At 38.1% G+C, this 63301-nt stretch overlaps 1 pseudogene; it reads right to left on the reverse strand.

Annotated features, from left to right (window-relative positions):
* Positions 1–10313: 10313 nt before the first annotated feature.
* Positions 10314–45257, reverse strand: LOC137210109 (uncharacterized; annotated as a pseudogene).
* Positions 45258–63301: the final 18044 nt, after the last annotated feature.

Raw genomic sequence — 63301 nt, forward strand, 5'->3', positions numbered from 1 at the left:
ATTTTCCAAAATAAGAACATAATATACATACTCAAGATCTGATGAATCAAGTATATAACAGTATTTCATCTAGATTTTGAAACATGAGTGATCTTAGAAGACTAGCATGAAGCAAAAATGAATTTTCCAAACATATTTCAATAAAAACTTCCGTAAGTCTTGAACCTGAAATTCCTCTTAGTGCAATAAAAAATGTAACATCTGAACCATATCTTTGGTGCTGCATTTTTTCATGTTACTAATACCCAGAGCCTCACAATTTGTATACAGAGGATGCCTAATACCGTAAAACTGGGCTGGAATTGGAGCAAAAGGATTATTATGCATAATTACTGTGCATAATTTAAGGCTCTGTTATGATACCTATAAAACTCAGATACGTTCACTATTACCTAGATGTTCTAAAAAAGTAACAGGACATTGAAGTTAAGGAAAAGTCACAAGTTACATCGATTAAACATTCTTTAAATGATACCTGGCACAGTGTGGTCTTATATGGAATTATAAGGATGGGCTTATTATCTGGAACAGTAAGAATGAACAGAACTTTCAAATCATCCATATACCCAGATAATCCATTGAGAACCGTCTCCATGGGTGCAATAGTAAGCACATGAAGTCAGATCTCTTCACACTTTCTCCTATACATAAGGTTCATAGTACTGTAAATGTAAATTTATGAAAGAGCAAATGAAGAAGTTTTGCTGCACCAGCTAAATAGTAGTGGAATAAATGGCTTTTATTATAAAGTCTCAATACACAATTAATTAATTAAACCAAATCCTAACCAAATTGGAGAGGAAGAAACCAAGTCACAGAGAAGTTAAGTAATTTGTCGAAAAAAGATTAGAAGAGGGAATGAGAGGTATCTCTTGTCTTCCGAGAACCTATAAAGTCTATTTAAGTTGTAAAAGACACACCATAATGAAGGAGAGCAGAAACCAATGGAGACAGAACAGAAAGTCAATAGAGAAAATCAATGAAACCAAAAGCCGGCTCTTTGAAAAGATGAATAAAATCGATAAGCCTCTAGTCAGGCTAACTAAGAAAAAAGTGAAAAAACACAAACTGCTAACATCAGAAATGAAAGAGGGGGCATCACTATATATCCTATGGACATTAAAAGGATAATAAAGGAATACAATGAACAACTCTATACCCATAGATTTGATAACCTAGATGAAATGGAGCAATTCCTTGAAAAACACAATTCGTTGAAGTCCACACAAGAAGTAGACAATTTGAAGAGGCCTGTATCCGTTAAAGAAACTGAACCAATACTTGATAATCTTCTAAATCAGAAAGCATCAGGCCCAGATGGTTCGCTGAAGAATGCTATCAAACATTTAAGGAAGAAATTATACCAATTCCAATTATCCAAAATTTCTTTCAGAGGATGAAAGCAGAGGGAATACTTCATACCCATCCTATGAGGCCAGCATTACCCTAATAACAAAACCAGACAAAGACATCACAAGAAAATAAAACTATAGACAAATACCTCTGATGAACACCAATGTAGAAATCCTCAACAAGACATTAGCAAATTGAATCCAACAATCTATAAAAATATTAATATACCAGTATCAAGTGGGATTTATCCCAGGTATGCAAGGCTGTTTCTATATTCAAAAATCAATTAATGTGGGGATTCTTAGGTCAGTGAAAATATTCTATAGATACCATAATGATTGATGCATGTCATTATACATTTGTCCAAACCCACAGAATGTACAACACCAAGAATGAACCGTAATGTTAACTATGGACTTTGAGTGATTATGATATGTCAATGTAGGTTCATCAGTTTGTAACAGATGTACCGTCTGATGGGGGATGTTGATGGGAAAGGGTATGCATTTGTGGGGCAGGAGGTATAAGGGAAATCTCTGTACCTTCCCCTCGATTTTGCTGAGAACCCAAAACTGTTCTAAAAAAATACAGGCATACTTCATTTTATTGCACTTTGCTTTACTGCACTTTGAAGATACTGCATTTTTTACAAATTGAAGGTTTGTGGCAACCCTGCATTGAGCAAGTCTATTGGTGGCATTTTTCCAAGAGCATTTGCTCACTTCATGTCTCTGTGAGACATTTTGGTAATTCTCACAATATTTTAAACGTTATCATTATCATTATATTTGTTATGGTGATCTGTGATCATTGATCTTTTTTTAATTTTAAATCAGCTTTATTGGGATAGAATTTACATATAATAATTTCAATGAGTTTTGTCAAATAGTACCATCATGTATTTGCATCTAATCTAAGGATAACCTGTAAGATCTAAGCATGATACCTAATAGTCCAAACTCAGCACAAGAGGAAGCTCTCTGTACAGCCAAGACAAACGAGAACCTTTAGGCAATTCGCCACAGGACTGACAACTAGTGCCAAAGCCCCACTTCTCATTGCTGACACTGCTAGTATCACTATGGGACATTCAGATTTAAAAGGTCTATTGTATCTAAATTGAGCAAACAATTCCTCTTCTGGTAACTTACGCTAAGAAAAAATTTCAGTCTACTACAAAAATATGTATGTACGTGAATGATCTTCCCAATATTGTTTATAATAACAAAAAATTAAACAATAAAATATCCATGATCAGGGGATTGGTTAAATAATTTGTAACAAATGCATCAATGAAACTCATTTGAAAATATGGTATAAATCTATGTGTATTGATGAAATCATTTTTAAAATAAAAAGGCAGATAAAATTGTTTTACATATACAAGACTGTAGCTCAATTTTATATTTAAAAATATAAATACTGGGCTTCCCTTTATATATTTATATAAATATAAATATAAATATTTATATTTAAAAATATAAATACAGTGGCGCAGTGGTTGAGCGTCTGCCTGCCAATGCAGGGGACACGGGTTCGTGCCCCGGTCCGGGAAGATCCCACATGCTGCGGAGCAGCTGGGCCCGTGAGCCATGGCCGCTGAGCCTGCGCGTCCAGAGGCTGTGCTCCACAACGGGAGGGACCACAACAGTGAGAGGCCCGCGTACCGCAAAAAAAAAAAAATATATATATATATATATATATATATATATATATATATATATATATATGAAGACTTTGAGTATATTTATAGAAAAAAGTTGATAACTTCATAGAAAAAAAAATCATGAAAAGATATACCTCAAAATGTAAATAGTTTTTATCTCTGGATAGATTTTTACATGAGCAAACTTTCAAAACTTTCCACAATTACATGTATTATTTGTATAATAAAAATGATATGGGGAGAAAATCAATTATATAAACAGATTACAGATGTCTATCAACACAGCATCAAAAGAATCAGTCCCAGCTCTATCGGCTATAAGCTTTTAAAGTTAATTCACATCACTGAGATATTCAATTATTTTTTCAAAAACATTATCAAATAATAAGAGTGCAGTTTCAAAACACAATAAAAATAGTATACCTACTTTTCAAAGTGACATAAAAGGAGATAACCCATGCTTTGCAGCATCTGCATTAAAATAACTGCCCACAAATGTTAGCTATTATTACCGAAACAAGAACTTTCATATACAGTTACATATACACCAGCTCTCCAGGGGAGAGAGGGAAGTTACTGCTGCTATCTGGGTTACACAGACACAGAAACCAAAGCTCTCCCATGTTATCTGGCTTCACCAAGACAATACACCTGGTCTACAGAGAAGAAAACTCAAATCATCCATGCTCTAGTGAAAGAATTAAATTTTAGAGCCTATAAAAAAGAATGACTTTGTTTCTATTTGTTCTGTTTGTACTGATACCCTAAATCGGCAAACACGGCCTTTTATGATCTCTCTCCTTTATTGACACCAATTATTTTTCTTCTACTCTTCTCCTTTTCTGAATTATTGCTGTCTCTTCTTCCTCATCTTGTCCCCACTGCCCCTTCCTCTGGGTCACTCCTCCTTCCCCCCGTGCTCTTCCAGCACGGTTGCTGTCCCCTGCTAGCTATTTCTCCCTGCTTTCTCGACTACTCCACCCTGGGTCTTTCTGCTGTCTCTCAAGAGCTCCAGAGACAGATGGCAAACCCATTTCGTTGAGTAGGAGTGCCACTCTGTGCCAGCCTGTGGGAAACGGAGAGTGGAGGAAGTGGGTGTGGGTGGCAGTCAGTAAAGGTGTACTAGCCCAACAATTTGCAAAATTTTAAATATGGCAACTAAAGGCTGAGAAGGAATTGATGCCGATAACAGAAAGAACAGGGCCAGATACACCATCATGTTAAATCAAGCTCATTATGTTCTTATTTTAAACTATCTTCTATAGGATATTGTATATATAAATATATACAATAATATATAAATAAAGATATAGGTATATTACCCTAAAGATACGTATTATATTTATATATCACCCATCTGATAGGATATATATTTTTAAAACTTACAGAATTTTATATGTCTCCCTATAAACTATAGGTAGACCTTGCTAAGAAAAGAAAAGTTAAATAAGAGTCAGACTGACTAAGAAAATCATCTAGATTTTGATTAAGCCAAAATCCATGGAACTAAATGAGGTAAAAATTAGATAGTAAACTGAGATTTGAGGTAATTTAAGAACACAACAGAGTTACCTCATTAAGCTTTGTTCACGCAAATACATTCTAAGCTTAAACTGTTTAATTCCTCAAATCCTTACTTCAATTTGCTAGATAATCTGAACTTAAATATGAGAGAAACCAGTTTCAAAATATTCACATTTCTGTCCTATCCTTGGACTTTTGTCCCAAATCCTATTTTTAATTCAAATCCCATTAGTGTTGATCTTTTTATCTCCTTTTACCCAATGAATATTAAAAATCAATAGCAATGAAGTTGAGAATGTCTCCAACAGCCCCATCTCCTCTCAGTGTATATGGAGACATCCTTAAATAACAAAATACAAGTGCACACGCACACACACACCCAATTTAAAAAAATGCACACACCCAATTTCAAAAACTATAAAGGAGCTTAATGTAGCAAAAACTCTATACCTAACATTAACTATCTGAGAATTTGAGGCAAGGGTCTTCATTATGGTGTTTCTAGAATAACACTGTTTCTAGAATAACAAACAGGAAAATATGATGAGATTATCAGACACTGTACACAAACCATCGCAAAGCAAACAAAAATGGAAGTATTTCGGGGTAAACGTGCATTTCATGACTTGTGGATAGAAGAGAACATTCCCATTCTCGGTATACGCAACTGGTTTTGCCTGTCTATCTGCTTGAAGTCCAACAAACAACCCTGGGCTCTTCGCAGATTCCAGGCTTATACATGCATTTTCCAAGTTCTTCTTAATTTTAAAATGACAGTCAGTGTCTCCTGTACCCTACAATCAATAGAACATTATTTCATAGATATAAGCAAACACTGAAGGACAGAATTTAAAACCAGTCATTTCACAAGAATATAATTTTGCTTCATTTTCAAGTCCTCATGAGAAATCTAGAAGATGCTTCACCCTGTTCCATAAGCTCCAGAAACAGGGACCATGTGATTAGCTGAGAAAGAGGACAAAGGGCCCTGAATCTCAGAGAAGCTTCATGTAAGCTGAGTGCAGTGTGTGCTGATTCCCTCCAGAGCTGCCCACCTCTGTAAGTGATTAGGGGATGCTGAAATGTGAGATTTCCCTTTTGGAAAACACTCTAAAATATTGATGAAAAAGAGGGCAATTCTTACAAGGCCGTTTACATTTAAACATAAACCAACTTTCACCAGTAAACACAGTTCACACAAATTACTCAAAGACTGTAGAGCAAAGCATTCAAGAATTAGATGATTATAAATTATAGGAGGGATCTATACACCCTTCAGATCACCAAAATCACCTCGCTTTCACGGCACTTATAATCTATATTAGAAAACATTTCACTTTTTTCACCTTTTGTTGCTTTAAGAAGTTTTCTTATAAGATTTAAGAGTTCTAGAAAATAAGTTTTGTGAGAATGAATTAAAATTTCCAATAACATCTATTATTTTATTTGTAAAAGATAATTGCATTCTGATCTCTGCCCTCCAATGTGAGTTTCTTGTAGGTAAGAACCAAATGCTGTTGTCCGTCTCTCTCTTATAATATAAATATAAATTAAGCAACTTCTACCTTTTGTTCTTGTTAAGGATATAATAAAACTCTGGCTTTGATTTGTCCATGGCCAAGTAGAGGCCACAACCCCATATACAAATAATAATATAATATGTAAGGCCAGCATGATAAAGGTGAATTCCTTGGGTTTGGGGAGAGAAAAGGCACTAAACTCAGGAGAATAAGGAAGAAACTCAATAAATGTTTTGTTAGCTCTAAAAAAAGTTCTCTGTTTTGCTAATTTCTAATCTCATAATTTCTTCATGTAATGTCTTTTCCTCTCCTTTTGATAATGAGAAATGGGATTATTCCCTGTAAAATTCACCATTCCAGGTGATCGGGTTTAGGACACGCTACCCAAAAATATGGCACGTTGGTGTATTGAATATTTCAAGCTGGCAGGTGCAGGAAGGGTTTCCTGACCTTCCCACGAAGCAGGTCATAAAACCCTCATGTGAGAGGCGTCCTCCCACAGCGTCCTATCTCCAAAGGCAGAGGGACTTTGATGGACAGATCCTGCTCATTCCCCAGTTCACCACGTTTAGCTCATACCCTTCTTTGTCCTCTCACTTCTCTCCTCCACTCTTTATCACACCCAGCGTAAGAACACTCAGGTTTAACCACTACTTCAGGGCTTCACTCTGTTCTTCTTAACAAGGACTGCCCATAGGCAAAACTAGTTACCCAGAGCCTAATCTTTTTAGGTTTTATCAGAGCCCAACTGAACTAGGGGAAGGGAATTATCCAGCTCCAGCCCCCTCTAGCCATCCCAGAACTAAGAAGCACTTGTGAAGTTCACAGTCCAGAGGTGATGAAATAAAAATTCACATTTTAAGGCAAGACAAGAAAAATTTAAACATAAAACTTTTTCTCTGCCCTTTGGCTTTCTCTCTGCCTTCTAGTGTGTGTTGTGCACCTTCATTATGCATTAACCAGACCTCCCCAATGGCAGAAATACCTGCTCAACCATAAAGATCAATTTTTCTCCTTCTGGAGCTAGCCTTGTAAGTCTTTAGAATATAACATTTCTTTCTCAATCCTATAAGGGGTCACAATGACCCTCCACTCACTTGTACGTGCAGACATCTTTGGTGAACTTTATGTAAAATGCCAATATACCATTTCCCTTCAAGAGAGCAATTAGTGCAGAACTGACCGGTCAGAGGACCTGGGGAGATCCTGGGCTGCACCTAAGTTCTTAGCTTAAATACTTACTTATGACCATATTAATGTTATTAGCTACATTACTTGCCTATTTTACGAGATTATTGGTTCTTGCATTACCAAATGTGTGACTAAGCCTCAGATAAAATTAATGATGACTAGACAACTTGAAACAATCAACCAAATATATAGTTCTATAAGATCAATGATTGTAACCGTGTAACTCTAGCTATGGGAGGAAGCAATGAGAGGAAAGCATTTCCTGGACCATAACATATTAGTAGGACAGGCGGCCGAGAGGCTTTTGGTTACCGTTAACAGGGCCTAATCCAGGAACAGCACTGATTGGCTTATCGACGAAATCCTCACCTGACCTGGGAGTGAGCATTCCTAGCACCATGGGACAAATTGATCACTAAATGCCTTCCAAACCTGGGTCAAAATTAAGACCAAAAGGGAGGGGATTGTAAAATAAAGAATGTTGCCCACCATCCGGTTCTACAAGAATCAAGTCATCGGCCACTGCAGACACTGACCTACAGCACATCCTGAAAGGAGTTCAGGGCGAAGATCAGGATGAGCTGCTCTGTGCTCTGGGAAACTGCAGAACGGATCTTCAGATGGTTAGATATTTGCAGGAGAAATTTTTTACGAACCTGGATTTTTGCATCTTCCCATACTTCCAATAGCACTAAAACCATTAACTAAGATGCCTCTTCCTTGTGACTAGCAGCAAACTTCTGCTGGGATTCATGCTTGACTGCACGGTACCCCTCGTCCAAAATCACACACACACTGACCTCCCCCACTTACCTCTTTGGAACAGTTCTCAGAGCTCTCCGAGAGGCCATCTCCCGGACTACAGTTCTCAGTTTGGCTCGGACTCTATTTTCTATTTCTTTCTTATATTGACTATTAATTTTTTTCATTGACAGAGACATAGACCCACTAAAAACATGATTTATCATTATTTGCATGAAACTAAGTATGTCTTTCACTGAATTTTATACTTTTCAACCCACTGGTCTAGCACTGCATATACCTAGCCCATCTATATGCTTCATAAGAAAATTGGTCAAAATATGAATAGTCTTTAACTTTTTAGTTATTTGCATGTGTAGAAATATATTTTGAGTGAAGAGGCAAAATTAGATAAATCTGAGCATCCTTCCTAGTTTCTACAAACTAGACCCTCGCCCACAAACAAGGATCCTACCAGTATAGGGTGTATATGCGTGTGCACTGTCTTTGATATACTGGTCACTCTTCAGCTTGTCTTTCCTACAAATCCTACACCGTTTTTCCCTTTGTATTCATGTGTAGTGACAAGTTCCACCCATGTTGTTTTGAGGCTTTGCTTCTTTAAATTGACAACCTTACAGTTGTTGCTAATGAATGGCATACTGTTTGCATGCATGCTAACTTGAATCCCTACTCCACCCGAGTCTGTTAAAGTGACTTATTCCTACAGCATAACAATTCTATGGCAACAGAAATAGAAACGTTTGTTTGTTATCCGATCAGCATTGCTTGGTTAAACATAAATGTGTTTGCCTATGAGAAATATATAATGGCAGACACATTGGAAACATTAGTGCTTTTATGCAATTCAATTTATACAATCAGCATTTGTTGAGTTGCTAGCAAGATGAGGCACTGTTAGGTATTTAAGTTATAGTAACATGGGCTGCATCTTAAATTCCTTTGGAGATAGTAAGCAAGCCTTATCACAGGCTCTATGCAAATGAGGATAATTAAGATATTTGTTACCATTCTATTTTCAAAAGTAAAGTCATTCCAGCCCAGGGATTTCTGGTCAGATACAGTGAAAGTGAACAATAATATGCCTGTTGTTATGCAACTGTACTATATCCTAAGAGCAAAAAAGCACATGAATTTTGACTAAAAAGACCCACTACTGAGACAGGTTGGGACCTGGGACCCTTTGCTGCAGTGCTGAAATGCTTGCACCTGGACACACGTCTCCTCGAGGAACAAAATACAAAGAAACTATAAGGGACTCAAAATAACTGCGTGCACGCGCAGTTGGGGCAAATTCTGGACAAAAGATACAAAAAGACCAAAAAAACCCAGCTGCTAAATCTGAGGAGCCAGGAGCAAAAGCAGGGTGTTGGGAGCAAAAGCAGGGTGCTGCGCATGCCCCCTGCACACAGCACCACGTAAGCGGTGGGCAAGACACCTAAGCCACCCCTCCGGCCTGACCCCTGGACACACCCCTCCCCTCACCCCATGTAAGAAACAAGCTTGCCCCCCCTCAGGGAGCGAGCAAGGGAACCTGTTACTTGTTCTCACTCCCTCCTGCGGCTGCAGGGGTCCCAGTAAAGCCTCGCCTGAACCTCTTGTCTGGCCGCTAGTCAATTTCTATTGATTACAGAGGCCAAGAACCCTGGTGCGCACCACTACCAAAATTCCAGGTGCAGAATTTTAGTCAGACAACCGTATCAATGGGTCACTAAACAAGTTATAATATAAAGAAAACAGTACGATGGAAGTGGCAGAAGGAAAATACATATAAGAGCTCCGTGCAGAACCTTCTCCATGAAAGTGCTGTTAAATAACAAAAAATCTACTGAGTAAATCTTAAAAGATCTAATTGGCTTTACTGAATGATTCATGAACCAGGCAGCCTCCCATGTAGCAAGTAGAGGGGAGCCTCAGAGGGCTGCAGAGAGGGAGAGGGTTTTAAAGGCGAGACAAGGGAGTCATAAACAAACAAATAAAAAGATTATTTCGGATTACATCATCTCCCTTTGGGGACAAAAGGGTCTTATTAGGTGGGTTACCTCATCTTCCTTTGGGGATGGAGAGGGCCCATGTGACAGTTACCTCATTGGAACTGAGGTAATTCCAGAAAATTCCTGACCGACCAGTTAAGACGACATTTCTGGAGGAGGGTAAAACTTCAGTTAGGTGAGGTATTAAGTCCCAGTTTGGCGACATGGTCTAGCATAAGTGACTCTGTTTTGGGCCTGTGGTCTTCTTTCTAATAATACCAACGTAAAGGTGAAACATCAATGTTGTTTAAAGGGTGGACGCCATTAGGAGGTGGCTACAGACAGTCCTCCAGCCATGACGCGAGTCCACATGCACGAAACAGTGGCCACACAGGACCCACAGGAGGAGCCCTCGCTGCCCTCGATGTCCCATGGCCACACCAAGGGGCCAATCTGGGCTGCGCCTGGTGGGTAAAAGCTTCAAATTTAGACTAGAAATGCTTCAGTCCTGGCCAATCTGTTAATGACACCAAAGGAGTCCTTAGATAATTCTGATGGGTCAGTTTTAGGTAAAGACACGCTACTGTTGTTTGCTTGTCTGATTATTCAGCGGTTAAGGGTGTCGTACAAATACGAGAAAGCTAGCTCAGCCTTTTTTCCAGCCAACAGACACCCAAGCACAGGAGTCCACCTCCTCTCCTAGCTCTCCTTGCTGATCTTCTTACACAATCAGGAAATTCACCTTTGGCCAGAATTGTGGCACGTTTTCCTGTGATTTACAGAGTACTCTGGCTTCCTGGAAAGGCTCTTTAAAATTTCAGATCTTTTAGTGATAACTTTCCAATGCAATAATTTTTCTAAGCCCAGGCTTTGAACTTTTAACAGAAATACTGAAAGGCTAGAGACCTGTATAGAACGTTTGAGCCCCCGATTTTAGGAGGCAGATGGACAGAAGTAACTGACCTTTAAGTACGTCATAAGCCAGGGAGACCTCTGAAACCTTACTTTAAGCTGAAGATTTTTACCGATGTTTTAAAAGCAAGAAGTGACAAGATTTCCAGTGCCGCCCTCAAGGACAGCAGCCACCTCCCCGTGTGTGGGCGCCCATAGCGAACTGCACACGTCAGGAGAGCCACTCGTTCTGTAAGTACTGAAACTCTTCCATTCTAGAGGGTCAGGAGCTGCAGTCTGATCCGCCACTTTGTCCTAGCGCTCAGGCTGCTCCGGCCTGCGAGAGCCCGGGGGGCCAGGGCCCACTCCTGGTGTTGTGGGGTGCGGGCTGGACCCCAGCAGGAGGAACCGCGTCCCGATAGATAACACGGGCATCAGCGCTACCCCTCGCTCCCCGTGCTGATAGCCCCCGAGCTCCTCTACCTCTCAGCTGTACTCGCAGGAGCGGCGGCGGACTGAGCTCGCTGTTAAAGGCAGGCTTGTGACTCTCGCGGCCCTGTCCTTCCCGGTCTGCCCTTTGAAACAAGGGTTTTCTCCGTTCAGCTCCTGCTTCACGCACGGGTGCCCCCTCACGAGGCCTCAGAGGTAGGGCCTCAGCCTTTGGGACAAATCACAGGCAACTGAGACATGGCATGCTCATTTCCAAAAGGCCTGGGGCGTCTCTGCACTGCGCTCTGCAATGGACTGAACGCCCTACTTTAATGCTCTAAATATCAAATTCCATGCAATCAAACCGTGATCAACAGATCTCACCGGGTTCTCCATTTTGGCTATCTCTGTCCCAAAGCAAACAGAACAGATGCCTCTGCTTTTTTCAAGTTATTAAAAATCTTTAAGAAGTGATACTTGAGTTTAAAACACCAACACATGGTTGCCGGCCTCAGTTCCAAAGTGCACAGGAAAGCCTGAACCTAGCTTCTCGGGCTGAGAAGCCCATCAGGGAAGGGGGTGGGGCTCCTCATGCTGGTTAAGGCACAGGACAGGCTGAGAGGACACGATTCCAGATCCAGTCCCTCACCCGGCAAGCTGCCCACAAGACTGGTTCTCGGAAAGTTGCTGAAGTAGAAAAGCTGTGGACTGGAGCTAAGGGAGCTGTCACCAGCTATTCTGAGACCCCATACCAGGTGAAATCTTGCATGCAAGAAGATGAACCTCATTATAAATAAGATGGAATCTCTCTCCAACCTAGTGGGATAGGGGCTTAGAGGTAGATTTAATTTGATTTTAGAAAAATAAAGTAACAGAACATTTTTTGAACTCTTAATTTAATTGGGTAGATTCCATACCCACTACATTCATATTTATTAAGCTCTGATTGACTAGGACCTTTACTAAGCAGAATGTGCTGTGAAATATAGTAGGGGGTAACTTTCTAAGTCCAGAGCAAAGAGAAGTTTTCATGAAGGAAATGTGACTGATTAACCACTTAGCCTTAATTTCAGCCTTACAAATTACATGGGTTTTCTTTTTCAATAATTATTATTACCCTTAAGTTACCAAACATGCATGAGTAAAAGAGCACGTGTAAATTACATAACATCACATGAGAGGCTGCAGAAGGAGAGCTGAAGTCAGGTGGCCTGGGCTCATCCTGCTGCCACACCTACTAGCTGTGAGGCCTTGGGCAGCGCGCTTAGTCCTTCCACACCACAGGCTCTTCATCCGTTGGAAAGGGAAAACAACGCATTCTCCCAAAGGGCAGATACGAAGGCTGATGTTGTAACACACACTAAGCACTTAAAACAGTGCATGCTACCCTATGCCTTCTCATTTTTAAAAATAAATAATATGCATGTATTTTTAAGACATTTTTAAAAGCCTTATATATTAAAAGCTCCGTTTCAAACCTAGACTAACAAAGCATATTTAAGTGAAATTATTGGTTTTTTCCTTAATAACATGGTCCCCCAAGGGGCCTTTGAGACGTCAGATTGTCTCTTCTAGGAGGTTCATTAGAATTTTGAATGTTATCAGAGACGTGGTCTACTTTTTTGTGTAGAAATTCTAATTGCTGAAATTTAGGACCATTTACGTATCAGTTTCTCAAAAATTAGTGAGGCAAAACAGAACAATGAAAAAAGTGAAAGTAAAAGCCAAAGGAAAATATAAACTGATAATCTTAAAAGAATGCCTTATGCAAAAATATATTATATATGGATACAATACGATTGACAAACAGCAAAAAGAAAAACTTCTACATACCATTCCAGTGACAGAGCCGTTGTCAAGAGCCAGAGGAAGATGCCTCATTTCATGACTGGAAAATGCATACATTTCCTTTGTGGAAAATAACATCAACGAGACCTAGAAAACGTTTTAAGTATTAGCAAGTAAGTCTTGCTTTTAAAGCTTTTCTTCCTATTCAATTATACATTGAAACCTCCTAATGATACATTCTATAATATCTCTCAGCTAAATGTATTTAATTAGTCAAAAGGTAGAATGCCAGTAACCCTTAATAATCCACATGCTGCTTGGCATTTCCATGGAAGATCTCTAATGCCTTCTTCCCATGCTAGTCAGTAAGGCCCTGAGACCACCCCACCCCAACTAACACTCAACGGAACTGTTTCCAGAAAGACAGATTATCCTAGTGTAAAAACCCATTTCTGTTCTGTAAGTCTCAGAGACTTGAGGTAAAATAAATGGATACATTATAAAATTAAATATATATTATTTGGGCATTGGTGACTAGTTTGTATGATTATGATGATAAAGAGTATGTCATCATATATTTGATGGTTTTTAGCTTTCAGTATACCTTTACATGTCATTTTATCTTGAAATGTATGTAAGCTTCTTGGGGGCATGAATTTTTGTCTACTCTGTGTATAGCTATATACCAGGACTCAGAACAATGCCTAGGACACAGTAGGCGCTCAGAAATACTCCTTAGATAAGATCACTAAATTAGATCCCCAAATACAAACACGAATACTGCCTGATCTCACTTACATGTTAAATCTAAAAAACAAAACAAAATAAAAAGACTCGTAGATACAGAGAACAAATGGGTGGCTGCCAGAGGGAGGGAGTAGAGGGGTAGGCAAAATAGGTGAAGGAAATTAAGTGGTACAAACCTCCAGTTATATAATAATTAAGTTACAAGGATGTAATGTAATTATATCCTTGTCAGCCTTGTAATGTAGCATAAGGAGTATACGGTCAATAATATTGTAATAACTTTGTATGGGGACAGATCTTACTAGACTTCTCATGGTGATCATTTCATAATGTTTGCAAATGTCAAATCATTACCTAGTACACCTGAAACTAACATAACATTGTATGTCAACTATCTTTCAATTAAAAATAAAAAGGTAAGTGTTCAAAACTTGTTGAAAAATAAAAAAATTAGAAATCTCATTTAAATTATAGAGTTAAGGAGCTATTCACCATGAGTAAAGAGTTTAAGAATGGAAATATTATTTAGTTTTAAGAAAATGTATTTATTCAAGTAACATAACTCTAAACCCAACATGAAAAAACGTATTGAATCCAGTAGATGCCAAAGAGAAATGTCTTCACATTTATTTTTCAATCATCTTAATAGGGTTCCTAGTAAAGTTAGAAATAGATGACTCTCTTACCGCTGTACAGGACAAGTATGGAAAGATCACGAGTAACGTAAGGGGGGCCTCCCCTCCCCATGCCCGTGCTCACGTTCCCTTCCACCAAGCCCAGAGAACAGGGCGCAGCCCTTGGGCTGGCGACTGAAAGGAGCTAAGTACTCCAGCTTTGCCCTTTCTACCCCGGGGAGCCGCCATCACGAAGGCCCTTTCTCTAGCGTTCTCCGTCACCCGCCAGCGCAGCCCCCTTAGGGGAGCCTGTGGTTGCCCAACACTGCCTACATTTGGGGAGGTAAGCTTGTCTCATTCTGGGGACGGTTAGCAAGTCCTATGGGCTCACAAACAGAGCCAGTACCCCGCCCTTGATTCCATCAGTAATAAAGCTGAGATTTTGATTTCTATTCATCTGTGTTCTGTATCTTATCTCAGTTGATTCTGCACACAGGAGCAGAAGAAAATGGTATTATTTATTGATGCCTTTTCTAATACCCAACTCTCAAAAAACAATAAAAACACCCCATTAAAATGAATCACAAAATGAGAATGCCAGTATTACCAACAGTATTTCACTTTCTTAAGGATGTTCTTGCCAGTGGAAAAGTGCTTAAAACCAAATCAATAGATAGAACTACTGGGAAGTAGTAGATAAATTTATTATATTTGTAAAACCTGAAAAAACTCTTTAAATTAATTAGAGTGGAGTAAAGTGGTGCGATTCAAGATAAATATAGATCTAGCCCAGTGCCTGACATATAATAGGCACTTAATAAATACTGAATGAACAAAACATATAAAAACTACAGATTTTTATATATTTGTATATATGTTAGCTTTATTACGGAAAAAGGGGTTATTTACAATAGCAACCAAAAGCCTTGGAACAACACTAATAAGACGATGTAGTACCTATGTGAAGAGAGAAAAAAATGAATGTATATATACACACACACACATACGTGGAGTCCTGAATTAATAGACAGAGGACAAGCTCTTAAAGAAAAAGACTGAATACTGTGAAAACATCAATTCCTTCCAAGTTACTGTATAGATTTAACATAATTTTAGCAAAATTTCCTTCAGGATTTCTTGGGAACGATGAAATAAAGTCAGTTTGTAAGAAAAACCGTAACGTTAACTCTGATCAATGCTCTGTGCTGCAGTTTGAGTATTAGACTCTCACGTCACTGTCTGACATTTCAAAATGCCACTCGCCCTCCGCTCGCGTACAGCTGCTAGAAGCTCCTCGGAAGGGACAGGGCCTGGCCTGCCTTCCCTGTCCTGGTCTCCCAGTCTCCCTCACCTTCATCTACCAGGTGAGGTTGGGAGGTGATTCACCTGCTCACGTGAGTCACCATGGTGGCAGCACTGCAGGCCCCCCCTTTGGTCGGTCACTGCCATTTCTCCATCCCGCAGTGCAGAGGTCACACAGTGAGCCATGAGTGCGTCCAGCAACTGCCTCCTGGCACTGGGGAGCCCTTTCAAGATGAGGCCTCTTGCACTGGACAGCCGCCTGGGGTGGCCGGATGGCGCCTGCTTACATGTTCTAGCCGCGCTTGGTCTAAATCGCTGAAAACCCAAGGGTCCATGCCTCAGATTCAAGAGAAATTAGGGGCTCAGGTCAACCTCTGACCACTCCTACTTTGCTGTGCCTTCCTAGAGGCCTTCCCTACGATCTAGTGGCTCTAGGTCCACTCTTCTCTGCCATCCAACATCAGCTGGCCTGAGAGAAAACACCAGTGTATCACACGGACAAGCAGTCCCTATGCAGCGGTCAGCTGTGAAGTCAGGTGGCCACACTTCCGTAGTTCAGTCAGGAAGGACACAGCAGGCCCAGGTGGAGTGAGAGAGGATTACACCCAGTGCAGCAGGCAGCAGGGGCTGCAGTTTCCTACCGGGCCCCCAACCCCCGAGTCCCATGGGGGCAATGCAGAGCAGGGCTGGGTAAATGGGGCACACGCAGTGTCACAGCTTACATCTTATCTGGGTGACTCTAGGTCTGGGTCTCTCGTGAGGCTGCACTCAAGGTGTTGGTTGGGGCTGTGGTCATCTGAAGGCTTGACTAAGGCTGGAGGGTCCTCGTGCAAAAGGGCCCCTCACACGGCTGCTGGCAAGAGGCTTCTGTTCCTTGACTAGCTGGCCTCCCCACGGGGCTGCTTGATGGCCTTATGACATGGCAGTTGACTTCCTCCAGAGCGAGCGATCCCAGAGAGAGTGCCAGGAGAAATCTGCAACGCCTATCTCACCTGGGCTCGAGAATCACACGCAGTCACTTCCACTACACTCGGCTTGCTGGCAGAAAGTCACCTAGTGCAGCCGGGACGCAGAGGGAGAGGAATACGCCCCACCTTTAGAAGAGGGCAGTGCCACGTAACTTGTGGACATATTTTGCAAGCTCCACGCTGAAGAGTGCAGCCACCTCTCCCACATGCACTAGTCTGACACGGCACCCAATAAACACTCAACCTGGTACAACTATTTACATAGCTCCATAGAGACAAAACAGAAAAACAATAACACATTAGAAACTTCCAGTGATGTGCTACCTTGTACATTTTTAAATGCATTCTTAATCCTCTGAGGACTATGTCAAACAAATCTGAATTTAGATTATGATCTTTTTTTAAAAAAAAAGTACAACTATAAAGTGAGAAAACTACGTGAATCTGTATTTTATAGCGAATCTTCTGAAATTTGGGGGAATGGGAAGTCTGTGAAACTGGCCCTGACACAGAGCAGCCATCAATGGTTTAGTTAAAAACTGATTTACTTTGGTTGTCTGGTCCTTCCTTTCAGTTCTAGGATCCCACACCAGAGACAAGAAGACTTGTTTTTTTGTTTGTTTGTTTTCTGCAGTATGCGGGCCTCTCACCGTTGTGGCCTCTCCCGTTGCGGAGCACAGGCTCCAGACGCGCAGGCTCAGCGGCCATGGCCCACTGTCCCAGCCGCTCCGCGGCATGTGGGATCCTCCCGGACCGGGGTACGAACCCGCGTCTCCTGCATCGGCAGGCGGACTCTCAACCACTGCACCACCAGGGAAGCCCAAGAAGACTTGTTTTTGATTGCCATTGTCAATGTTGGTACAGTGTTGTTTTTTATACTTAAGACCTTGTAATCATACAATGAAGCCCCCTGTGGTATTTCAAAGATCTCATGCTGAGTATCTGCTTGTAGGTCCACTATTGCCAAGAAATGGTTCAGTAGCTCTCAAAGAAATGAGCATTCTAACTCTCTGAGTATGGAAATACCTAAATTCACAACCAGCTTGATAACAAAATAGAGGATTGGTACATGGTGATAAAACAACATTTTTTGTGGAGTGAAAATTTAAGCCAATATATCTGAGACATATTCTTAAAATATTTTCTTGAAAAGATGTTCATGGTTCAGCATTGTTCATCACAATACTTTCCAGGCATGTGAAAACTGATTCATGAGTATGAATTTATGGGACACTGCGCGTAACATCAGGAAATAATGCTGCAAGTAATTATCACGCATAAAAGACCTCCTGCTGCAAATGTCAGTTATGCTGAAGGAAATTACTCATCCTATCCTGCACCTGCCTTTTTTAGGACTGCTCATTCTGCTCTATGTACTACAGGACTACCATATTTAGATGCTGGGAACATTTAAGGGTAAAATTTCTCTATTTTCATCATCTACCGGTTAGTTTGTTCTACACAGAGACTCACACACCTGGCTGTCAGTGCTGGCTGCAAGACAGAAATCCAACTGGGGCTGTCAGAGCACCACTTCTTTCCCAGGGAGCCTCTCTGCAGAGCTCTCTGGGCTTATTCGTATGATGGGGGCTGGCTTCCATGAAGGACTAATCCAAGAAGTGCAGGTAGAAGATGTGGACCTTGGGAGTTACAGTGTGGGTTCATCTGCATTCTGTTAGTCAAAACCTGTGGAAAGGCCTGACCCAGCGAGGGATGAGGAAGTCGCTCCACTTCTTGATGTGGGACTGGTAGGTTCCCTTTATAAACCAGCTTGTTGGGATGAGTGTTAGAAGACAATTCTCCCTACATTTGTCATTTTCCTGCATGGTCCAGTGCCTCTGAATAAAGGCATTTACAAATATTTGTATACGGAAACATTCCAGCATAGTAAAGCTTAGGTATCTACGTCTCTCCCTCTCTCCCTCTCCCTCAACATTCCAGGGGAGTAAAGATAAAGACCTTTCCTTCCCTTCCCTGGAGAAGATTTGCTTACATTCCAGAATAATGGTAGGTTCTCTCTGTCTCTTCTTTCTCTGTCTCTGTATCTCGCTTTGTTTCTCTTTCTCTAGAAGGAAGAATGGGCAACTCTGTATAAAATCAGAGTTTCCTAACTTGGGGATTTCTCCCCTTTAATGCACCCACCCACATACAGTCATAACATCAGGCCCTCACTTCGTGACACAGTGAGATGGGGGCTGGGGAAGCCAGTGTAAGATGCTGTTCTGGCTGCGGCATTTGCTCTGAGAAACGATGGTCTTGGTCTTTGACTCAGTGCTCTTGTGTTTTCTGCAAGTAGGCTAAAACTTAGATCCTTCCCAGCTTCTGATTTAACAACGGGAGACATTTTCGTGACCACATTTGGAAATACAGTCTACTACATTCAGTAAGGAAAAAGAGCACCAGCCTTGGCCCCAGGGGCCCCAGGGAGCAGGATATGAAGGACCATTTTGACTGATCTAAGTAGATAAGTGATCCCAAATGGGAACCGACAGGTAAGAAAAATGTCTAAGAAACAGACTCCTTTTGAAAAGAGAAGCTACTAGGACATACTTAGATTCCCACATATTTTCATAGAAGAGAAAGCTGGATTATTCCCTGGGATCTCTAATATGAGGCGGAGGTTACATTTTGGGGAAATGCTATAGGTTAATGTCTCCTGCACATCCTAGAGGCTATTTGAATGGCAGTTTCTAGCAAAGTACAGCAAGGTTACATCCATAGATGCAGCAGGCAGATTTTGTTTAAACAGTGCAGGTGTAAATTTCAAGAGGAGCTGGAGGTTTGGGTTCGTGGTGAACGTCTACCATTATCGGCTTTGATTTTTACGGTCACGGCTTCATGACACGCTGATATTAAACAACAAATCCAATTTCCCTTTGCCTACTTTTCCCTCTGTGCTTTCCTTATGACACTACAAACAGCCATTATTAGAACTGTAGTATGTGTTTGTCTTCTGTATCAGATTATGAGTCTCTGGAATTCCAAATAATGTCTTTGTCATTTCTGTGGCCCTCAAATTATTCAACATGGTGCTTTGACATAACAGGTACTCGGTGTCTAGTAGAACCATACAATTCAAGAGCCACAACTGCTGTTTTTTATGAACACTTTATGTTAGTTGCCTACATTTTATTCTTCATGTAAGTAATACATGTAAAATGTAAGTTTTTCATGGTGCGCTGTCTGCATAATTGTATCGTCTGCCCAGGTTTGAAGTCTGTTGTCTATTGACCATTTGTATTAATGTAGATAGGGAATCATTTCAATGGTCTAAGACTGGTATAAAGCTATCTGAGGAATAAGAAGCAAACTTTAAGCTGGGAACCTGCTTTCCTCCAGCTCCCAAAATTGCCACAGCACCACATTCTTCGCCCAGTGATCTTACCATATTTGCCTGTCTGCTCTCCAACTGCATCAGCTGGGCCATCTGGATACAGACATACGGCAGAAGAGTATTTCCTTTCATAAACTTCCAGCTTTCCACAGCCCACTAAATAGAAAATCAAAATAAACAAGCAACACCAGTATGAGAAAACAGAAGAAACTGCTAGGAAACACCACTTACTAAACATTATATACTGTCTTAACACATCAAGTAGCTGTTCGAACACTGTTTTGTACCAAATAATTTAAGGCCGAAAGTAAAATCTTACTGTTTCTTTTCTCTTAACTTCCAGCTTCTGCCCTGAGGACACAAAGGAGAGAGAGGAGCATTAATTTCAGCAGAGCCATGCTTTCCTCAATCATCATGAAACAGAATTTTCCAGCACATGTCTGACACTCACTTGCAGAGATGATACTGTTATCCCTGGCATACAGTTCTCTGACAATTTTACCATCATTCTCCCCTTGATCCAGCCATCTGTGGAAAGAAAAATGTATCAAGTATATTCTGAATTTATATTTACACTAACCACTGGCAATTATCTAGCCGAGTCAGAAATAATGGATACAGGAGTTAGAAAAAGCCATAGATACCTAACTGGTGAAAGCAGACTAGAAATTGGAAAAGGAAACACTTTAAATGATTATGAGAGTTCAAGGGAGATAGGAGAAGCTGCTAACAGGTAAGGATGAAATATGTTTTTCCCTAACTCACAAGTGAATTACTCAACCAGTTAGCCTGCCAAAGTCATATATTTTACATCCACTGGACAATTTATTTTATCCTGTTCTTTGGCCACCAACTACAGGTCAAACTATAGCCAGTTATTTAATGTACAACTATTATTGGTTGTAAGGAGAGTGTTGAAAAAAAGAGCAAACCTATCACTATTGTTGGGACAATAACCCCCAAATCAAGACTTAGTGACCATGGGTCAGCAATGCACGGCTGTATAAAAAGTCCCATACAACATTTATTTTGTACATTTATTATTTTTGAGCTATTTGAGACTCAGTCCAAAGGGAACAACTTTTCTTACCCGAGATTTTCATTCTCCTTACTGATGAAGAAAGAGAAATCATATTTTTAAAATCTATATTAGTTTACCAAAAAAGATTTAAATTTGTATCATCAGGAATGATAGTAAACATAATGGATATCTTTCTAAATAGAAGAAGCAGCCCTTAAAATTAATGTTCAAAAGTTACCCAACAAAGCATCGGTGACCGGGAATGATTGAATAAACTATCCATTTCTCAAAAATACATAAACTTGGAAATGACTAATATGAATTTGTTCAATGCAAAGAAGGCTTACGAACCTGTGGCAGAAAAAGGCACATTCGTGGCTCATTGTGGGATCCTTGATCACAACATCATCCAGAAACCAGCCGCTTCCTAAACACAAATTAAAGGAAGAAAAATGTGGTGTGTATATATATGAACCAGGTGTTACTGGAAGTTTTGAGAAAGAGGCCCTAGCTTCCAAATATATAAAGGTCTTGTTCACCTTTAAGCTTTAATGCTTCAAATAAAGCAAGATACAAGAGAGGTAAACTGTAAGAGGCATTTAAAAATACTTCTTAAACGTGTAACAAAAGCACAGCATATTTCAAGGCTTTGTGCTTTACAGTATCTACTTCAATATGATTTTCCAAACATTTGAAAAGAGAACAATTCTGCAACTGCTCTTCATTTCATAAACTGCATTTATAATCCTGGACCTAACATCATCCAAAAAATATATATCTGATGAGTTAGCAATACTGTCGATGTCCAAAATGCATACACATAGAAAGTTATTAAAGTTCAAATCTGGACCAAGTCTACATTAATTAATTATATATGTATGTATGTATGTGTGTGTGTGTGTATATATATATATATATATACTAGAAAAAGAGCAGTCATTCAGAAACTCTGTCCAAGCACACAGAATGATACACATGAGCTGATACACATGAAGATAACAATCTCTTTTTACAGAGCAGAAATAAATGAAATAGAAACAAAGAAAACAATAGGAAAGATCAATAAAACTAAAAGCTGGTTCTTTGAGAAGATAAACAAATTGATAAACCATTAGCCAGACTCATCAAGAAAAAGAGGGAAAGGACTCAAATCAATAAAATTAGAAATGAAAAGGGAGAAGTTACAACAGACACCACAGAAATAGAGACTACTACAAGCAACTCTGTGCCAATAAAATGGACAACCTGGAAGAAATGGACAAATTCTTAGAAATGTATAACTTTACAAGACTAAACCAGGAAGAAATAGAAAACATGACTAGACCAATCACAGGTGAGGAAATTGAAACTCTGATTCAAAAGTCCAGGACCACACAGCTTCACAGGTGAATTCTATCAAACATTTAGAGAAGAGCTAACACCCATCCTTCTCAAACTCTTCCAAAAAAATTGCAGAGGAAGGAACACTCCCAAACTCATTCTATGAGGCCACCATTAATACCAAAACCAGACAAAGATACTACAAAAAAAGAAAATTACAGACCAATATCACTGATGAATATGGATGCAAAAATCCTTAACAAAATTAGCAAACAGAATCCAACGACACATTAAAAGGATCATACACCATGATCAAGTGGGATTTATCCCAGGGATGCAATGATTCTTTAATATACGCAAATCAATCAATGTGATACACCATATTAACAAGTTGAAGGATAAAAATCATATGATCATCTCAATAGATGCAGAAAAAGCTTTTGACAAAACTGAACACTCATTTATGATAAAAACTCTCCAGAAAGGGGGCATAGAGGGAACCTACCTCAACATAATAAAGGCCATATACAGCAAAGCCACAGCAAACATCATTCTCAATTGTGAAAAACTGAAACCATTTCCTCTAAGATCAGGAACAAGGCAAGGATGTCCATTCTTGCCACTATTAGTCAACATAGTTTTGGAAGTCCTAGCCATGGCAATCAGAGAAGAAAAAGAAATAAAAGGAATACAAATTGGAAAAGAAGAAGTAAAACTGTCACTGTTTGCAGATGACATGATACTATACATGGATAATCCTACAGATGCCACCAGAAAACTACTAGAGCTAATCAATGAATTTGGTAAAGTTGCAGGATACAAAATAATGCACAGAAATCTCTTGCATTCCTATATACTAACAATAAAAGATCAGAAAGAGAAATTAAGGAAACAATGCCATTCACCATTGCAACAAAAAGAATAAAACACCTAGGAATAAACCTACCTAAGGAGGTAAAAGACCTGTACTCAGGAAACTATAAGACACTGATGAAAGAAATCAAAGATGACAAAACAGATAAAGAGACATACCATGTTCTTGGATTGGAAGAATCAATATTGTGAAAATGACTCTACTACCCAAAGCAATCTACAGATTCAATGCAATCCCTGTCAAATTACCAATGGCATTTTTTACAGAACTAGCACAAAAAATCTTAAAGTTTGTAGGGAGACACAAAAGACCCCAAATAGCCAAAGCAATCTTCAGGGGAAAAAACGCAGCTGGAGGAATCAGACTTCCTGACTTCAGACTATACTACAAAGCTACAGTAGACAACAAGGTACTGGCACAAAAACAGAAATATACATCAATGGAACAGGATAGAAAGCCTGGAGATAGACTCACGCACCTATGGTCAACTAATCTATGACAAAGGAGGCAAGGATATACAATGGAGAAAAGACAGTCTCTTCAATAGTGGTGCTGGGAAAACTGGACAGCTACATGTAAATGAATGAAATTAGAACACTCCCTAACACCATACACAAAAATAAACTCAAAATGGATTGAAGACCTAAGTGTAAGACCAGATGCTATAAAACTCTTAGAGGAAAACATAGGAAGAACACACTTTGACATAAATCACAGCAAGATCTTTTTTGACCCACCTTCTAGAGTAATGGAAATAAAAACAAAAATAAACAAATGGGACCTAATGAAACTAAAAGTTTTTGCACAGCAAAGGAAACTATAAACAAAATGAAAAGACAACCCTCAGAATGGAAGAAAATATTTGCAAATGAATCAGTGGACAAAGGATTAATCTCCAAAATATATAAACAGCCCATACAGCTCAATATTAAAAAAACAAAAAGCCCAACCAAAAAATGGGCAGAAGACCTAAATAGACATTTCTCCAAAGAAGACATACAGATGGCCAAGAGGCACATGAAGAGATGCTCAACATCACCAATTATTAGAGAAATGCAAGTCAAAACTACAATGAGGTATCACTTCACACCAGTGAGAGTGGGCATCATCAGAAAATGTACAAACAACAAATGCTGGAGAGGCTGTGGAGAAAAGGGAACCCTCTTGCACTATTGGTGGGAATGTAAATTGATACAGCCACTATGGAGAACAGTACGGAGGTTATTTAAAAACTAAAAATAGAACTACCATATGACCCAGCAATCCCATTACTGGGCATATACCTAGAGAAAATCATAATTCAAAGACACATGCACCCCAATGTTCATTGCAGCGCTATTTACAATAGCCAGGTCGTGGAAGGAACCTAAGTGTCCATTGACAGATGAATGGATAAAGAAGATGTAGTACATATATATAATGGAATATTACTCAGCCGTAAAAAGGAATGAAATTGGGTTGTTTGTAGAGATGTGGATGGACCTAGAGTCTGTCATACAGAGTGAAGTAAGTCAGAAAGAGAAAAACAAATATCATATATTAACGCATATATGTGGAATCTAGAAAAATGGTACAGATGAACCAGTTTGCAAGGCAGAAATAGAGCCACAGATGTAGAAAACAAACACATGGACACCAAGGAGGGAAAGCGAGGTGGGGGGGAGTTGGGGGGGATGGTGGTGGTGGGATGAATTGGGAGATTGGATTGACATGTATACACTAATATGTCTAAAATAGATAACTAATAAGAACCTGCTGTATAAAAATAAATAAAAATTTTAAATCTCTTTTTAAACATTTAATTTTATATTAATTTGCAGACTGGAGTTGGTTAAAATACAATTTATTTTTATTTATAGATAAGATGGAATATTTTAACCCTTCATCGTGGTTTTATCTATACAAAGAGCCAGTTCAAACTCTATCCTCCTTTATTGAAACTGCTTGTCTTGAGGAGGGAATACTCATCAGCTGTAAACTCTTACAAAGCACACATTCACAGCCTGGTCTCTGTTTACTCTTGGGCTTCATCACTCATCACACTCCCATTACTGAGCCAGGCCACACTCGTCATCATTCCCTAGATCTGTGGTTCCCCAACTATAGTGAGCCTCAGAACCACCAGGAGGGGTGATGAAAACACAGATTGCTGGGCCGTACAGCAAGCTTCTGACACTGTGGGCCTGGGATAGGCAACCTAAGGTGACCAAATGCCCCAGTTTGCCCTGGACAGAGGGGATTCCCAGGATGCAGGATTTTCAGTGCTAAAATCAAGACAGCCCCAAGCAAACCAGCATGGTTGGTCATCCTAGAAGAGACCCCAAGAATTAAATTTTTAACAAGATCCGAGGCAATGCTGATGATCCAGGAACCACGTTTTGAAAACCACTGTCTGGATCTGGACAGTATTATGCTTCTGAAATAAGTGAGACAGAGAAAGACAAATACTATATGATGTCACTTATATGTGGAATCTAAAAAATAAAACAAACAAATGTGTATAGCAAAACAGAAACAGACTCACAGATATAGAAAACAAACCAGTGGTTTCCAGTGAGGGAAACAGTGGGCGAGTGGCAAAATAGAGTTATGGGATTAAGAGATACAAGCTACTATGTGTAAAATAAATAAGTAACAAGGATATATTATACAGCACAAGGAATTATAGCCCTTACCTTGAAATAACTTATAATGGGGTATAATCTGTAAAAATGCTGAATCAGTATGTTGTACACCCAAAACTAATACGATATTGTAAATCAACTATACTTCAGTAAAAAAATGTAGCTTATAACTTTTTTAATTTTTAGTTTTTTGAATAATAAAAATTTATATGTGGCCACTTTGAATTGCTTTTTTAATATGCATTGCTCATTTGTATTAAATCCATTTAAAATCTGGTTCAGGTCTGATTTATCGGTCTGCCTATTATCATGACATTTACTAAACTATATTTAAAAACTGTCATCATTATACATTTTAAAGTGAGCATCTTCTGTGCTAGTGTTTTTCAAAATGTGATACTGTAGTCTATTATATCCTCTTAATTTTTCCAGATAAATATCAATAATTTTAACAGCTTTATCGAGAAATAATTTACATACTATAAAGCTCACCTATTTACATGGATTCAGTGGTTTGTAGTATATTTACAGAGTAGTGCAACCATCATCATAACCCAAACTTAGTACATTTTCATCACCCCCAAAACAAAGTTTGTACCTATTCACTGTCACTCCCAAGTACCACCTGGCTCCCCTCTCCCAGACTTAGGCAACCGCTAATATACTTTCTGACTTTGAGGGATTTGCCTACTCTGGATATTTCATACAATGGAATCATGCAACATGTGGTCTTTTGTGACTAGCATATTTCACATACGGATAGAAAAAGGAAGTCAGCTACCTATCTCAGGATTTACCTTTAGATTAATTGTATTGCCCTGTATTTCAGATTTTCTCTCCTCTAAGTCTGTGACAACTCTTGATCAAAATTAGCAGATAGACCCATGCAGTACACCTCCACCTCCTTCCAATTCTCTGTCATCTCCTCACTTGTGATGCTTCACTTGATTGCGGAGTAACTGATAGTCTTCCTATAAAGAAACCATTGCAGGAGATTCTCTCCATCATAGTCTGAGAGCTTATCTTATGTAAAAATAAATCTTGCAGCAGATTGTTTTTGCCCAACAAACGGACACACCTGGGTGCAATTTGGCTAAACAAAATTCTGTAGTTTTATAACTGCCGATACACCACAGACACAGGCAGCTGGGGCCTAAACTATATATGTAAATATATGTAAGCACAAAACCTTCATCTCTCTCACCAAAACACAAAACAAATCAAAACAAAAAAACAGTGCTGTTGGAATACTGCAAACAACGACTGGATCTACAGCTAGTTGAGATCATTGGTAAATAAATCGTTAAAGAACAAATAGGTTCACTTAATCTGAAAGAGGGACAGAATCTATAAACCACACTTTCTTGGCTAGAACTTCCTGTTACTTCTCAATATGACTTTCAGACAAAGCCAGTCTAATAATTCAGATGGGCATGTATTTCTTATTGTTGATGTTAATTATTATATATATTTTTTTGCTGTTACTCTGAATAAGATCTTTTATATCTCATATTTTCAATGTAAGAAAAACAGCCTCCAGTTATTGTATATTGATTTAAATTCTAATCCCTTTATAAATTCTCTTCATTCATCCATTTTTCAGTTGATCTTCCTTGCATTTTAATAGACATTTCTATCACCTGCAGGCAATAAATTCACATTCTTCTTTCCAAAATTATAACTTTAAAAATATATATATACAAATGCTTTCCAAAGAATGACTATCTCATAATGAGAAAAATCCTTATTGTATTTTAATGGATTTCATTGTTTATTAAGTGGTCATCTTGAGTTAAATAATTTTAAAGTATTTTTTCTGTTCCATATTTTCAAAGAATTTTTAATAATGGTATTATTTGACTGTTTATGAATAATTTTTCTGCTTCAACCTTCTGAGGTGATGTATTTTATTAATAGGTTTCCTAATGCTGAACTATCCTTCAATTTCCTGGCATGAGCCCTACTTAGTTGTCATACATTATTCCTTTATTATACTTCTTGATTCACTTTGTACACGTTTACCTTTGAATACCTGCACATGCATGTAGCAGTGCTGCTGGTCTACAGCTGTTCTTCTGGACAATGCAGACGCCATGGGATACTCACATTGTGCCACCAACAGTGAATATCCTCAGAAGTAACATAAGTTCAATTTTATTTGGATATTTGAGGTAGGGCAAAATGAGAAATTTACCTGTCAAATTAAAATATTGTCTTCATCTGCTTGGGCTGCTATAACAAAATACCACAGACTGGGTAGCTTATAAACAACAGAAAATTATTTCCATATTTACCATAGAAAATACTCAGTACAGCACCTGATACATAGCAGGTCCACCAAATATATTTACAGAATTGAATTAGTTGCCATGTAAGTGTGAGTTGGGCATATTAACACATCCTTTTATTGTTGTACCAGAGCATTCACTGTCCTACAAGCCTGCCTGACTCCCTGCAGAAATGGAATATTACCTTAGTATTTACTGTGGATCGGAGCCCAAACTCTTTAAAATTAGTTGTCAACTGACAGAAAAATAAGATGCAAAAGACTTGGGTCTGGTCAAAATATAAATGAATTTTGCCCAAGAGAGAAAATAACCTCAAAGTTATGTTTTTATTATCTTAGGACATTAGCCATATCTTTAATTAATCAATCTTATTTATCATTCTTTTTGTTTTCACTGATTATAAGTATATATTTTTCAGTTTTGTGTAACGTCTTTTGAACGAGCTTTGTCAACTGGCTAATTCCTTCATTATTTAAACACATGTCCACTATATATTGGTATGAGAACTTTGTTCTTAACATTTTGCAAGTTATATGTTGACACTTTTAAGTAAAAGAGTTTATTGTCTTGTTTCATGTTTTGGGTTTTTTTTTAATGCTTTTTGTGCTTTTTATGCATTTTTTTTTTTTTTTTTTTTGTGGTACGCAGGCCTCTCTCACTGTCGTGGCCTCTCCCGTTGTGGAGCACAGGCTCCGGATGCACAGACTCAGTGGCCATGGCTCACATGCCCAGCTGCTCCGCGGCATGTGAGATCTTCCCGGACCGGGGCACGAACCTGTGTCCCCTGCATCGGCAGGCAGACTCTTAACCACTGCGCCACCAGGGAAGCCCTATGCACTTTTGTTAAAGGATTTTATTTATCTTATGGCAATCTTATACAGTAGCAGAAAATGAAAATACTGGTCATTCACAGTTGGGAAAATTGAGATAGAAGCATGAACAAATTGGCAGCAGAAAACACAGCAAGGCTGCCAGTACAGCCTCCTGAAGGTGTCACTGCTGGCACCATCATTAGCACTTAATGGACTGTCACTGTCAGAGGACACTGCCGCTATGTCCACCAGCAGCATTCTGGAACACTGCCACGTGCCACAGCGTATAAATCCCAAATTCCCCGTTTTTATGCATCATGCTTTCTAGCTTCCTAGGCAGAGCATCTACTTGAAAAAGCCTACACAATTTTGAAAAACAATACATCCACTTAAAATTTAAAGAATATTTGGGACAATATTTTAATTTCAGATAGTCAATACTTAGAGATCAGTTCGTTACGAGTTTTCCACAATTATTTTCTAGATTTGTACAGGGCTTCACATGAACAGAGCAGAATCAGACCTTGAATATCTACCTATGGAAAACGCTTACCTGGTCCAAGCCCATCATGGCCTACGACAATCTTGTACAAATTCTCAAGGGTCATGGCTTCTAGGGAGAAGGTGTCAATCTGTAACAAATCAAAAAAGTATAGTTAGACTATGAGCCTGATTTCTAATGAGTATAAATAAAGATACAGCAAAAATTCAGTGTGAAAGGGATTAGGTTCATTCAGTAAATACACAAATCTGTCTAAATTAAGAAAGTAAAAGTTAAAACAATAATATTAATTTATAGAACATAATAACAAGTTTTCTTCCTTCTTGCCCATTTTTCATTATAAAAGCATAAATTTGAGGACTCTCTACAAATATGTTTTCAAATAATGATAATATAAATGTAATAATTATAAAGTATACTAAATGTTTCCACTCATTTGAATTCAACAAACTCTTATCTGTCCTGAATGGAATTTTTTAGCAATGTTTATGGGTCATTTGCAAAAATAATGTTTCTAAAGTAATTTTAGAATATTGATGCAAAAACTATTGAAAATTTATAACATTTATCTGGAACAATGTCCCAGTGCACTGCTACAATCAAAACTGTTCATGTTTGTGCTCCAATGGTTTGTGTATTCAGAATATGGGTAAAAGTGAGGAGCCAGAGTTCTTTTGATAAAACCTACGATAATGATACAGATTAAAATGCAAGAAAATACATGATGTAGCACAGCAGTTGAAAAATAATTCAAAAACAAAAAATAAGCTTTGCACTTCAGTGTCTTATATGTTTTGAAATATTTTCACACATAGCGATATTTTATCCTTAAAAGTCACTCAGTGAGAAAAAAACATATCCACTCTAGAGATAAAGAACAGTGAGGCACAGAACCAGTATTAGAGCTCAGTTCCTCTGATATGTAATAATACTACCTTCCTTTGCAATCACTCTGCCTCTGCATAAGTGGACTATAAAAAATAGAAATAACAGATAAAGCCATTAGCATTTATTTACAAAGAATACAGTCAGTGCCTGATAAAGGTTAATGGATAACACTGCCATCTCTTTATCATGAAAGGGATCTGCTAGAAAAGGAGGACATCCTATGCAATAATAGAAAATACTAGCAAAGAAAATCATGAGTTACAATATTTATGATGATTGATGTAGAGAATGCTAAGAAAAAAAGAGGAAACATAATGAAAACATGCTGATATACTTAAAATTATTTGGATTATCACAGAAAGCTGAGATAACTAAAATACAATGGGCCCTCTATAATTTACTCAGTTAAAAAATTAAATATTACTTACATATTAATATTAGTAATAGTAAAAAAAATAACATATTCAGTTTCCAAATTTGACAATGAAAGTTGTTATACAGTCAACCCACGAACAACACAGGTTTAAACTTCACGGGTCCACTTATACATGAATTTTTTTCAATAAATATGCACTACAGCACTACACAATCAGCACAGTTGGTTGGATCCTCGGATGCGGAACCATGGACGTGGAACCATGGATGTGGAGGGTCAACTGTAAAGTTATATGCAGATTTTCAACTGCATGGGGGTCAGTGCCCCTAACCTCCTATGTTGCTCAGGGTCAACTGTATATAGTAATCCTCACTTAACAACATAAAAGTAGGTGTAAAAATCAGACAATTGGGAGTGACTTCAGCGAGATGGTGGACTAAGGAGAACCAAGCCCTCATTCCTCATGGAGACACCATTTTAAACACAGTGTATGGACTAGAATACTCCTGTGAAGAAAATTCTGAACACCAGATAAGAAGCTGCAGCACCCAGTCCAATGCATAATGAAGAGGGGACTCCATCAAAATGGGAGGAAAAAGAAACAAAATGAAGAAAAGTGAAGAGAACCTAAGGGGCTTTTGGAATACCCTCAAACGGAATAGTATATGCATTGTAGGAGTCACAGAAGAAGAGAGAGAGAAAGGGGCAAAGAGCTTTTATGGACATACAAATTCAGGATCAATGAACCTGAACTAAGATAAACCTAAGGAGACCCAAACCAAGACACATTATAATCAAATTGTCAAAAGTCAAAGACAAAGAGAGAATCTTGAAAGCAGCAAGAGAAAAGTGGCTCATCATGTGCCAGTGAGCTTCTAGAAGTTTATGAGTGGATTCTTGAGCAGAAATCATGCAGGCTAGAAGGCAATGGGATAATATATTCAAACTGCTGGAAGAAAAACCTGCCAACTAAGAATTCTATATCAGATGAAACTGTCCTTCAAAAATGAAGGTGAAATTAAGACTTTCCCAGGTAAAACAAAAGCTGAGGGAGTTCATTTCCAGTAGACTGCCTTACAAGAAATGCCACAGGGAGTCCTTCAAGTTGAAAAAAAATAAAAAGATAATAAATAGCAACACAAAGCTATATGAGTTGGAGAAAATATTTGCAAATCATATATGTGACAAGAGATTAATATCCAGAATATACAAAGAACTCCTTCAGCTCAACAACAAATAAATAACTTGATTTTAAAATAGCAAAAGACTTGAATAAACATTTCTACAAAGATGATATACAAATGACCAACGAGCATATGAAACGATGTCAACCTAATTTAACATTAGAGAAATGCAAATCAAAACTACAGTGAGATATCACCTCACACCCATTAGGATAGTTACTGTCAAAAAACAGAAAATAACAAGTGTTGCCAAGGATGTAAAGAAACTTGAACCCTTGTGCATTGTTAGTGGGACTGTAAAATAGTGCAATCGCTATTGAAAACGGTATACTGTTTCCTTAAGAAAATTAAAAATAGAACTTCCATATCATCCAGCATTCCTGCTGCTAAGTGTATACCCAAAAGAATTGAACTGGGGATACCAATTCAATGGTATGCAGAGGACACCCACTGCATTATTCACAATAGTCCAAAGTTTGAGGGACTTCCCTGGCGGTCCAGTGGTTAGGACTCTGCGCTTCCACTGCTGGGGGTCCGGGTTCGATCCCTGGGCAGGGTAGTAAGATGGTGCAAGACGTGGTGTGGCCAAAAAAATTAAAAAGTAAAAAAACAAAAAAGTTTGAAATAACCAAAATGCCCATCAATGGATGAATGAATAAAGAAAAGGTGGTGTATACATACAATGGAATATTATTCAGACTTATAAAGGAAGGAAATCTTGTTAGATTCTACAACATGAATGAACCTTGAGGACATTATGCTCAGTGAAATAAGCTAGTTCACAAAAAGACAATCATTGTATGATTCCGATTATATATTCAAATTCAGAGAGACAGAAAGTAGAATCGTTGTTACTAAGGATGGGGGAAAGGGGAACGAGGAGCTGTCATTCGATGAGTATAGAGTTTCAGTTTTGCAAGGTGAAAAATTTCTGGAGATCTGTTGCACAGCAAGATAAATATCCTTAGTACTACTGAACTGTGCACTTAAAAATACAGTTGACTGGGCTTCCCTGGTGGCGCAGTGGTTGAGAGTCCGCCTGCCAATGCAGGGGACATGGGTTCGTGCCCTGGTCCAGGAAGATCCCACATGCCGCAGAGCGGCCGGGACCGTGAGCCATGGCTGCTGAGCCTGCGCGTCCGGAGCCTGTGCTCTGCAACGGGAGAGGCCACAACAGGGAGAGGCCCGCATACCGCAAAAAAAAGAAAAAGAAAGAAAAAGAAATGAAACAGGGAGAACCACTACAGATCCCGTGGAAAATTTAAATGATAATAAAAGAATACCATGAAAGACTCTATGTCCACAAATTTGATAACCTAGATGAAGTGGACCAACCCCTTGTAAGACACACTGTGTCAAAGCTCACACAAGAAGAAACAGAATTTCAGCTTTGTGAGATCTGCTGCACAACAATGTGAATATATTTAAATGAAAGGTACACTTCAAAATGTTTGACAGTAAATTTTATGTTATGTATTTGTTACCACAATTAAAAATATATATATATATGTATATATACACACACAGGACATATTGTATAGAACAAGGAACTCTGCTCAATATTCTGTAATAACCTAAATGGGAAAAGAATTTGAAAAAGAATAGATACATGTAAATGTATAACTGAATCACTTTGCTGTATACCTGAAACCAACACAACATTGTTAATCAACTATATCCCAATATAAAATAATTTTTTTTCTTTTAAAAATGAGAGATGAAGAAGCAAAAGTGATCTCTGCATCATTACTAACAGTAGGTAGAACAGGGCACCTGGCGAACTCCTCCTACCAGGTGAATGGGTGGGCTGACGAGGAAGAGTGTTGAGAAAAATACTCATAAATGTTGAGGGAAATGCTTATGAGTGATACAGTGCTCACACAAGCCTTCACTTTTCAGCAAATGGAACTATTCATATCTTTTCAAAAGTTAAAAATTTAACTTCAGAAACTTAACAAAGAGTTTATTACACCTTATTTAAAAACCACAAAGGAATCATCAGTCTCTGCAAATGTAGCAGCTCATGGTCCCTATTAAGTTATACAAGTTATTATATATTAGATTCTAAACCTAATATTAGATTCTATGACATTATGGAGCTTTTCTTAATCTTTATATAGTATTTATCATTTATTTCTTTAGAAAACTAAGATATCACATTTTTAATGGAAAATGTTGTGAACTGGAGAAAAATCTGTTTTTATCAATTGCCCATATAATAATTCTCATATATCCTTTTCCTATTCTCTTCCAAAGTAGAAGCCAGCAGACACAAGAGCAAACAGCTCTTCTGGACAGAGTCACCCTGAATTCTTGTGGCCATGAGCAGTGACTGACACGGAGCACAGCCTATTTCTCAGCCACATTTACACGAGTCTTAAACACACCTCTGCTTTTGGCCCAAAGCTTAGAAAGTCATTGGGCAGTTCTGTTTTCATTTCCTAATCAAATAGATAAATTTTCAAAAATGAGGCTGAGCCTGATAAGGAAAGCATACACTGATTTTGCATTTTTTAACCCAGGAATAACTTCATTGGACATTCAATTTTCTCATGATCTTCTAAGAATTAATTTTCTTTTTTTGATTAGGAGGCATTTCAGCTGACATTCCTACAGGTTTAACTGTTGACAAGAACATATTCCTGAATGCCAGTACATGAAACAACTAAAAAATATTTAGATGCAGCTGTCACACCAGCAGAGGCAATTGGCGAGGAATAAGCAGTTCCTTAATCACTCATTCATTCAATTATTCATTTACTCAACACGTATTGAACTTCTCTGTCCTTCAGCATTTAGGCAAACAAGTTTTACTTGTGCTGCCTGGAGTGGACCTTCCCTACCTGGAAGGATGGACAACTGCCCTTTGTTTAAAACAGGAAATTCTCAACAGACTTCCCTGTCCTCTTGATCGCGTGCCGACCATCGTTGAACAGGTATATAAAACTGTCTTCCAGCATTCATGTCCCACAATTGTGTTTACAACAGCAACAATATAACTTATAAAAAATGTAAGAATACTTTATCAAAGAGTCAAATAAAAATTTTTATCCAAGCCTGACACTTAAGAAGGCCTTTTCCCTTTTTTTTAGTAGAAGTCGTTGAATACTTGACAAGAAAAGTGTTAATTTCTTCTTTTATTGCCATCTCAAGTACAATGGCATTTCTTTTCTCTACTTTGAAATTTTTCTATTTCTGATTTCTCCATATTGAAATGCTAGACATGTCAATTTCCTCCCAAATTTTCTGTCATCAATATTTTCCTATCTAGAAAGAGATATTTACGATTTTTAAAAATCTATTCCTTCCCTGTTCCAACCTCTTAGTAATGAATTTCTTTTTACTTTAAAGTGATTTTCTAGAATACTAGCATGAGCTTAGATTCCATGCACTACAGATTCAAATTAATATAGTTCCCTCCTTGGGTCCTTAGCAATTAATGAAATTCAAGCTATAATTATTTATTTGGGTTCCTATTATACCATATTATATCTAATCCATTCATCCTGGACTTAAACAAAGATGTTAATACATTCTGATAGGTTCAGATGAATGCCAAAAATCATCGAAAAGTAGAAATATGTTTTCTGATTCTAAAATCTAGCCTTTCATGAGAAGGGTACTATCATTCTTTTACAAACTTCTGTGAGGTATTGTTTTATCTGTTAAATTAATCTTACTGTCTTTAAAATGCCTTACATCGGAGATTTTCAACTTTGATGTGTTTAGAAAATCATGTTGTTATAAAGGCAGATTTTCAATCCTTAAACTTACTATCTCTGTGGGTCTTGGTAAGGCCCAGAAATTTACATTCATAAATTCACATCAAGTGTGATTCTGGAGCAATCACACTTTAGAAAGGCTCCCTGAGAGCCGCACAGAATTACCATTGGTTTGCAAGGTTAACACTGCTGCCACCACTATTTGATTCAGTTTTTAGATTACAGTCCAAGGCAGATCATTTGAGAAATACAAAAAAATCACCATTCAAAATGTTTTATTTTGTAATCTTCCTTAACTAAACTTAAAGAATCAAGATTAAGTTCATAAAAGTAATGTGATTATTTTATGGATTGTGGAAATGTTGTATCATTATTGCTATAATAGACTCAGTGTTTTAAATCAAATCCCTTCAACTTATAGGCACAGGTTGGCTTACTTAAAATTTTAAATTTCAAACTTCTAAACTGTATTATAAAAATTCAACAGAAAATTCTAAACTCATTATTTAACATCTTAATTTTGCCAAATGGGTAGATTATATACAGGCGTTATATACTCAGAATAAGACTTTGGATCAAGAATATCTCCTCTTCACTGGTACTGAAGGACAGGTGAGGTAAACCTCAGGCAAACACGTGGCCTTGCAATGACAGAGTACTCGCCATAGAGAGAAAGACACCAAGAATTTTCAGCCTGATTTTTTTTGTCTTTCCTCTCAATATTATATAATTTCTTCAGATCACTTAACCACTGTCTCAGCATCCCAGCTTCATAATGAATATAATATTGCTTATTGGTTACTGATCAAATGAGATGAGTGTTAATTTTCATAAATTAGTTTAGCTTACTAGGAGAGAAAAAGTAAAAGATATTATTATCATATATGATCACTTACATATCAGTTTGAATACTATACTTCAAAAGCTCTATATATCAATAGCATAAAAGAGAAAATTATTTCATACAGAAGCCAGGTAGTAATTTTGAATTTTGAAATCTAACATCTACATTCTGTATTTCCATAAAGTGAGTTTCATTGATTCATTCTGCTTCAGGATCTCTTGTGACTTTAATGTAAAGAAGATGGCATTATTGACAACTGTATATTTCTGCTAATGAAAGAAAAAATAGGTTTTTAAGGGATTACTCATCTTCCATGAATTAATTAATTTTCTCATGTGTTATAAAACTGTAGAACAAGTCTGCCAAGAATATCAGGGGTTTGACTAGGTGTTCTTTGCATTTTGAGAACTTGTTTAAAGATTATTTATTCTGAAATGACAAAAGAGGGAAATATACCATACACAAAAATGGATTACAAGCTGCATGATATCCAGTGTTAAAGACATGCAACATTGGCAATCACAGTAATAAGTAAAATTTTAGATTCTGAACAATGTAGAAAATTGAAGCCTCTTTTTGCTCCTAAAAGCACTCAGGGACTTTATCTCACTTAGCATGAGTAGACTAAATTTGAGGGCTGGCATTCAAGTCTAGTAGAAAATTATTTCACCAACAAGAATGGGCTATTTTACTGCCCTTCTGGAGCAGGTAACAACCTCCTAGTCACGTTTTCATCATTATTGCAACCATATCAAGAAGCAATGTGAGTTTATCCAGATTCCCAAGTATTTTCTTTTCTTTGCAAAGAGGCAAAAGGATTGCTTGGTTGAGGTGCTTCCCTCAACTAATTAGGGATTACAATTATTAATAAGGGCACATGATGCTGCTGCCTTGAGGAATACACTGACTAAAAAGTCCAGGTTTGACTCCATCCACTCACAATAGGTATGAAATGCCCCCTTGAGGTTTGATTCTCAAGCAGAATTTATGAGGATCTTGCAAAGGATGGAAGTATTGGTATGTATTACCTCTTTACAGTGCCAGGAAGGGGAGATTCTGGAGTTCGTGTGAACAATACGAATCTTAAAGAGTGTTCCAATGTCTCCAACTGTGATCTATAAAGGAACCAAGAGAACTTCTTTCAATGTAATTTCACAAAATCCATTTTTTTTGGGGGGGGGCTACGGGGGCCTCTCACTGTTGTGGCCTCTCCCGTTGCGGAGCACAGGCTCCGGACGCGCAGGCTCAGCGGCCATGGCTCACGGGCCCAGCCGCTCCGCGGCATGTGGGATCTTCCCAGACCAGGGCACGAACCCGTGTCCCCTGCATCGGCAGGGACAGGGAAGCCCACAAAATCCATTTTTTTAAAAACCTTATATTAGGACATTATATTTTGATAAAGTAATCAATCTATCAACAAGATTTTAGAATTATAAAAATTTATACACCTAATGACAGAGTGCCAAAATATATGAAGCAAAAATGGACAGAACTGAATGGAGAAATAGTCTACAATAATTGTTGAAGACTTTAACACCCCACTTTGAATAATGGAAAGAACAACTAAACAGAAGATCAATAAGGAAATAGAGGACTTGAAAAACATTATACACCAACTAGATCTAACAGACATTTATAGAAAGCTCCACTCAACAACAGCAAGAATACATAGTTTTCTCAAGTGCACATAGAACATTCTCCAGGATAGACTATATGTTATGTCAAAAAAGAGGTTTTGAAAATTGAGTAAGACTGAAATCATACAGAGTATCTTTTCTAACTACAATGAAATGAAACTAGAAATAAATACAAGAAAGACAACTGGAAAATCCACAAATACATATAAATTAACCTACATACTCTTAAGCAACAAATGAGTCAAAGAAATTGCAAGGGAAATTTAAAAATACCTTGAGATGAATGAAAAAACACACAAAAACATAGTGGATATTGCTGAAAGCAGAGGTCACAGGGAAATTTTAGCTGTAAACCATAAAATATGAACGTACTTAAAAGGAGGAAACCATTTCAGGTGAATGTCCATCAACTAGACTGGCAAGCTTGCTGTGAGAGAAAACTTCTTTGGAGATTTTGATCCAATAAATCCAGAGACTCTAAGGAGAGGGAGAAGGAGGAGGGGGAGGAGAAGGGAGGGAGAGAATGAAGGACGAAGAGGGTGCGGGTAGGAGGAAAGTGGGAAGAGGAGGAAGAGGAGGAAGAAAACGGAGGTTCTCAAATAAATAACCTATAACTTTACAACTTAAGGAACTAGAAAGAAAGAGGAGTAAACTAAATGCAAAGCTAGCAGAAGAAAGGAAATAATAAATTAGAATGGAGATAAAATAGAGAACAGCGAAACAGTAGAATCAACAAAACCAAAAGCTGATTCTTTGAAAAGAAAAACTTACAAACATTTAGCTAGCCTAAGAAAAAAAAAGAAAACTCAAATTACTAAAATTATAAATGAAAATAGGGACATTACTACTAAACTTACAGAAATAAAAAGGATTATAAAGGAACATCATGGACAATTTATGCCAGCAAATTAGATAAACTACATGAAATGGACAAACCTTTAGAATCACACAAACTATCAAAATGTACTCGAACAAAACAAAAGAAAAACAAAGTCTGAAGACGCCTGTAACAAGTTACTGAAGCAGTAATCAAAAACTTCCCAACAAAGAAAAATCTACGACAGTTGGCTTCACTGGTGAATTCTACCAAATACTTAAAGAAGAATTAATACCAACTCGTCTCAAAATCTTCCAAAAAATAGAGGAGATGGGAACACTTCTTAACGCATTCTACAAGGTCAGCGTTACCCTGATACCAAAGCCAGACAAAGACATGACAAGAAAACTAGAGACAAAACCACTTGTAAATATAGAGGCAATAATGAAACTTAAAAGCTTTTGCACAGCAAAGGAAACCATAAACAAGAGGAAAAGACAACCTTCAGAATGGGAGAAAATATTGCAAATGAAGCAACTGACAAAGGATTAATCTCCAAAATTTACAAGCAGCTCATGTATCTCAATATGAAAAAAACAAACAACCCAATCCAAAAATGGGCAGATGACCTAAATAGATATTTCTCCAAAGAAGATATACAGACTGCCAACAAACACATGAAAGAATGCTCAACATCATTAATCATTAGAGAAATGCAAATCAAAACTACAATGCGATATCATCTCATACCAGTCAGAATGGCCACCATCAAATGATCTACAAACAATAAATGCTGGAGAGGGTGTGGAGAAAAGGGAACCCTCTTACACTGTTGGTGGGAATGTAAGTTGATACAGCCACTATGGAGAACAGTATGGAGATTCCTTAAAAAACTAAAAATAGAACTACCATACGACCCAGCAATCCCACTACTGGGCATATACCCTGAGAAAACCATCATTCAAAAAGAGTAATGGATCACAATGTTCATTGCAGCTCTATTTACAATAGCCCGGAGATGGAAACAACCTAAGTGCCCATCATCGGATGAATGGATAAAGAAGATGTGGCACATATATACAATGGAATATTACTCAGCCATAAAAAGAAACGAAATTGAGCTATTTGTAATGAGGTGGATAGACCTAGAGTCTGTCATACAGAGTGAAGCAAGTCAGAAAGAGAAAGACAAATACTGCATGCTAACACATATATATGGAATTTAAGAAAAAAAAAATGTCATGAAGAACCTAGGGGTAAGACAGGAATAAAGACACAGACCTACTAGAGAACGGACTTGAGGATATGGAGAGGGGGAAGGGTGAGCTGTGACAAAGTGAGAGAGAGGCATGGACATATATACACTATCAAACGTAAGGTAGATAGCTAGTGGGAAGCAGCCGCATAGCATAGGGAGATCAGCTCGGTGCTTTGTGACCACCTAGAGGGGTGGGATAGGGAGGGTGGGAGGGAGACGCAAGAGGGAAGGGATATGGGAACATATGTATATGTATAACTGATTCACTTTGTTATAAAGCAGAAACTAACACACCATTGTAAAGCAATTATACTCCAATAAAGATGTTAAAAAAAAAGTTAAAAAAAAAATAAAAAATAAAATGCACTAATATAAAAAAAAAAAGAAAAATATATAGAGGCAAAAATCTTCAACAAATACTAGCAAACTGAATCCAGAAGCATAATAAAATGATTATACACTCTGACCAATGGGATTATACATCCTGACCAAACCATCCTGATTTATCCCAGGAATGGAGAGTGGGTCAACATACAAATATCAATGTAATACACCACATAAATAGAATGAAGAGGAAAAAAAAAAAAAACTCATCTCAACTGATGCAAAAAAAAGCATTTGACAAAATCCAACACATTTTCATGATAAAAACACTCAACAAACTAGAAATAGAAGGGAACTTCCTGAACATAGTAAAGAGCATCTATGAAAAACCAGCAAGTAATATCATACTTAATGATAAAAGACTGAAAGTTTCCTCCTAAATCAGGAACAAGATAAGAATGCCAGTTTTCATGACTTCTGGTCAACATTGTACTAGAAGTTGTAGGTATAGCAATTAGGCAAGAGAAAGAAATTTTAAAACATCCAAATTGGAAAGGAATAAATAAAATGATCTCTATTCACAGACTATATGATCTGATATATAGAAAATCCTAAAGATTCCACACACACAAAAAAAAACTATTAGAGTTAAAAAATGAATTCAGCAAAGTTACACAATACTCACAAAACACAACACATAAAAATCTGTTGCATTTCTATAACTAGTAATGATCAATATGAAAAAGAAATTAAGACAACAATTCTATTTACAATAGCATCAAAAAGTATAAAATTCTTAGGAATAAACTTAACCAAGGAGGTGCAAGACTTACACAAGAAAAACTGCAAAATATCACCGAAAGAAAGTAAATAAATGTAAACATATCATGTTCATGGATTGGAAGGCTTAATATTGAAAAGATATCAATACTACCAAAGTGATCTACAGATTCAGCATATAATCCCTATCAAAATCTCAATGGCCTGTTTTGCAGAAATGGAAAACCTGATCCTAAAATTCATATGGAATTGCAAAGGGCCAGAAATAGCCAAAGCAATCTTGAAAAAATAAAAACAAGGCTGGAGGACCCAAAATTTCTTATTTCAAAACTTACTACAAAGCTATGGTATTGAAAACTGTGGGGTACGGGCATAAAGATATATACATAGATCAATGGAATAGAACTGAAAAATAAACCCTATGCATCTATGGCCAGTTAATTTTTGACAAAGGCATAGGGTTATTCATGGGAGTAGGAATAGTCTCTTCAACAAACAAAGCGAGGACAACTAGGCATGTTCCTGTAAAAGAATGGAACTGGACTTTTACTTCATACCATATATAAACTGTAACTCAAAATAGATCAAAGAACTAACATAGAAGAAAACAAAGTGGTAAGTCTTCGTGACCTTGGATTCGGCAATGGTTTCTTAGATATGACACCAAAAACACAAGGAATAAAAAAAAATAGATGAATTGGACATCATCAAAATTAAAAATTCTTGTGCATCCAAAGATACTATCAAATGAATGAAAAGACAACTCACAGAATGGGAGAAAATCATATTTCTGATAAGGGTCTAGTATTCAGAATACATAGAGAACTCTTACAACTCAACAGCAAAAAGAAAAAAAAAAAACAATTTAAAACTGGGCCAAGACAGGGAGATCAGCTTGGTGCTTTGTGACCATCTAGAGGGGTGGGATAGGGAGGGTGGGAGGGATTCAAGAGGGAGGGGATATGGAGATGTATGTATAGCTGATTCACTTTGTTATAAAGCAGAAACTAACGCACCATTGTAAAGCAACTATACTCCAATAAAGATGTTAAAAAGAAAGAAAAAAATTAAAATGGGCCAAAGATTTGAATAAATATATATCCAAAGAAGATACACCAATGGCCAACAAGCACATAAAAAGATACTCAATATCATTAATCATTAGGGAAATGTAAATCAAAATGACAGTGAGATCCCACTTCATACCCATGAGGATTGGCTATAATTTTTTTTCGAAAATTGACAAGTGTTGGTGAAGATGTGGAGAAACTGGAATCCTCATACATTGCCAGTGGAAATGTAAAATGGTACAGCCAGTGTGGAAAAGAGTTTGGTGGTTCCTCAAAAAGTTAAACATAGAATTACCATATGACCCCAGAAATGTCACTCCAAGATATATACTCAAAAAAAAACCCCAAAAATAAGTGATTCAAAAACTATTACTTGCACACAAATGTTCATGTCAGCATTATTCACAATAGCCAAAGGGTAGGAAAAAACCAAGTATCCATCCATAGATGAATGGAAAAACAAAATGTGGTGTTTCCATACAATGAAATATTATTCAACCGTAAAAAGGAATGAAGTATTGACACTGCTACAACATGGACGAACCTTGAAAACATGCTAAGTGAAAGAAGCTAGACACAAAAGACCACATTTTATATGATTCCATTTATATAAAATATCCAGAATTGGCAAATCCTTAAAGACAGAGGGCAGATTAGAGGTTGCTAGGGATTGGGGAAAAGGGAATTGGGAGGGACGGCATAATGAGGTTTCCTTTTGGGGTGACTAAAATGTTCCGGAACTCTTGAACAATACTGTGAATGTACTACATGCCACTGGATTAACTTTAAAATGGTAAGTTTTGTTTTGTAGATTTTACCACAATAAAAAAGGAAAGAGAAGAGCTATACAAAGAAACTGTAAGGAAAAAGAAAAGGAAAGGGGAAAACAAAAGCTTTCTTAAAAACCCTTAGAATAAAACAATTCATGAGAATAAATGAACACTATGATCAAAATCAGCAACAAATTACTAAAGTTAATGAAGCCATCACTTCCACAAACAAGACACACATGTAGCAATCCCAGGGTCAAGCAAGAGAGACCAAGACAACAGAAACAGCTGAAATGCAGGTAGCAGTGCTAAGAAAAACAGAAGCATCAAACTATGAAAATGGTTTCCTGTGGGAAAGGAAAAGGGAATGGGGATTATAGGTGCTCCTATCTTACTACAGAATTCACCTTAAATTTAATGATTAACCCTACACCATGTGAAGGTATAATTTGATTTAAAAGTAAATGTGAAACAATAAAATAGCAAAACAACAAAAACAGCCCAGACTCTTTTGGTACAATCACCTCTAAAACTATTTCTTACTCATGCAAAATAACAACAACATCTTCATTTTTTATTTTTACTCGTTAATGACCATTGACACAAGAAAGAGTTTATTCAAATATTGACCCATATAGAAAGTATGGAAAGAACAGTTCAAATTAAACTATTAGTTTCATTCTAGATAGCTCAACCTCTTCTGTGACGTATGTGGGCTGAGTACACAGGTTGTAGTAAATCAAACACCCAGGACCACATGGAAGGGGTATTGTGTGAAGATCAAAGATACTCAAGGACCCTTTTTTCTAACTGTGACTTTATTCTCTGTCTCTACCCAGTTCTAGTCAATCCCTCTGTACCTCCAGTCCTTGGTTTCATGGACATCACTAAGCATCTGAAGTGCAAGGTGCTGGGCTCACATCAAGTCCTGCCTTTGATTGCGAGTCTTTGTCTCTAGTTTAACAATGTGACCCGGGTCCCCCCTGCTTCATCTTTGCTACCTCTGTTTCTCCCTAGATCTTGATCTCAATGTGTCCAGCCAAGACATAATAATGTGATGACAACTTCTTCGCCTTCCTTTACTTGATCATTTATTTTTCCCTTTTTGACCTTGACTTTCAGGCTCATCTGTTAGAGCCTCAGACAGAAAGGCACAGTCCTTGCTCCTGGCAGCCATGAGTATACAAACAGCAAATGCTGGTCATCCAGTACTTCTCTCCAGCTGTTGTCTCTTACTGTATTGCAGTTTTATTGGTGTTTTAACCCACTTGAGCAAAAACTGCCATGAATTACTTTTGATTGATCTTCTCCAGGACACGTTGCTATAACAGGAAGCACTCAATTCCATAGATTGCATTCATTCCAAACTACCTACTAGCTGTATCCCTTATATTACCAGGTTTTACTCAGTTTTATTACTTACAGTAAATATGTCTTCATGGCCATGAAATCGAGCTCCATCTGTTCCATAAAGATATATGGGGGCTGAACTTCTATGATGTCCATAAAATATAATATAAATCTGTGAGCTTGTCCCAGCATTTGGCAAGTCACTGGTGATTATGGAAACTTTCCATTTACCACCTATAAGAAGCACAAATAACACAGAGAATTACAACAACTTATAAAAATGGAAGACTCAGAAGAACAGGTCATCATAAAGCTGGGAGAGTTTAGGCTTCCCTGATGGCGCAGTGGTTAAGAATCCGCCTGCCAGTGCAGGGGACACGGGTTCGAGTCCACATGCCGCGGAGAAACTAAGCCCATGCGCCACATCTACTGAAGCCTGCGTGCCTAGAGCCTGTGCTCCACAAGAGAAGCCACCGCAATGAGAAGCCCACGCACTGCAAGGAAGAGTAGCCCCCGCTCGCCACAACTAGAGAAAGCCCACACGCAGCAACGAAGATCCAACAAAGCCAAAAATAAATAAAATTTAAAAATAAAATTAAATTTAAAAAAAAATTATAAAAAAATGAATATCCTTTCTAAAAATAAATAAATACTCAATAAAATGACTATGTCCTACAGTGTAACTGGGAGAATATTTCTAGAAGATCTTTAATAAAGTTGTCATAGTTGATCATGCCTGGACAACAAGAGAGTCACTATATAAGTTCTCTTAAGTTCCCAGCATTTTAACAAAATATCTCCAATAGTCTTAGCTCTGACATATAACACTGGGTTGGCCCGAAAGTTCATTCAGGTTTTTCTGTAACATCTTATGGAAAAACCCAAACAAACTTTTTGGCCAAACCAATCTGTGCATTCAGAAGTATACCTTTTAAGATCTTTTGAGTTTAGGTGTTTATTTTCCAAAATTAAAAATTACGTAATAATTTATATAAACATAAAAATTGGAATCAGATAAGTTAGGAATTCAAAAGTCATCTGGTATAATTTCTTCACTTATTGTTTTAAGTATTCCTAATTAATAGATAAATTAACCTGAGTTCCACAAATGTTAAATAAATTTTGTATCATCCAGCAACAAATAAAAACAGTGCTAGAAAATGTATGGTTCCTGGTGAACATAACTGAGATTAACTAAACATCATAACACATTGATAGTGGTATGATATTACTTCCTACAATTTTAATTTAATTTTGCCAGGTTTCTTTGGAGTGAACATCAAGAGTTGATCAGTAAGAGAACTGAAGCAATGAGAAATTATGGTAATACACTCAAGCTGACATTAAAGAAGAAAGAATATGATGCATAAAATTCAGAACTATGGACTTAAATAACATTCTACTCTTTAGGCTGTGATTTTCTCTCTCCCATATTTGAACTGAAGTGTATTTTCCCATCTTGATCCTTCAAATAGCAATCAAATTCTAGATTTAAATTTTACTTATACGGTACAATAAATATATGTTAAATGAATGTCTATTTTTTAAAATCCACTTTAAAACAGGAAATTCTACTTTATTTTTCCAACACATAGTAAAAAGCCATGTTAGGCCACCAAATCATCTTGGTAGACGATCAGTTAGTAAATAAAAACATCATTTTAAAAAATTGAAAGAGATGAATAGGCTATCTTTAACAATAGCAGAAGCAGCTAAATTGCAATTACAAACTACAGAGCTGGGAAAATCCTAGCTGTTTTATGTAGAGTAACTAGTATGTTAGTGCTTGTTTGAATAAAATGAAATAAAGCTCTTCAGCTTTTTCTCTCTTAGAAATGCAGCAAAAGAGTTCAGGGGAGAATCAATACTTGCTAAATGTACAAGGACCAAATCAATAGGGAAAGAAATTGCATTTTCCAACAACTAAGACAGAAAAGGATGAACTGTATAGGAATAGAAATAAAAATGAAAATAATTAAATATGATGTCTGTTTACCACATGTTTTTAAACCATTTACCTCTTTAAATCATTAAAACCTTAACCTTGGGAGGAAATGTTGTAAAAACTGGAGCAGAATCTAAAGATCATGAACCGAGATTCATCTTTTTGTTCATATCTTCAGTCAATCGATAGCCAACAAGTCATTGAGTCACTACTGGGTGTCCAGTGTCATGGGCAGTAGTTGGAAATCACAGAATGATGTCTTGGTCCTCCATTAGCCTATAATCTATATGAGGTAGGAAGGCCAACACACCAAAAAGGAAGAAATATCAGAACATTCTTAAGGTAGGATTTTGGTGAAGTGGGCCCAGGTCACAGAAAAGTTAGCAAAACTAATTTTTTTTAATTAAAAAAAAATAACTGGCCAAAAAAAAAAAAAAATCAATAGAAATTAAACAAAGAAGGTACAAAACCTTGTCCTATAATCTTTGTAAAACAGAAGAGAAGAGTGAGACACAATTTCAGGAATTTATAGGGCACCTAACACAGCTTCCTCAACAACATTATGGGAGAAAGAACGTGAGTAGATAAAATTCTAAAAACCTTGTTAATATTCATACCCTATTAGGCTCCAATTTGAAAGAGTGGGTTGAAGGGGTGAGTAAATGGGCTGGAGAAAGACAGGATGCAGGGAGTGGATAAATAGCTTGATAAAAGATTCAAATTACCATAACATACGCAAAATAACTAGAAAATTTCAACAGCCCTTTATCTTTTAAAAAATAATTATTAAAATTTATAGTTAAGTCATTTTCACAAAGAACTACAGGCCCAGATGGTGAATTTTCTACCAAACCTTTAAGAAACAAATAATGCCAATCCTACACAAATCCTTTGGAAGAGTTCCCAACTCATCATGTGAGATGAGCATTACTCTGATACTAAAACCAAACAAAGGCATAAAAAGAAAACTACAGAGAAATAACCTTCATGAACATAAACGAAAATATTTTAACAAAAAATATTAGGAAATCAAGTCAACCACAACCTTCAGGTTTATCTCAGGAATGCAAAGCTTTTTAACATTTAAAAATCAATGTAATTCACTACATTAACAGAATAAGAGAACATGGATCTGATCACCTCAATAGATATCAAAAACAAAGCAGCTGGCAAAATGAAATACCCATTCATGATAGAAACTTATTACTGGAAATGATGAAAATGAGAAATACTCTTATTAGAAACTCAAGTAAAGGCAATTCTTGTTATAAAGTGACAGAGAACTTCACTGAATTATGCTCTATTATTCAGTGGGGGAAACAGTACTTATAGGTGATGAACGTACATGTTTACCTGAGATTTCCAGTCAAAATGTGGAAGGTGTGCCCTGGTTTCTCCTTGCTGCTTATGGTAAAAGTTCAAGAGGAAAGAGATAAATTGAGGAAGAAATTGTTAAGCAAAAAGGAACCAGCACTTGATGATCTGGAAAATTCTCAACCTATCCAGATATCCTGTTCTGGAAACAGAGCCAAGGGCCTGTGACTTAGGATCCACTCAGCCATCTCAGCAGAAGCCAGGAATACAGACGGAGTTTTCCAGGAAGAGATCCGTGGAGAACTCTTGTGTCTAATGATGTGAACACCCATGACATCCACTGAAGACCAGCAAGGTTTTCAAGAATTTCATTCCAGCAGATGAAAAGGGCAGAAATGGGATGAAATAAAGGAAGAATGACTCTGAGGGCAAAGACGGTGGAGTCACTGCCCTGGTGGGCTGAGGGGGCAGGGCTTCCACCCTGGGGGGCCATGAGGAGGGGGCTGCTGCCCCAGCAGGGCCCAGAGAACAAAGCAGTAAACCACAGGGGTTTATTCCAGGCCCTTAAATCTAATGGAATTTGCCCTGCTGGGTTTCAGACTTGCTTGTGACATGTGACTGCCTTTTTCCTTTTAATTTCTCCCATCTGGAATGGGAATATCTAGTCTATGCCTGTCCCGCCATTGTAATTGGGAAGCAGATAACTTGTTTCCTAGTTTCATAGGTCTGTGAATGGAGAGGAATTTGGGCCCGAGATAGATTACGCCCAGTGTCTCACCCATACCTGATTTAGATATCAGAAATGGGATTCCAAACTTTTTGAGATGATTATATATTATATGATAAGTGATATTTTGGACATAAGTTGATGCTGGCATGATTAAGACTTTGGGGAATGTTGGGATGTGATCAATGCATTTGGCATACGAGAAAGGCATGAATTTCCAGAACCAAAAGGAGAACTATTGTGAGTTAAACTGTGTCCCCAAAAAGATATGTTCAAGTTCTTATTCCTGGTACCTGTGAATGTGACCTTATTTGGAAACAGGATCGTTGCAGATGTAATTAGTTAAGGTGAAGTTACACTTGAGTATGGCAGGCTTAGTCTTTTAAAAAGAGAGGAGACACAGAGACAGAGACAGCGAGAAGAATGCCAGCAGAGATTGCAAATACACAGCTGCAAGCTGAAGAATTCCAACTTCTAGCATCCAGAACTATGACAGAATAAATTCCTTTTTTGCAAGCCATTCTATGTTAATTGTTGCAGCAGTGTTCGGAAACTAATATAAAAAGTGACTATATATGCAAACTGTGTTACCTAAATGAATACAACTCAGCAATTAAAAGACATGAACTACTGATACATAGAAAGATTTGGATGAATATCAAGCTTTATGCTGATTAAAACCCTAGTCACAAGAGTATACACTTTACGATTGTCACAACAAGTTCTAGGAAAGCAACCTTATCTGCAGTAACAAAAAGCAAATAAGTAATTTCTTAGGGCCAGGGATGGTGGAATTTTCTGCAAAAAGCGTGAAGAAACAATTCGGAATCATAGAAGTATTCTACGTCTTGACTGAAGTGGTAGTTCTACAGGTGAACTTGGTTGTCAGCTCATCACACTGTAGACTTAAAATGTGTGCATTTTGTTTATATAAATTATACCTGAATACACTTGATTGTTTTAAACAGCAAATAAACAAACACTTGTAAAAGCCGTAACTTAAACTGGTTAAGTTGGGGGTAAAAAAAACCTGCCACACAAATGAAAAAGGATTAATTTCTGTCATTTGCAAACACCTCATACCATCAATAAAGCAAAATTAAACGTGCATTTCACAACAGAAAAAATGGGCAAGAATACGAATAAGAAACTCATTAAAACACACACACAAGTAGCAAAGAAACTGAAAATATGCTTAACTTCGTTGTAACTAAAGAAAGGCGAATCAAAACAAAACATGGCTTTTCATCTATCAGATTGGCAAAATCTTTAGTTTTAGAATATCTAGTGCTGTGAGAGTGAGCCTTCTCACACACTGTTTGGCCTCATGTAGTTTCCTGTACCCTTTTAGAAGGGCAATTTGTCAATATCTATGAAAATCCACAATTCACATACCCTTTGATCTAACAGTCTTACTGCTGTGATCTACTGTACAAATATACTCACAAAGATACCAAACTATGTGTAATAAGAACATTTTTCAAAAGACTCCTTGGAAGAGTGAATATATCATATATCTTTTACCACAAAATGAGTCAAAGAAATAATGAAACAGCCACAGTGAAATGCTACACAATACAACAATGTTAAAACAATAACTAGAAGATGGCAGAGGAGTAAGACGTGATCACTTTCCTCCCCAAAATACATCAAAACTACATCTACATGTGGAACAACTCCTACTGAACGCTGACAGAAGACCTCAGACTTCCCAAAAGGCAAGAAACTCCCCACATACCTGGGTAGGGCAAAGGAAAAAATTAAAAACAGAGACAAAAGAATAGGGACGGGACCTGCACCAGTGGGAGGGAGCTGTGAAGGAGGAAAGGTTTCCACACACTAGAAGCCCCTTCGCGGGCAGAGACTGCGGGCGGCGGAGGTGGGAAGCTTCGGATCCGCGGATGAGAGCACAGCACAGGGGTGCGGGGGGCAAAGCGGAGAGATCCCCGCACAGAGGATCGGTGCTGACCGGCACTCACCAGCCCGAGACGCTTGTCTGCTCACCCGCCGGGGCAGGCAGGGGCTGGGAGCTGAGGCTCGGGCTTCGGAGGTCGAATCCCAGGGAGAGGACTGGGGTTGGCTGCGTGAACACAGCCTGAAGGGGGCTAGTTCACCACGGCTAGCCGGGAGGGAGTCCAGGAAAGAGTCTGGAACTGCCGAAGAGGCAAGAGACCATTGTTTCAGGGTACGCAAGGAGAGGGTATTCAGAGCACCGCCTAAACGAGCTCCAGAGACGGACACGAGCTGCGGCTATCAACACAGACACCAGAGACGGGCATGAGATGCTAAGGCTGCTGCTGCCGCCACCAAAAAGTCTGTGTGCGAGCACAGGTCACTCTCCACACCCCGCTTCCGGGGAGCCTGTGCAGCCCGCCACCGCCAGGGTCCCGTGATCCAGGGAAAACTTCCCCAGGAGAACACACAGCACACCTCAGGCTGGTGCAACGTCATGGCAGTCTCTGCCGCCGCAGTTCGCCCCGCATTCTGTAGCCCTCCCTCCCCACGGCCTGAGTGAGCCAGAGCCCCCTAATCAGCTACTCCTTTAAGCTTGTCCTGTCTGGGCGGGAACAGACGCCCTCAGGCGACCTACAGGCACAGCCGGGGCCAAATCCAAGGCTGAACCCCAGGAGCTGTGCGAACAAAGAAGAGCAAGGGAAATCTCTCCCAGCAGCCTCAGGAGCACCAGATCAAAACTCCACAGTCAACTTGATGTACCTGCATCTGTGGAATACATGAATAGACAACACATCATCCCAAAACTGAGGCAGTGAGCTCTGGGAACAACTGTAGACTTGGGTTTGCTTTCTGCATCTAATTTGCTTCTGGTTTTATGTTTACCTTATGTTAGTATTTAGAGCTTATTATCATTGGTAGATTTGTTTATTGATTTGGTGCCTCTCTTACTTTTTTTTTTTTTTTTTTTGCAGTACGTGGGCCTCTCACTGTTGTGGCCTTTCCCGTTATGGAGCACAGGCTCCGGACACGCAGGTTCAGCGGCCATGGCTCACGGGCCTAGCTGCTCCGCGGCATGTGGGATCTTCCCAGACCAGGGCACAAACCCGTGTCCTCTGCATTGGCAGGCGGACTCTCAACCACTGCACCACCAGGGAAGCCCCTTTTTTTTTTTACATATATTCTTTTTTCCTTTTTCTCTTTTTGTGAGTGTGTATGTGTATGCTTCTTTGTGTGACTTTGTCTGTATAGCTTTGCTTTTGCCGTTTCTCCTAGGGTTCAGACTGTCCGTTTTATTTGTTTTTTTTTGTTTTTCTGTTTTTCAGTATAGTTTTTAGTGCTTGTTATCATTGGTGGATTTGGTTTGGTTGCTCTCTTCTTTCTTTCTCTCTTTTTTTAATTAATTTTTTATTTTAAATAATTTTTTTCTATTTTAATAACTTTATTTTTATTTTATTTATTTATTTTTTCTTTCTTTCTTTTTTTTTCTCTCTTTTCTTCTGAGCTGTGTGGCTGACAGGGTCTTGGTGCTCTGGCCGGGTGTCAGGCCTGCGCCTCTGAGGTGGGAGAGCCAAGTTCAGGATATTGGACCACCAGAGACCTCCCAGCCCCACATAATATCAATTGGTAAGAGCTCTCCCAAAGATCTCCGTCTCAGCGCTAAGACCCAGCTCCACCCAATGGCCAGCAATCTCTAGTGCTCCATGCCAAACAACTAGCAAGAGAGGAACACAACCCCACCCATTAGCAGAGAGGCTGCCTAAATCATACTAAGTCACAGACACCCGAAAACACACCACCGGACACAGCCCTGCCCACCAGAAAGACATGATCCAGTCCCACCCACCAGAACACAGGCACCAGTCCTCTCCACCAGAAAGCCTACACAAGCCACTGAGCCAATGTCACCCACTGGGGGTAGACACCAAAATCAACAGGAACTATGAACCTGCAGCCTGCAAAAAGGAGACCCCAAACACAGTAAGTTAACCAAAATAAGACAGAGAAATACACAGCAGAAAAAGGAGCAAGGTAAAAACCTACCAGACCAAACAAATGAAGAGGAAATAGGCAGTCTACCTGAAAATGAGTTCAGAGTAATGATAGTAGAGATGATCCAAAATCTTGGAAATAGAATGGAGAAAATACAAGAAACATTTAACAAGGATTTAGAAGAACTAAAGAGCAAACAAACAATGATGAACAACACAAAAAATGAAATTAAAATTTCTCTAGAAGGACTCAATAGCAGAATAACTGAGGCAGAAGAACGGATAAGTGACCTGGAAGATAAAATAGTGGAAATGATTACCACAGAGCAGAATAAAGAAAAAAGAATGAAAAGAATTGAGGACAATCACAGAGACCTCTGGGACAACATTAAACCCACAAACATTCTAATTATAGGGGTCCCAGAAGAAGACGAGAAATAAAAAAGGACTGAGAAAATATTAGATTACAGTTGAAAACTTCCCTAATATGGGTAAGGAAAAAGTCAATCAAGTCCAAGAAGTGCAGAGAGTCCCATACAGGATAAAACCAAGGAGAAACATGCCAAGACACATATTAATCAAACTATCAAAAATTAAATAGAAAGAAAAAATATTAAAAGCAGCAAGGGAAAAGCAACAACTAACATACAAGAGAATCCCCATAAGGTTAACAGCTGATCTTTCAGCAGAAACTCTGAAAGCCAGAAGGAACTGGCAGGACATATTTAAAGTGATGAAAGGGAAAAACCTACAACCAAGATTACTCTACCCAGCAAGGATCTCATTCAGACTCAATGGAGAAATTAAAACCTTTACAGACAAGCAGAAGTTAAGAGAATTCAGCACCACCAAACTACCTCTAAAACAAAGGGTAAAGGAACATTCTCTAGGCAGGAAACACAAGAGAAGGAAAAGACTTACAATAACAAACCTAAAACAATTAAGAAAATGGTAATAGGAACATACATAGCGATAACTGCCTTAAAGGTAAATGGATTAAATGCTCCAACCAAAAGACATAGATGAGCTGAATGGATACAAAAACAAGACCTGTATATATGCTGTCCTCAGGGGACCCATTTCAGACCTAGGGACACATACAGACTGAAAGTGAGGGGATGGAAAAAGATACTCCATGTAAATGGAAATCAAAAGAAAGCTGGACTAGCAATTCTCATATCAGACAAAATAGACTTAAAAATAAAGACTATTACAAGAGGCACAGAAGGACACTACATATGATTAAGGGATCAATACAAGAAGATGTTACAATTGTAAATATTTATGCACCCAACAGAGGAGCACCTCAATACATAAGGCAAATGCTAACAGCCATAAAAGGGGACATTGACAGTAACATAATAATAGTGGGGGACTTTAACACCCCACTTTCACCAATGTGAAAGATCATCCAAAATGAAAATAAATAAGGAAACACAAGCTTTAAAGCATACATTAAACAAATGGACTTAAATGATATTTATAGGACATTCCATCCAAAAACAACAGAATACACTTTCTTCTCAAGAGCTCATGGAAAATTCTCCAGGATAGATCATATGCTGGGTCACCAATCAAGCCTTGGCAAATTTAAGAAAATTGAAATCGTATCAAGTATGTTTTCTGACAACAATGCTATGAGACTATATGTCAGTTATAGGAAAAAATCTGTAAAACATACAAACGTGGAGGCTAAACAATACACTGGGCTTCCCTGGTGGCGCAGTGGTTGAGAGTCCGCCTGCCGATGCAGGGGACACAGGTTCGTGCCCCGGTCCAGGAAGATCCCATATGCCGCGGAGTGGCTGGGCCCATGAGCCATGGCCGCTGAGCCTGAGTGTCCAGAGCCTGTGCTCTGCAACGAGAGAGGCCACAACAGTGAGAGGCCCGCGTACCGCAAAAAAAAAAAAAAAAAAAACACTGCCAAATAACCAAGATTTCACTGAAGAAATCAAAGAGGAAATCAAAAAATACCTAGAAACAAATGACAGTGAAAACACGACGACCTAAAACCTATGGGATACAGCAAAAGCAGTTCTAACAGGGAAATTGATAGCAATACAATCTTACCACAAGAAACAAGAAACATCTCAAATAAAAAACCTAACCTTACACCTAAAGCAATTAGAGAAAAATACCCCAAAGTTAGCAGAAGGAAAGAGATCATAAAGAGCAGAACAGAAATAAATGAAAAAGAAATGAAGGAAATGATAGCAAAGATCAATAAAACTAAAAGCTGGTTCTTTGAGAAGACAAACAAAATTGATAGACCATTAGCCAGACTCATCAAGAAAAAAAGGAAGAAGACTCAAATCAATAGAATTAGAAATGGAAAAGAAGTAACAACTGACACTGCAGAAATACAAGGATCATGAGAGATTACTACAAGCAACTCTATGCCAATAAAATGGACAACCTGGAAGAAATGGACAAATTCTTAGAAAAGCACAACATTCTGAGACTGAACCAGAAAGAAATAGAAAATATAAACAGACCAATCACAAGCACTGAAATTGAAACTGTGATTAAAAATCTTCCAACAAACAAAAGCCCAGGACCAGATGGCTTCACAGGCAATTCTATCAAACATTTAGAGAAGAGCTAACACCCATCCTTCTCAAATTCTTCCAAAATACAGCAGAGGGAGGACTACTCCCAATCTCATTCCACGAGGCCACCATCACCCTGATACCAAAACCAGACACAGATGCTGTAAAAAAAGAAAACCAGGGCTTCCCTGGGGGCACCGTGGTTGATAGTCTGCCTGCCGATGCAGAGGACACGGGTTCGTGCCCCAGTCCGGGAGGATCCCACATGCTGCGGAGCAGCTGGGCCCGTGAGCAATGGCCGCTGAGCCTGCGTGTCCAGAGCCTGTGCTCCGCACGGGAGAGGCTGCAGCAGTGAGAGGCCCGCGTACCGCAAAAAAAAAAAAAGAAAAAAGAAAAAAAAGAAAACCACAGGCCAATATCACTGATGAACATAGATGCAACAATCCTCAACAAAATACTAGCAAACAGAATCCAACAGCACATTAAAAGGATCATACAGCATGATCAAGTGGGATTTATCCCAGGAATGTAAGGATTCTTCAATATATGCAAATCAATCAATGTGATAAACCATATGATCATCTCAATAGATGCAGAAAAAGCTTTGGACAAAATTCAACACCCATTTATGATAAAAACTCTCCAGACAGTAGGCATAGAGGGAACTTACCTCAACATAATAAAGGCCATATATGACAAATCCACAGCCAACATCGTCCTCAATGGTGAAAAACTGAAACCATTTCCACTAAGATCAGGAACAAGACAAGGTTGCCCAGTCTCACCACTATTATTCAACATAGTTTTGGAAGTTTTAGCCACAGCAATCAGAGAAGAAAAAGAAATAAAAGGAATCCTAATCGGAAAAGAAGAAGTAAAACTGTCACTGTTTGCAGATGACATGATACTATACATAGAGAATCCTAAAGATGCCACCAGAAAACTACTAGAGTTAATCAATGAATTTGGTAAAGTTGCAGGATACAAAATAATGCACAGAAATCTCTTACATTCCTATACACTAATGACAAAAAATCTGAAAGAGAAATTAAGGAAACACTCCCATTTACCACTGCAACAAAAAGAATAAAATATTTACCTAAGGAATAACCCTACCTAAGGAGACAAAAGACCTATATGCAGAAAAGTATAAGACACTGATGAAAGAAATTAAAGATGACACAAAGAGATGGAGAGATATACCATGTTCTTGGTTGGAAGAATCAACATTGTGAAAATGACTCTACTACCCAAAGCAATCTACAGATTCAATGCAATCCCTATCAAACTACCAATGGCATTTTTCACAGAACTAGAACAAAAAATTTCACAATTTGTATAGAAACACAAAAGACCCCGAATAGCCAAAGCAATTTTGAGAAAGAAAAACGGAACTGGAGGAATCAGGCTCCCTGACTTCAGACTATACTACAAAGCCACAGTAATCAAAACAGTATGGTACTGGCACAAAACCAGAAATATACATCAATGGAACAGGATAGAAAGCCCAGAGATAAACCCACGGACATATGGTCACCTTATCTTTGATAAAGGAGGCAAGAATATACAATAGAGAAAAGACAGTCTCTTCAATAAGTGGTGCTGGGGAAAGTGGACAGCTACATGTAAAAGAATGAAATTAGAACACTCCCTAACGCCACACACGAAAATAAACTCCAAATGGATTAAAGACCTAAATATAAGGCCAGACACTATAAAACCCTTAGAGCAAAACATACACATAACACTCCATGACATAAATCACAGCAAGATCCTTTTTGACCCACCTTCTAGAGAAATGGAAATAACAAAAATAAACAAGTGGGACCTAATGAAACTTAAAAGCTTTTGCACAGCAAAGGAAACCAGAAACAAGACGAAAAGACAACCCTCTGAATGGGAGAAAATATTTGCAAATGAAGCAACTGACAAAGATTAACCTCCAAAATTTACAAGCAGCTCATGCAGCTCAATAACAAAAAAACAAACAACCCAATCCAAAAATGGGCAGAAGACCTATATAGACACTTCTCCAAAGAAGTTATACAGATTGCCAACAAACACATGAAAGGATGCTCAAGATCACTAATCATTAGAGAAATGCAAATCAAAACTACAATGAGGTATCGCCTCACACCGGTCAGAATGGCCATCATAAAAAAATCTACAAACAATAAATGCTGGAGAGAGTGTGGAGAAAAGAGAACCCTCTTGCACTGTTGGTGGGAATGTAAATTGATACAGCCACTATGGAGAACAGTATGGAGGTTCCTCAAAAAACTAAAAATTGAACTACCATACGACCCAGCAATCCCACTACTGGGCATATACCCTGAGAAAACCGTAATTCAAGAAGTCATGTACCACAATGTTCACTGCAGCTCTATTTACAATAGCCAGGACATAGAAGCAACCTAAGTGTCCACTGACAGATGAATGGATAAAGAAGATGTGGCACATATATACAATAGAATACTACTCAGTGAAATTGAGTTATTTGTAGGGAGGTGGATGGACCTAGAGACTGTCATACAGAGTGAAGTAAGTCAGAAAGAGAAAAGCAAATAGCATGTGCTAACACACATATATATGGAATCTAAAAAAAAAAATTAAAAATGGTTCTGAGGAACCTAGGGGAAGCACAGGAATAAAGACACAGACATAGAGAATGGACTTGAGGACACGGGGAGGAGGAAGGGTAAGCTGGGATGAAATGAGAGAGTGGCATGGACATATATACACTACCACGTGTAAAATAGATAGCTAGTGGGAAGAAGCCGCATAGCACAGCGAGATCAGCTCGGTGCTTTGTGTCCAGCTAGAGGGGTGGGATAGGAAGGGTGGGAGGGAGATGCAAGGGAGAGGAGATGTGGGGATATATGCATATATAGCTGATTCACTTTGTTATAAAGCTGAAACTAACACAATATTGTAAAGCCATTATACTCCAATAAAGATGTTAAAAAAAGAAAAGGAAAGAATGACTAAAGCAAAATATGGCACAATTTGAATACTGCATTCTCAAGTTTGTAAGTAAAAAGGATATCCACAGATACATTTACACATGCTAACAAATGCATTTAAAGTTTAGGGGGAAACTGGAACTATCTTGGAGTAGAATTTAGAAGATGGAGCTGGAGGCAGGTTGGTTTTTCATTTTATTTTTGTCTCTTCTCTTTTTGAGTTTTATCATGTGCCATATTTCGTTTACCTTCTTAAATAGGCAAATATGTAAAAGGAAAAACAGATACAACTTTAAATAATGAATTGTCTGTTATAGGTGAAGGGCTCTTTAGGAGTATCAGGATATAGGAAAATTGCATCTGAACTCTTCCAAAACAAAATGTTTTGAACCTGTGGTTATGAAAGTCCTCTCTAGAATTATCCTTTATATTTTCAGAGTTCCCTATCATCACTTGCCAAGTGTTCTTCCCAGTAAACTATAAGCAATTCACAGACCAAAAGTAAATAAATAAATATAAATATATTAAAATAAATTATATATATAGTGACCTACAAGCAGTGCCAAACAGGAAAGACAGAAGCACTCCTAGAAGCCCCACATAAAATTGTATATCTCTGGCCACAGAACAACACGACTTTAAATTTTTTTTTATTTTATATTGGAATATAGTTTTTTTAAAATGTTGTGTTAGTTTCAGGTGTACAGCAAAGTGATTTAATTATACATGTACATATATCTATTCATTTTCAAATTATTTTCCCATTTAGGTTATTACAGAGTACTGAGCAGAGCTCCCTGTGCTGTACAGCAGGTCCTTGTTGGTTATCTGTTTTAATATAGCTGTGTGTAGCTGTCAATCCCAAACTCCCAATCTATCCCTCCCCCACACGCTTCCCCAGTAGCCATAAATTCATTCTCTAAATCTGTGAGTCTGTTTCTGTTATGGAAATAAATTCATTTGTATCATTTTTTTAGATCCACGTATACGACTTTTCCATTAATTTGTATAGTAGTATTGTGAGGAGTAGAGAACGGGAGAACCTTTGAGGTCCATGCTGAACCACCTTGAGATTCACACTTAGAAACTATGTTTTAGATGAGGTAACAACCTCTCCATCTCAGTTTCTTCATTCAGAAAACAGAAGTTATACACTCAGGTTTTTATGAGAGCTATACAAGATTAAAATTTGTTAAGCACGTAGTACAGTATCTGGTGCATGAAAATCACTTAACAAAGGAAAGTTATTGTCATTGTAATCTCTGTAGAATTACCTCTTTTCTATCAAGTAGACCACACCTTCGCAGCAAGGGCATTATCACTCCCAAAGGAGGAAAACTGGTTCTTGGAGGGTGAAAAGCTTAAGTATTGCAATGGTGTGTGGCTCTTCTAAACTCGACCCTACACAACAAAATAGTATTCCTTAGTACTTAATTTCTCTCACTAGTAGAAGGCAATAAGGAAAAAAAAAATAGTTGGGGAAGAATGAAATAGGCTAGTAACTTGCTTAAGAATTATGTATAAATGCTGTTATCAACTTTATACATTTCAAAGAATAAAATGTTTACATAAATGGAAGTTAATCTCCTGAAGTACGAAGTTAGGGAAATAGTGCCTGTTTCTGTCTACACACCTGAATGATCGCAATTCGTGCACATAGCAATAAGAAACATGAAAGAAAGGGGATCAGCCTCAGGACATGGTTATGTATGTCACTGGATGACAGTGGTGTCTATAAGGAAATTTATATTGGTGGGCCAAATATAAACCACAAATATTTGTGATTAAACCATTGGAAATCTTATTCCAAGCAAGGCAACAAAAAGAGTGTTGCATCGTATTTACTACCGTTTGAAGAAGACTGATTGTGTGAAATCAGAAGTAGCCATAAAATAAATAACTTCTGAGTAGTAGGAGACATAGAACTAATGGAAGAGAAATGTTTCTCTAGTCCTGCCAGAAAAGCCTTTCTTTTAGCTTTCTGCCCCTAAGTAGCAAAACGCCACTGTGAGAGTCCAAAACAATGATGGACGGCTTGACACATGGGGAGGGTCACTGTGTGTGGTTCTCTGTGGCACTCGTCTGCACACTGCCTCTGAGCACTGAGCTGACTGGGCTCCCGTATCTCTTCATGGTTTCTATCTACACCCAGAGTATAAGGCCCAAGGCTACTTCCCTGGCTGCGTACTTGGCAGTGGTGGAAAACTCCAAGCGAGGCACTCAGGGCTTTGGTCTCCAGCTGGTTGAGCAGGTCTTGAAGAGGGAAACAAAAGAAGATAGACGAACAGAGCAATTTTGAAAGAGAACAAAGTTGGAAAATTTTGCACTAACTGGTTTCAAGGCTTATTATGAAGCTACAGTAATCAAGACAGTGTGTTTTGGCATACAAATAGACACACAGATCAATGAAATAAAAGAGAGAGTGCAGAGACGCTCCCACACATGCATGGTTGGATGATTTTCAACAGAAGTCTAGACTTTTCAATTCCAAATTCCAAGTATTTCAATGGGAAAAGAATAGTCTTTTCAACAAAGGGTGATGGAATAAATGGATATTTGTATGAAATAAAATGAGCCTTGGCCCTTTCCTACTACCATATAAAAAAATAACCTTAAATGAGTCAAAAGGACCCAAGATAAGAACTAAAACTGTAAAACTCCCACAAGAAAACAAAGAAAGTCTTATCATTGGGCAGAGATTTCTTAGATAGGACTTGAAAGATATAAACCATATATCTTATAAAATATATGAAAAGAAAATAAATAGAACTTTACCATAATTTAAAACTTCTGCTAATTGAAAGTCTCACCAATAAGAAAATTAAAAATCAAGCTACTGACTGGGAGAAAATATGTGCAAAACATAGATCTGAATATGTTATACCCACAGCGTATAAAGAATTCTTACCACTCCAGGACTGCAAAGACCCAATAGAAAATAAGATTTGAAAAAACACTGTGACATAAAAGACATATGAATGGCAAACATCAATAGTTATTTGGGAAATGCAAATTAAAACCACAGAGATATCACTAAACACAAACTAGAATGGTTAAAATTTAAAAGATGATAACACCAAGTGCAAGCAAGAATACAGAGCAACTGGAAATCTTATACATTGCTGGTGAGGACGTGAAATGGTACAGCTACTTGTGAAAGCGGCTGGCAATTTCTGATAGAGTTAAATATACAATTACCATACATCCTAGCAATTTCACTGCTAGGTGAAATAAAAACCTAGGAGAAATAAAAACCTATGTCCTGTAAAAAGACTTGTACATGAATGTTTATATAATTTACATTCATAATAGCCAAAATCAAGAACTAACTCGTGTCCTTTAATCAGTGAATGGATAAACAAATTGTGGTATATCCACATAATGGCATACCATTCAACAAAGAAGAAAAACAAACTGTTGGTTCAAACAACAATATTAATGAATCCCAAAAGCATTTTGCTAAGTGACAGAAGCAGACATCAAAGATTACATAGCAGGCTTCCCTGGTGGTGCAGTGGTTAAGAATCAGCCTGCCAATGCAGGGGACACGGGTTCGAGCCCTGGTCCAGGAAGATCCCACATGCCGCAGAGCAACTAAGCCCGTGCGCCACAACTACGGAAGCCTGCACGCCTAGAGCCCCCGGGCTCTGCAACAGGAGAAGCCACCACAATGAGAAGCCCAGGCACCACAACAAAGAGTAGCCCCTGCTCGCCGCAACTAGAGAAAGCCCGCATGCAGCAACAAAGACCCAATGCAGCCAAAAATTAATTAGTTAATTCGTTTTTTAAAAAAAGATTACATATGATATGATTATATTTACATGAAATTCCAGGAAAAATACCATAGCAACAGAAAGCAAATCAGTGGTTTCCAAGGGCCTGGCAAAGGGGAAGGGGACTGATGGCAAAGGGGCACAAAAGAACTCTTGGGGGTGATGGGCATGTGCTATACCTTAATAATAATGGTAGTTATATGGCTGCCTATCTCAAAAGCCATTAAATTGTAGACTTGAAATTGAGGGGTTTATTGAATGTAAATTATATCTGAATAAGGTTTATTTTTTTAAATGATTAAAAAGGAAATACAAAAGAAAATTAAGAGATTAAATCAGAGGTTCATCATCTTTGGAGGATATTCATAGTAGGATTTCTAAAATGAAAGAACAAAGAAACAGAAGGGGGGGGGAAAATCAAAGAAATAACATAAAACAAATTCCAGAACTGAAGAATATGGGTACTGAATGCTTAGCATAAAAAATGAAAAAAATGCCTAAATCAATGTGCCTCTATGTTAAATTTCAGAATACCAGAATACAGGGAGGGTCCTAAAAGCTTTTGGGAAAGGGAGGGTGGGGAAGTTACACACATAGAAGCAGTAATGAGAATGGCTTAGCACTTTTCACACTGGGATTAGGAGATAGAAGACAAATGAAAAAATGTTATTTCCAACATGTAATGCTATATCATTTTTATCAATTAAGCATGAGAATAGAATAAAGGCAGTTCCAAACATTTAAGACACGAAAAGTTCCTCCATGCATTCTTCCTTATAAACCATCAGAAAATTCGTTCCATCAAAACTGAGGCCTAAACTAATAGTAAGATACGGGTTTCGGAAACAGGACATCCAATACTGAGAAGGAAACGAGATTCCCAGGATACTGCGGAAGGAAAGCTTCAAGCTGATGGCTGTTCAGCAGGCCTGGAGATCAAACAGTCCGCTTTGGATGAGAAGGGGTCCGGTGAGGTGGGAGGGGGCTTTATGAAGAATGTCTCCAAGACAACTAATACCCCCAAGGGAAAAAAAATGGTCCAATGGAAGAACTGATACACACTTCTATGATGACAGGGATTTTCCACCGTGGAAAAGGGTTTGGTAATGAATGAGCAGCGGTCAGGTTTAAAGTTCAGGGAAAACAAAGAATAGTTCAAGAAAGGAAATATAGTCCGAATATACTAAGAGGCTCATTTCAGGAATAATATTCGCATGGTAATTAAAATAAAAATTCAGAAGAGTGTTTGTTTTTTTAATTATAACATTATTGGGAGGAACAGAGACAGGAAGTAGAAGGTGGGAGGTGGAGGATATCAACAGACAGACAAAATCTAAAATTGAAAAAATACCAGTATCTTAGACATACATAAACAGAAGAAAGAGCTAAAAGTTTTAAAGATAAATGCCTCTGTGGAGTGGAAATTATATGTAAAGGGTCAGAAAGTGGTCTACATTTTTTTTATTTTGAGCCTTGTACTTCTGCCTGATTTTTAAAAACTATGTATACATGTATAATTTTAATTAAAAAATTAAAATGCAAGGGGAAGGATTTGTTATCCAA

This window comes from Pseudorca crassidens, chromosome 17 (assembly GCF_039906515.1).
Source record: "Pseudorca crassidens isolate mPseCra1 chromosome 17, mPseCra1.hap1, whole genome shotgun sequence".
Taxonomy (NCBI): domain Eukaryota; kingdom Metazoa; phylum Chordata; class Mammalia; order Artiodactyla; family Delphinidae; genus Pseudorca; species Pseudorca crassidens.